The 72089-nt window shown below is 38.2% G+C and overlaps 2 protein-coding genes and 1 long non-coding RNA gene across 4 annotated transcripts; 2 read left to right on the forward strand and 1 right to left on the reverse strand.

The window, feature by feature from the left end:
• Positions 1–19566: 19566 nt before the first annotated feature.
• LOC137242671 (uncharacterized) lies at positions 19567–20030 on the forward strand. Its single transcript, XR_010950334.1, has 3 exons — positions 19567–19652; positions 19734–19855; positions 19923–20030. It is a non-coding gene; the product is annotated as an uncharacterized lncRNA (long non-coding RNA).
• An 8939-nt stretch (positions 20031–28969) lies between these two features.
• On the reverse strand, positions 28970–47314 carry LOC137242672 (protein C10). Its single transcript, XM_067769931.1, has 2 exons — positions 47224–47314; positions 28970–29958 (listed from the first exon to the last, which is right to left on the reverse strand). The coding sequence occupies exon 2, from the start codon at positions 29699–29701 to the stop codon at positions 29351–29353; it is 351 nt and encodes a 116-aa protein (XP_067626032.1). The 5' UTR covers positions 29702–29958; positions 47224–47314; the 3' UTR covers positions 28970–29350.
• An 8548-nt stretch (positions 47315–55862) lies between these two features.
• Positions 55863–59389, forward strand: Faf2 (Fas-associated factor 2). Of its 2 annotated transcripts, none has more exons than XM_067767337.1 (6): positions 55863–56381; positions 56441–56723; positions 56793–57424; positions 57502–57645; positions 58114–58411; positions 58456–59389. In XM_067767337.1, the coding sequence occupies exons 1-5, from the start codon at positions 56262–56264 to the stop codon at positions 58303–58305; spliced, it is 1371 nt and encodes a 456-aa protein (XP_067623438.1). In that variant the 5' UTR covers positions 55863–56261; the 3' UTR covers positions 58306–58411; positions 58456–59389. The 2 variants fall into 2 exon arrangements, with proteins under 2 accessions (XP_067623438.1, XP_067623437.1); XM_067767336.1 differs by having other exon boundaries at positions 58475–59389.
• The last annotated feature ends 12700 nt before the right edge of the window (positions 59390–72089 follow it).

Here is a 72089-nt window from a genome sequence, read left to right on the forward strand (position 1 = left end):
TTTGCGATCTTCTCTCTTTTTTTACGCTTAATTGCCACAGCGAGCAATATTGCTGCAGCACAATTGTTGTCCGTATTCATCGCTGTCTGAAAGAGAACTAATGTTCGGCCAAAAGTTCGTATGGTGTATGGCCAAAGCTGCGAACAAGATTGCGGAATGTTCGCGGAAATGTTCGTGTCGTGTATTTGGCGCTTTACCAGTTTGTCATCGAAAATTAATGGATTTTTATCGACTTATTTAGTTTTGTTGATTTTCCGCCAGAGTGGAATATATTGGAATGATTTTCCGTCATCCCTTGTCAAGTTTGGGTTTGAGACAAACCGGTTTCGGCGTTGTGCCATCATCAGTGTCGATTTTCGTTCTGATCTGTTGTTGTCGTTTGTCCTGCATTTATAGTTCGTATGTACATGAGCAGGTATTGTCAAAAATTGATGCTTGTGTATATTTAGTTATGTGTATGTGCTGTGTGTTCATTCAGAACCGAGGGTGGTATTTACTGATCGATTTGTGTGGCTGACTGAGGCAGGAAAAAATCCGTAATTTTAGTCGTTTGACCTTCTTTATGGTTTTGTTGTTTTGGTGCGTTAATTGTTTGGGTTTATTTGTTGTTGTGTGTTTGTCTGTTGTACCTATGTGATTACTTTGTTTCTTGTAAACAAGTTTTAAAGGCTCGAATATTGTGTCAGAAATTGTGTTTATTTGTTCGTTTCTTATTCTACCGTCGAATGTTTTCTGTTTGTAGATTGCCTTGTTTTCGAGTACGTTGAGACGTCTGCCTTTTGCTTGTATGTGAAGAACCCTAACTGTTTTATTGATGTTTGCTGGGGAACATTCATTCTCGAACATGCGATTCGCGAAGTTAGACTCGGGTATAATGTTTGGATTCCATATTTTTTTGTTGTAATCTCTAAGGTGTTCTCTGAACCTCGTTCTTATTTGCCGTCCTGTTTGTCCTATGTAACTATGTTGGCGTCCGCAGGTAAGCTTGTATATGCCGTGGCTGCTAAACGGATCCTCTGAGTTAGTGCTAGTTCTTAGTTTTCGCCCTAGATTTTTCGATTTTTTAAATGCTGTGTTAATATTGTATTTTTTAAAGAAGTTTGCCAATTTATATGTTGCTTTTCCAGTATATGTCATAGTCGTCCAGCTGTTATTTTCCTTTTCATTATTTCATTTTGGTTCTCCATTTGTCCTTCTGAGCTTATCTTCTACTACTTTTTTACATCCGTCGTTTGCAGCGATGTTATATATGACCTCAAGTTCTCTCTTATATGCCTCTTGTGTAAGAGGTGTTCTTTCAAGTCTATGTACCAAATACCTTAATGCTGCATTTTTATGCTCTTGGGGGTGATTTGAGGTATTATGTATTATTGTGTCGATGGCCGTTGGCTTTCTATATATTTCATAGTTAAATCTTTTGGCTTCTTTATCAATATTTATCGTGAGGTCTAGATAGTTGATTCCTCCGTATTTTCGGTTTCCTTTGTAAATTTTATATTTCCGTGCTGCTTGTAGAGGTACTCCAGTACCAGCTCTTCCTTATTAGTAGTTAAAACGCATATTATGTCATCCACGTAAATAACAAAAAAAAAAAAATTGAAGGCGCGGTAACCTCTGAAGAGAGCTAAGGCCGAGCTTCTCTTCCAATTTGCGTCGTGCTCCTCTTGATTTTCCCTACAAATTGGCCGGACGGGGCCTACATGTTTTATGCCGACCCCGAACGACATCTGCAAGGCAGAGAGTTTTCACTGAGAACTTTTTATGACAGAAATACACCCGGAGCGCTTGCCAAACACTGTCGAGGGGCTACCCCGTTTAGAAAAATTTTCTTCTAATTGAAAAACCTTATTTCTAAAATTTTGATGTTGCTTTGTCCGGGGTGTGAACCCAGGGCATACGGTGTGGTAGGCGGAGCACGCTACCATCACACCACGGTGGCCACGTATCTGGCATAAAAAGACACGCCTAATTTGGACTTCAGCTCCTGTATGTACTTTTCTTCCATATTTTGCATGAACACTTCCTTAAGAATGGCTGATGTGGGGCTTCCCATTCCAAGACCGTTTGTTTGTCTATATATTTTATTGTTGAATTGAAAATAGTTTTGACGTAAAGTGGTGCTTAGCGTATTTGTGATTTGCATACTTTTCACTTTTTTTTTTGTATTATGAACTATTGTTGAGCTAACTATGTCCAAAGTCTCCGATAGTGGTATTGATGGGTATAAATCATTTATGTCAAAAGATACTAATTTGCTGTTCTTTACTAGATCTACGGTCTCAAGTTTCTCTATTAGTTCTGTTGTGTTAGCTATTGCATATTGGTTCCTTGGTTCCAGTATCTCTCAATATCGTTTTTAAATATTTGGACAGTTTGTAACATGGTGCCGATTTAAAATTAATGATGGGCCTCATTGGCGTGTCCGGCTTGTGAATTTTTGGTAGCGCAATCAGTGGAGGAGCCGAAGGGTTCATTTGGATCAATCTATGTGCCATGTTAGAATCTACTATATTTGTTGCATTTTTTATAGCAACTTTGATTTGTTTTTGGTATTCATCTGTGGGATCCTCTCTTATTCTGCGACATTTCATTTCCTCTATGAGTTCTTCGGTTTTGGCTATATATTCCTCTTTTTCGATTAGCACAGTGGTGTTCCCTTTGTCCGCTTTTGTTGTGACAATATTGTTTTTCCTTAGTTTATGCCGTAGATTCTTTATTGTTTTCTCCTCTGCTTCTTAGCTTTTTGTCCTTCCTGTGCTTCCACCTCCTTTTTTAACACGCTTTCATTAGCTTGGCCTGTAGCTATCTATGTATGTAATCTTTGAGCTTAATTTTCACCGGTTTCTAGAAGTCTTATTAATTTAAAACTTTGCATACGTATCAAGGGCCAATGACAATGCATTAATGTGATGGTGTGGTGACATAAGGTCAACGGCCATAAGGTCAATTCGCCTTATTACCACTTTGAATGGCCATAAGTTTGATTGAAACTTTGCACACGTATCAAGGCTCGACGACAATGCATTAATGTGATGGTGTGGTGACATAAGGTCAACAGCCATAAGGTCAATTCGCCTTATTACCACTTTGAATGGCCATAAGTTTGATTGAAACTTTGCACACGTATCAAGGCTCGATGACAATGCAATAATGTGATGGTGGGGTGACATAAAGTTAACAGACAATAGGTCAATTGAACTTATGACCACCCCAAATGGCCATAGATTTGAAACTTTGCACATAATGCGAAAAACGCATTCCTCTATTAATGATAGAAGTGGATGCATGGCACATCTACGAAAGAGCATACTGGAGCCCTTTTTAACACGCTTTTATTAGCTTGGCCTGTATCTATCTATGTATCTATGTATCCATGTATGTATGTAACGGAATCTGGAGTGGAGCCGAGAGCCCCGGTAATGCAGAGCTCCGAACTCCGTTGCACCTTTTGAAGCATTTTAAGATAGGTAATTATAGCTAGTGCAGGCCACCAGACCAAGGCACCATAAACCACTACCTTGAGGCGCGCGCCCGGATATACCACCCCTATCAGCGTGATGGCGGCCCTATAGAGGTTTACCGACCTGGCGTCGTCACAGGCAATTAACTTGGCATTGCCTTGGAACCACCCTGCATCGGTATAAGATGGCGGTGGATCAGGGTTGTCTTTCTTAACCTTAACGGCCACCGTAGCGAGCGCGTCCTCGATCCACTTCCACTGTTGTTTCGGGATCTTGCCATCTTCGCTGCTCTCGTCTATAATGCCAATGATCTGCCGACCGTTGGCAATTTCGGCGAAAGACCGCGTCCAGCCTCCCTGCGTCTTGGCCCTTTTCGGTGCAGTGGGGTTGGATTCATCCATGGACCGCTGGCGTTTCGAGGTTTCATCGCTCTCGACAAAAACTTTTAAAATTACTTGAACTAAAAAATTAAAAATAAATAATAGTTTACAAAAACTAAAAAAACACGCTTTTATAGCTAACCGAACTAAAAAGTAGAAAATAATTTTCAATTAAAAAGAGTTTATATAACAGTAGTAGAAGGTCAAACAATCATTTATAGTTAATCACCTCAAAATAAAATTATAAAAAATTTAAGTTATTAACAGAATAATCTAATTCACAGTAAACAGCGTGGGGTGCTTGATATTGAATGTTACAATCATTCTATTGGCAACTATCTGAGAGGAAAGATATGAAATGTAGTCAAATTCCTTTTATGAAATTAACATAATTTATTAAATGTAAAAAATAAAAGGAACAAGTCTGCGTAGAAAACCTTTCTGCATAGGCGGCCGAAGGCCTCCTGTGGTATCAGTGATATTGCGATCTCCGCATCTACAATCGCCTACTCCGTTTTTATACTCAGCGTGCTTTGCACACAGAGTATATTAACTTTGATTGGATAACGGTTGGTTGTACAGGTATAAAGGAATCGAAATAGATATAGACTTCCATATATCAAAATTATCAGTATCGAAAAAAATTTGATTGAGCCATGTCCGTCCGTCCGATAACTTGAGTAAATATTGAAATATTTTCACCAAATTTGGTACACTAGCTTATCTGGACCCAGAATAGATTGGTTTTGAAAATGAGCAAAATCGAGTGATAACGACGCCCACTTTTTATAAATATAAAATGTTGGAAAACACAAAAAACCTAATTATTTAGTAAATAATATACCCAGAATGTTGAAATTTGACATGTGGACTGATATTGAGACTCTTGATAAAAATTTGAAAAAATTTTTGAAAATGAGCGTGGCACCGCCCACTTGGGATAAAATCAATTTTACAAATATTATTAATCATAAATCAAAAATCGTTAAACCTATCGTAACAAAATTCGGCAGAGATGTTGCCTTTACTATAAGGAATGCTTTGAAGAAAAATTAACGGAATCGGTTCAGGGACTACACCCACTTTTATATAAACGATTTTTAAAAGGGTAGTGGACGAATAAAATAAGCTATATCTTTGCAAAAAAAGAGCTTTGTATCAATGGTATTTCATTTCCCAAGTGGATTTATAACAATAAATAGCAACAACTTCAAATTTAAAAAAATGGGCGTGGCACCGCCCCTTTTACGACTAAGCAATTTTCTATGTTTCTGGAGCCATAACTCGAAGAAAAATTAACGGATCGTAATAAAATTGGGTACACAAATTTTCCCTATAGCAGGAAATATTTCTAGAAAAAATGGACAAGATCGATTAAAGACCACGCCCACTTTTATATAAAAGATTTTTAAAAGGGTCGTAGACGAAAATAATAAGCTATAACTTAGCCAAAAATAGTTTTGAATCAATGATATTTCACTTATTAAGTTTTATTATAAGAGGAAATGTGGAGACATTTTTTGTTTAAACGGGCGGTGCCACGTGTTATGTAGAAAAGTAATTTATCTGAAATGAAATGTACAATTAAAGTTCACGCTGAGTAGATAATGTTCGGTTACACCCGAACTTAGACACCTTTACTTATTCTTACTGTTTTTTGGTCAATGATATTGTGCTTCAGGCACTTTTCGAGAAGTTGTGCTCTTCCTTGGCAATGGCCACTCTTGTGAGGTTAACGAACTTGTCATGGAACTGGTGAGTTTTTTGGTTTTGGTTACACTCTCGAATTTTTTAACGCTTTGTTATCGAAAAGTTGTCGATTTTTTACCGAAAACGAATGGATTTGATATTGATATGCTATTGATTTCTTATCGTGGTGTTGCCAACTGTTTATCGGGGGTTTACCGACGTGTCAATTTACGAAATACATATTAAGAAAACTTCAATATAAAATTGATGACACACTTCAAACTCGTTGACTACAAGATGATAAGAAATCAATATAAAGCCGATGACTTTGTGATAACAAGCCAATTACAACTATTTGTTTGTTGTTAAGCTACTCCTATTGCGGTTCAAATTCAACCTCTATGTGCGCTCTATAGAACTTCACGTATACTTAGTAGTCACGCTTTGCGTTATGTCGTGGTGCTGTACCTTTAAAAGCGGTCTTGAGCCTCAAATTGACATTGGTTTTTGCATCACCTTGTTCTTAGTCAGTCCTCCGAAACCTTATAAGTTTTTCATCACTTTTATGACAGCAGCCAGAACAATAGCAACAGTATTCACAACAATAGCAACAAATGTGACGCCAACGACGAAGATAAACATAAACTAACCAAACTACTCATCAAATCAAACCTCCCTGCAACCATAAAAACCATAGACCCTTGAGTCCAATCAGCGTAGTAGTTTTTTGCTGAAGGCGCGGTCGCATCAGGAAAAGGCAGCGTGGGTGGTGTACCGAGTGCGACTAAGTGAAATGTAAATAACACGAAAATTCGGCCAACCTAAGTGGATACTCAATCTTTTATTTTCATTTTATTTTATTACATTTTTTTCACTTGCCTGATTCCTCATTTTTTTTTTTTCTTTTTTCGCTATCTGACGTTTCTTCTCTCTGCTACTGACACAAATTTCATTTAACTTTCGTCTCATTAAATTTTCTATTTACTTTCCATGGTCATAAATCCTGACTGCGCTGCATGGTTAGTTGTTGTTGTTGTCTGATTTTTTTTTATATTTTGAGGCAGGTCCTTTTCTTGCTTTTACTTCGTTTCATTCGTTGCAAATGTAATAAACTTAAAGCTTCGTTAGCTCATTTCTTTAATAGTTTATGTTGTTGTTGCTGTTGTAAGGTCATTGTTTGCAATTTAGTGGTGCGATTGTTGTTGCTTTTAAGGCGCAACAGTTTATTTGTAAAATTGTCACAGTTTGTTTGTATAAGAACTTTGCTTATTTACCCCGTCCAGCAGCTCTTACACCTCATGCAGCTCTCTTCACTCTTATAACCCCCTTTAGCTGCTCGCTGTTAGCTGTTAGTTATGGCTTGAACGTGTGCAACATACATTTCATGTTTACACTCCTCTACTTGTGCCTTAGGTAAGAGTTTTCCTTTTCTTTGTTTCCATCCCACTTCAGCGATTATAGTGGTGTTGTAAAAAGAGAAAGAAAAAAACAAAACCAGGATGTTCATCATCATCATTTTGTACGGCTCGATGAGCGTGAAATTTGAATGGGAAAATACATGGAAAACATTATAGGTATGCGGGTCTATAAGCCAATAAAGGAGCATTGAAATTGAATGTGTGTGCAGCGCTTTTTCAGTTTACACATAGGTAAGGCAGTCCCGAAATCTGAATGTTACAAGACACTCGTGAACTGATATGCCTTCGAAATTGCTGATGACAACTTAATAAGTTGACCAATCCTTGGCAGCTGAAATCGACAGCACTTAGCTGAGAGCTATTGATTTTAGGACAAAGAACTGAAGATGGAATTTAAAGGGTAGAGGTAATTTTTGTTGGGAATGTGATAGTACCTCCTAGCATCTGTTTTGTCACACATTATTAGGAAATAAGGCATTAAATTCTACCAGTTGCTACTAGGATAGAGCTTCAAAAATAAACCAATAAAACCAAATCTATCCCTTTCCGCCCATGCCGAAATTCAAATTCATGTGGCCAATCGACCTCAGATGAAATTAAATTTTTTGATCTTCGGTACCATGAGTGCCGATGAACATATTTCACCAATTAAATTTCACATGCTTTCCAAGTAGTCTTAAATAGAAATAAAAATGTTACTGAAGATAGCACCTCACTCAAACCGAGTTGTATCCAAACCAAATTTAGCAAGGGATCACGGAGAATCGTTCCAACAAACATAAAAAAGAAATCAGCAAAACCAACGGAATACAAATTAAAGCTTCCGATTTCTCGAGTTTGTTCGAGAAAAATTTCTCGCGAGTATCACGAAATTCTCGAATCTCAAAATACACAGGCGAGAGTTTGAAGAATAAATAGTGAGCTGCACATAACTGCCAATGCAGCGACTAAATTCAGTGTCGAGAACTTCGCCAGAAGCCGAGTTGTCGTTTGCTCGAGCCGCGAAATTTGCGCTTGTGTTCGAGAAGAAATCGTAAGCTCTTTCCGTTTTCGTATTCATTCCTTAAAGATATTTTAGGAACTGTCCCTGTTTCGTTTTAGTTTTACAATGTGTTTGGATTTTCGGTTTTTTCTTCTAGTTAGAATCAGCTTCGGTATAGTTTGCTTTCTGTTTTACAAAGTGTTTCGACGGTGGTTATGAGGAGCACAGGTGGGAGTTTCAAAAAGGAATCTTAAGCTCTACATATAATACTGCCAACGCAGCGATTAAATTGAATGTTGAGCAGCTTGTGAGGCTTACGAGTATTTCGAGAGTCGAAATTCTCGCTTGTGTTTGTTAAGCAATCGTTCCGCTCGTTCCATTTTCGAATTTATTCCTCGAAGTTAGTTTCGGTATCATTCCCGTTTTGTTTTGGTTTTTATTTTCACAATTAATGTATGTTTCGATATCGTTTCTGTTACACTATGGCCCCTGTTTCGTTTCGGTTTTACAAAGTGTTTCGGCTCTGGTTATTTCTTCAGTAATTTTGTTCTCGAATTTATTCGAGAAGAATTTCGCACGGCTCTTCTCGGGATTTTCGAATCTCGAGACAATCGTAAGGAAATTTTAAAAAGAAACCGTAGCTCAACATATAATCCTGCCAACGCAGCGACTAAATTGAATGTCGGGAAGCTCACCTGCTTTACGAGTATTTCAAGATTGTTGATTCAAGTTGTTGATTTCTCGAGCCTCGAAATAGCTCGTTCCATTTTCGATTTCATTCGTCAAAGTTAGGTTTGGAAGTGTTCCTGTTTCGTTTTGGTTTAAGAATGTGTTTCGGTTTCATTTGTGTCAGTATCGTCCCTGTTTCTCCGCGGTTTAACAAGCTTTTTGCCTTTGATTATGAGCTTCTGGTTTTGCTCATCAGTATAAATTCCGTTGTCGTTATTGTTTCCTTTTTCGGTATAGTAGCTGTTTCATTGAGTTTTAGCAAAAACGCTTTGGCTCTGATTTTGTTTTTTTTTTTTTAGTTTTGCAAAGCGTCACGACTTGCTCTGTTCTTTCCCCCAGGCAGGAGAAGCTCAGGCAACGACGTAAGCCATAATTTCATAGAGGAGCGCCATGACGATCTCGTCCCTGTATGTATCGTTAGAAATACTTCCGCCTTGTTCTGGCAAAGGCTGAATATGAAAAGATTCGACCTCATCCTTCGTCATGCAGCTACTATCGGAAGGAAGGTCTACCGTGAGACATGCAGCATGCAGTCTTCTACTTCTTATGAAGCTGGAGTGCGGAGCTGTCCAACCGCTAAGATCTGCTCCTAGGATGAAAATTTGTAGGTGGGGCGCAATGGATTTACATTGAAATAACCCTTGGTCAGGAAAGCTCCCGAGGAAACCTGCTACACCGAACCGGCTGCCTTGCGAAGTAAACGCTCATTGTACAGTGACTGATTACAGCCCCAGTTGCAAATGATTAGTGATCCTCAATAAATCCAAAGGTTTCAACAGACCGCCTGTGAACGCGCTACAATACAGAAGGAACTGTCAACCCAGAGTTTGCTTATCTCTCTATCTGTCCAATTCCCATTTTAAGAAGACCAGAATATGTACGATCAGCGAAACTCCGGATTTCCTGCAGCACACCAAATCCGATTCTATTGTACCCTTTCGATATAAGAGATCATCTTGACTCCTCCCGGGGTTTTAGTACTCTGAAAATAGTTCACGGAAATCGCAAGCAAGGTCAAGTGCTTGAAAACCACCCCAGTCGCACCACAGTTGGGCTCACCGTAGTAGGGCTAGGTACAATCTCAACTGCTGGATTTTTTATCTCGGCAAAGTTCCTTAGAAGGCACTACAGTATTCGGACAGCTTGAACATGCGAATTAAATGGAGCTCCAGAAAGAGACCCTCCCCGAACCTACCCTCCCTACTGCGATTCATCTTTGAACCATTTTTTTCTCCACTATCCCAGTCCGTCTCCCAGTTTTAACCCACCCATAAACCAGTAATTTAAATCGGTATACGGATAGAAACTTTAAAATATTTTATCTGGATGAATATATCAAATGCAACAGACTTTGGCTGTTTCGAGATCCCTCACATATCCTTTATTCTAGCCCCTATTTTCACCTCCATCACAATCTTATTAGGCTTCCGTCAGAACACACTCGTAATATTTTATCACTACCTCCATTCCACCCATTAGATGTTTACCCCAATAAGCTGATCTTCGTTGGCCACCAATCCACAGCCACAATCCCACTGCAGTGTTAGTATGATTCTTCTCATTAAACTTTACTGATTTACCCATTTTACAAGACTCGCTTCAAGCACGAATCTATAGCTTGTGCAAACACTTTCATTATTTACATAAGCTAACGCTCGTTTAGCCGAACTAAATGGGCCACAATCTTTACTCAATCTTTGCATACAAACCGACTGTAAAGGAACACAAAAAATGTACATCATTCCCCCCAAACATAAAAAACAAACAAAGTGTTGCCACAAAAATCAACATCATCATTAAAGAGTGCAGTAATGGTGGCGAGCTGCTCCTTAGCTGCAAGGGCGCTGTACGAAGGAGAAGAAGATGAGGAAGATTGCGAAAGCAGCTGCTTTATTAGAAGCATCATCGACATTTTCATCATTATTTCAGCTATGCTACTTTTCATTATCGTCATTATTCGTATCATTACCACCAACAAGTTGCTCCTCTTCTGCTTCTTCTTTACATACAACTGACAACTTTACGCATTTTTTGTCACTCCGTTGCGCCGCACCGCTGAACAAATAAGAGTAGAAGCTTTTGTTGTTGTTTCCCGTACCACTCACATCTTGTATCTGAATTGCTCTACGTCGAATCGGCAGTAAATTCATGGAATAAATTTGCGAATCTAATAAAATGTAAATCAACATATTTTCCCGAGCAGGTTGAGTTGGCAGTTTCGCATAAGTTCGAAAGTCCCAAAGCAAAAGAGGAAGAATTTCTTTGCAGCACGTTTGAAAAGGACTGCTTCGTTTGTGTTGTGTCATAAAATTTAACTCCATTTGAATTTTCAAATAAACTTTGACTATATAATACTTCAATTTAACCTTATAATGCTCGTCCTTTTTTTGTTAGTTTGTTTATTTGCAGCCTGAAAGTATGTGAGGTGGAATAAGACTGACCAGTTGGTCACTACCACTTTTAATTATTATTTATGTTAAGTTGTTGCTGTACTTCTTGTTTATGTTTCTAGTCAGGTTGCTTGCAAGTAGGCGAGTATTTAGTCGAACAGCAAATATATTTTCAAATTAATGACTCTCTGTTAGGTAGTGTGAGAGACCTTTGAAATATCGTGCATACTTCTAGGCGCTAAATATCCTTTCTCTTAAGAAATAAATGAGATCTATTGGTTCTGCGTTATGTTGGCCTTATTTGAAATACACATTCCCCCTACCAGCAAAACGCTATTGAAATTATACCAAAGTCGACTTTTACCCGCAGCAAGGGCTTAAAAAAACTTTAATAAGATAAGTCTTCTGTGTATGTAATATACGTATAAGGTTAGGCTTAGGGGACTGTTAGGAGAACTTGCATTCCAGCCGACACTTAGGCCACCAATTGGCCCATTTTGATGTGCTGACGGTAAATAAATCATACTGCATCAGCTACAGCGGATCGAACTAAGTGGAGTCAATATTCATTTAATAATATATTAATAACTAGCAGATCCGGCAGACGTTGTTCTGCCCTAGCCTTGGTCTATCTGCATAACTTTTAAGCAGTTTTTTCCTCTTACTCTCCCTTCTCTCTCTCTCTTTTCCTCTTCGTTTAATTTCTGCGTCTCTTTCTCCATCTCCGTCTTTTCCCTCATTTCTTTTCCGCTCTATATATCTACATCTCTCTATCCCCTTCTCCTTCCCTCTTTTCTCTTCTCCCTATTTTTTCTTGTCTAAGTCCCAATCCCAGTCCAAGTCCCAGTCGCAGTCGCAGTACCAGTCCCAGTCTTAGTGCCACTCCCATCCAAGTCCTAGTTCAAGTCCAAGCCCCAGTCGGTCGCTGCTCCACTTCCCGAAAAAATGTCATAAATAGTGATCTAGGTAAAGCGCTACCATTATGCCCAATTTAAGGTGTATCGAACCAAGAACACAATTTGTTCGAAAAGGTCGGTCCCTGCTCCTTTTCCCAGAAAAAGTATCGTAAATACTTATCTAGGCAGAGGGTAACCTATAAACCAAATCTCAGGCAAATCGAACCACGAAAAGAATTTGTTCGAATAGATCAGTCCCTGGTTCACTTCCCGGAAAGAAACTTTGCAGCAACGCTATCCTATATTCTGGATATATCGAACTGCACGGTGTGCAAATATGATTGAAATCAGTAAAGTAGCTTAAGAGCCCATTGCGGATAAACAACGTGACACGAAATTTATATATATTAGAATTATCGCCTTAATTTCGAGCTTGTAAAAGTCCGCGAGATCAGACACAGTTAGCTGAGAGCAGCCAATCTCTTTCTACTTAGTGTCGCACAGTGGCATAGAATATGTTGCACGATTTCCTCCTCCTCAATACATCTCCTGCTGCGGCAGTAAACGTAAGATCCGATTCCCATTCTAGCGGAGTAAGTTGATATCAAACAGTGACCAGTAAGATCTATTAAAAGGGACGAAAGCCCTGATTTACTCAGGGTTAAAAGGTTTTAGTGCATCCTTTGTCATAGGAAGGCATACCAACCTTGAAGACTCATAAGTAGGAAGCGCTGACCAGAGTATATTTGCCTTGTTTACAGTGTTCGTACTTGCATGGAATTTCAAAGAATCCATATATCTATGGGTGTATGCTATATTTTTGATATGGGCGGTCGTTCCACTCCTGACCAGCTCATCTGCTATGCAGTTGCCTACAATATCTCTGTTTCGATGTACCTATATGGGGCTAATATGGAAGTACTCATTATCGAGAGACTGGCGACGTTCAGTGACCGTCTGTAGTCGTCACATGAGACCAAGACCTTTAGCGCTGGCTGTCCGAGAAAATTATCATCTTTTTTCTGTCTTTAGTCCCACTTGTCAAATGATTTTCAGCACCGCGTATTGCTAACATTCCCACTTGATAGACGCTAAAATGGTCGGGAATGCGGAAGAAGATCTCTTGTAACAAGTCTGATTAAGAGATACCACCTATCTCTCCCTCCCCACGTTCCTGTCAATCTAAGAACCATAAGTAAATATATAGGTGCCCATTTTTGTCATCTATGTACACTGTGAAATTCTTAGTGAAAATGCGGCTGGGAGTGCAATAATCAGTGAGAACTAGTTTTGAATCTGAGGAGAAATGCTTCAAGAGATACCAGTTGCTCTTTTACAGGAGAACAACGCAGTTCCACGGCGGCCACCGTGGTGTGATTGTAGCGTGCTCCGCCTACCACACCGTATGCCCTGGGTTCAAACCCCGGGCAAAGCAACATCAAAATTTTAGAAATAAGGTTTTTCAATTAGAAGAAAATTTTTCTTAGCGGGGTCGCCCCTCGGCAGTGTCTGGCAAGCGCTCCGGGTGTATTTCTGCCATGAAAAGCTCTCAGTGAAAACTCATCTGCCTTGCAGATGCCGTTCGGAGTCGGCATAAAACATGTAGGTCCCGTCCGGCCAATTTGTAGGAAAAATCAAGAGGAGCACGACGCAAATTGGAAGAGAAGCTCGGCCTTAGATCTCTTCGGAGGTTATCGCACCTTACATTTATTATTTTTAACGCAGTTGGTGCCTTTTTTATCCCATCTGCTATATTGTCACCCCAGAGTCGTGTCTTATCCAGAATGACTGCCAGATACTTGATTTGGCAATTGAGTTCCGAACTGAATACATGCTTGAAGGGGCCACGTGAAAAGGTCGACCTTTACCTTACTCTTAACTGGACACATTTATTTCCGATGATATATGTATTCACAGAATGAGAAAGATTAAACACAAGAACCGCCAATACGCCGGAATATAATGAGGTACGCCAAACCTTCAAATGGAAGCACTTCGCTCAAAAACGAACGAAATCTACGGCTAGGTGACAATTAATCGTGATGAAGTTCCTTTTCCGGATAAAGATCGGGTACGTAGGATAAAAAAGCACCATACCTAAATCTTCAAAATTGTACTGGTGTATTGTACCATGTTCTATGGTCCCTGCCTTGGTTTTGAGGTGATTTCCAGGTATTTTATCTGCAGTAACTTTGTTCCTCCAATATTATAACAACTTGTCGTACTTATAACTGCTTGTCTCATACCAATCAGATCCTTATCTCCAAAAAAACATCTGTCTTGGTTCCCTATTCAGTTCATAGCCTTAGGACACTGAGGCATCCTCCCTCAAAATAAATTTGAAGTTTGACCTCATAGTCTGAAGTAGAAGATACATTTAAAAGGCCGGAAGTAGGATTTCTAAGGCCAGCATCAGTACACAAATCTTTGCTGTAACATTAGACTGCAGCTGAATCTTATTTCCTCATCCCAACCCATACGCCACTTGCTTTCAAATACTCAATCCACACAAATATCGTTATACAACTTCAGGAAAGGTTTAGATTTCATACCGCATCGTCAACTTTAAACTTGCACTGAAAAACCTGGCCTTAGCATTAAAAACCAAAATAAAATACCGCATTTCCATCCCTCAAGGTTAGGTTAGGTTAAACTGGCCGGTCCATGAGGACCTCACATAGACTGATTGAGTCCGTAGTGTTACCAGAACTTTGTTTTAACGATCAAACTGAAAAACCCTATCAAAAACCAGGACCTAGGTTATAAAATAACTCCGTCCTCTTGGCAAATACTATAAGCTTCCTAGGATTTAAGCCACTTTCTGCTTCTAGATCTGACAGCTGTATCACTCCTAATAGCTGGAGTCCTAGCCTGGAAAGTGCAGGACACGAGCATAGAACGTGCTCGATCGTTTCCTCCTCCAACCCGCATTTCATACATCTGCTATCACTGACCAAGTCTATTTTAAAGGCATGTGTCGCCAGAAGGCAGTGTGCGGTCAGAACAGTACTCCCTTTTTAATGATAGAATCAACTTGGTTAGTCTAAGGTTGTAAAACCTACACAAAATCTTCGACACTTTACAGCCCCGCACTTGAACCCACGCCTTTCCCGCTTGGTGGATCATGTGCACCTCTCGCCTTCTCTTAATCTCGCCCAGTCTAATCGGGACGTCTACGGAGCAAGCTTCAAGGGATGCGCCCTTTTTAGCTAGTTCGTCCGCTTTTTCATTCCCATCTATTCCCATATGCCCTGGGACCCAATATAGATGTATGCTTCTCCCTGTCCCGATTCTCTCCAGGGACTGCTTACACTCTAACCCGCATTTAGATGCTGTGCTATGCGAGATTATTGCCTTAATTGCTGCTTGACTGTCAATATAAAAGTTAACACGGTTGCAGCTTAAGCTATTCTCTTCCAGGGTTTCTACTGCTTTGGTTACGGGTATTATTTCGCTTGGAAAATGCTACAGTAAACCCGGCAGCCTGTAGGATCTGCTTATTTCCGGATCAGCATAGTATACCACGGACCCTACTCCTTCCACTACTTTGGAACTATCTGTGTACACATGTATCGCCTCGTACGCCATTTGCGCACCCTTGCGCCAAACTTCCACGTCTATTGTGGCCTTAAGATCTCCCTCGAAACGCAGATAGGGAATCAGGTAGTCTTTTCGTCTTGTGATTGATGACGCTATACTACTATGGCCATATGGTCGGCGCTCAAGCTGCCCCGAGGCACCGAGCCTGGTTGCAGTTGTTAATGCTATGTTCTTTGCTACCAGGTCTACAGGTGGAATGTGCAGAATGGCATACAGTGCAGCCGTCGGGGTTGTCTTCAGGGCTCCCGTAATGCTAAGAATCGATAGTCTACAAACCCCCTCTAATTTTTTGAGGTATGTTGTTTTTTGTGTGGCTTTCCACCAAACATTCCATAGTATAGAATAGGGCTTACAATCGCTGTAAAAACCCAATGAGAAAGAGAGGGCGATAGGCCCCACGTACACTCCAGCTTTCTTTTACGTGCATAAAGTTCCGGTGAGGCCTTCTTCAGCCTCTCCTCCACGTTGAGCTTCCATGACAGCTTACTGTCTAGGATGATTCCTATATATTTTGTGCAAGGTTTTTCCTGTCAGGTCACCCCTCCTAACTTAGGCCTGGACCAATTTGAGACCTTGTACCTCTTTGTAAACAAGACCATATCCGTCTTCTCCGCATTGACTTTCAACCCGACATTAGATGCCCAGGTATGAATATCCCGAAGCGCCCGATCCATCAAAGAACTTAACGTTGGTAGCTACTTTCCACTTATGACAATTGCAACGCCATCTGCGTAAGCCGTAAGTTTTACGGGTCCCTCATCGAATCGTCTGAGCAGTTGGTTGATGATCAGCTTCCAGGTGATAGCACCCCTCCCTGGGCGTGCCCCTCTCCACTGATTTCGTGGCCTCGTACAATCCGCATTGTGATGTAATCTTCCTGCAATTTAACATGCAGCCGATCGATCTGGTTAAGGCTGGATGTACTTTAATGTAATTTAAACCATCCATAATCGCCCATTTAGAAACATTATTGAAAACCTTCATCCCTCAAAGACATAACATAAATTTAGGCGCAAAGCGGTAAACTACAAGCGCAGAATTCTATCAGACATATCCATCAAGTATTACCACAAAAATGCACCTTGTGTACATACAAAAAAGTCAGTCGCGCGAGAGCTGCCTTCACCGCACCCCCGGTTACTACCAACATGCACCGCCTGAAAGTATACATACAACAAAGCCCACAAAAAAATTAAATGTCAAAACATTCATTGATAGAACGAAAAACATGGGTTGAGGGATATAGGAAGACTTAAAAAATGCAACAAATGTCCAATACGACAAATTTAACAACAACAACACTTGAAAATTCGAGAGTGTGCAAAATAAATTGAAAAGTTGCTATAAAAACAATTTTGCGATTCCCAGTCGTTTCGAGTGCGACCAAGAAAGTTTTTGAAGTTCTTGAAAAATAAATATTTGTTGGTCTTCTTTTTCCTTCTTTATTCCAATCTGGCATGGTTGTTTGATTTTATTCTCTTTTTTTTTTTTTTGTTTTTCCACTTTAGTTGTTATTTTCTTTGGCGTGTCACTCGAAAATTTCAGCACTTCGTGGTACGCCCGAATATTTGTTTTTTTACTTAGCTTTAAATTTTTTTTATTTTTTTTTTGCTGCTCTTGTTCAGTGTACATCGCATTATTGGAATTGCTGTAACTTTCGCGTTTCCGCATTTTTTCATATTGTTAATAAAAGCAAGTTTCGAAAAAATTGTATTGTTTTTGTTGGTTTGGTATTAGCAATTTTTGAAGTCGAAATATTTGATACATTTACATTTACTACACTGGAAACAATTTTGTAATAAACTAGCAAACCCGCCAAACGGTGTCCTGCCCGAACTTTGGTTTATCTGTATAATTTTAAGAAAACTTTTATTCAATCCTTCTGTCCCCTCTACCATTTCTTATTCCACTTCCACTCACAGTAATTCTTTATCTGTGCTTTTCCTGCCACTTCCTCACTTGCTCCATTTCTTTCACTCTTATTTTATAACTGTCTATTCATCGCCCTCCCTTCTTTATTTTCTTTCCATCTACTTCTACGTCTTTGCCTTCTCTTTCCACTAAGCCTTATCTACGTTTCTCATTTCCATCTGTAGCTTCTCTTTATCTTCCTCTTTTAATTCCTCTACCGCTTCCTATCTCCGCAGCGGTGGGGTGTAGTGTTCTCGCCTAACGCACTGAAGGGTCTTGGTTCAAGTACCGGCAAAAGCAATACAAAAGTGCTTCAGAAACATTTTATTTAATAAGAAAAAAATTTTAAGCGGAATCGCCCCTCGGTAATGCTTTGGCGAACACTCCGAGTTTACTTTTGCCAAGAAAACCTTCTCTGCGAAATTCGTCTACCTTGCAGATACCGTTCGGAATCAGAGTTAACTCTTCTTCTTCCTCTTACTCCTACTTCTGCTCTTTCATTTAGTCTTATTCTAACTATTAATACTCATCTGATTACTCTTACTCGTACCATTATTCTTACTTTAGCTCTTACTATTGCTCTTACTTTTACTATTTCTCTTACTCTAATTATTTCATCGACTGTTACTGTTACTGTTACTTTTAATATTACTGTTGCTGTTACTGTTACTGTTACTGTTCCCGTTTCTGTTACTGTTACTGCTACTGTTACCGTAACTGTTACTGTTACTGCTACCATTACTCTTACTCTTACACTTACTCTTACTATTGCTCTTACTCTTGCTCCTATCGTTACATTTACTCATTCTCCTTCTCTTACTCTCACTCTTTCACTTCCTCTTAATCTGTTCTACTCTAACTCTTACTCTTTAATCTTACCCCTCCTCTTACTCTTACACTTACCCTAACTCTTGCTCTTACTCTTACTCCTATCGTTACTCTTACTCCAACTCTTCCTCTTACTCTTATTTTCACACTTACTCTTACTCTCACTCTTGCACTTCCTCTTAATCTTACACCTGTCCTTACTCTTACTCTAACTATTTCTATAACTCTTACCCTCCCTCCTTATTTTACTCTTACTCTACCTCTTTTTTTATTTTTTCTCCATTACTACTCCCTCTAACTTTCTAGTTACCGCAGCTTTTATTCATTCATTTTAATTTTTTTGAATGTAAGAACTTTTCCATATATTCTCTAACGAAAAATAAAACCGCAGCCAATACTGAGTCAGCTTGTTGGTGCAGTCCTTGACATTCGCCGCCATTCATAAATCACGAATTCCACTCTAAGCCATTTAACTTTTCAAGTTTGTTGCGCTAAGCAAAACAGCTCGAGTAATTGTAAACAAAAAATAATTCACAACAACAGTTACAAGAATAACAAACTGTGCCGTCGAAGCTCCAACTTAAGCAGGAAACTAACATATGCAAAACAAGTTAAAACAAGTAAAGAAAAATAAAAGAAAAATAACAAAACCCAAAAAGGGAAAAGAAAACATGGGTCCTCAAGGAAATCACTGGAAATGGCAAAGACATAACATATGAGTAGGCGCCGATAGTACTTACACTCAGAGAAAAATTGCATTTTAAAATCAAAAATAAAATTTTTATTTTTAATATGCACGTTTTTAACGAGGACATTATTATTTTAAAAATGAAGATTTTCAAAACAAATCAAAATATTTTTAAATTAAATATGTCATTTTTAAAATTAAAGTGTATTTTAGATTTTAAAATGTTTCATATTTGAATTAATAATGTTGCATTTTTAATTCTAATATTGACATATTCATTTTAAAAATTGCGTGCGATTACAACGTTCCATACTTGAATCAAAAATGTACCACTTTAGTTCAAACATAAACGTCTTTATTTTAAACATGTTCATATTTAAAAGTATGGCTCATGCATAAGTAAGCAGTTTGCTGAGTTTAGTTGATTTTATTTGCTGTCCGTTCTGACAAAAAAATTTATTTTGTGGATTTTGCTTGATATATTGTCAACAAAATGAACAACTCGTTGCAAATTGATGATTTTATTTATAATTTCGAGAACGTGGAATCTGAAGAAGTGTGTACAAATTTAAAAGGAGTAGTTGTTACTACCACACAAATTGTTGACAATCAGGATGAGGAGAAGTTGGTAGAGCTGCTGAAAGAGTTTGATTTGGTCGACGTTTTGCCATTCCTAAAAGGTGAGTAATTACTTAACAAATAAATATTTGTATCGAGCTAATAACTTGCTATTATTACATATATCTGACAACGACCTGCAGCTTCGCAGATAACTTTCAGAAGCCTGCAATTTCTAAAGGCTGCTGACCTACAGGAAGCCATTCCGCCGCTGGGTCTACGTGTAGAGTTTAGAGAGAAATTATTTATTTGGAAGAAAAAAGAGGTGCGTATGTACATTGGTAAATTCTTAAAAAATCTTTATCCGTTCACATATTTTATTTTGTTAATAGTATGGAATAGATGATGAAACCATGTCGATGCCAAGCAAAGTAACTGAATGGTTACAAAGTAATAACTTTATGCCGTCAAGTCAATCATCTTCTTCGCCTCACTGTCTCAATAAAGTAAGTTTAATAAATTATTTTCGATCTAAATACCCCTAATAACTATCCTTTCTTGAACAAGGATTTACTAAGTTTACTCCAAAAAACTTGCAAGGGGAAGCTTTTATTAGAATCCTACAAAAAAAAATCAACATTTGACCAACAGAAACCGTGACGACCTCATAAGCATAGTTATTGACGAAGTTATAGCAAATGGCATTATACTAAAAGCCAAGGATTTTGCAAATTTGCTCGAGCAGATTATAAATCTCTTTCCAAACGAAAATGGTGCTCGGGTAATACATTTATTATAAAATTGATTAAAAAATATAACTAATTCTGCCACCTGTTTTTCTAATTTGCCAGGAATACTATTATATTCCGCGCAAGGGTAAAAAATGCCCTAGTGGAAAGTTATATGGGAAATATGTTAACCAACGCAGTAAGAAAAGGAAGAGCATGTGCTTTGAGCAAAACACACCATCACCTGCTAGTGATAATACTGGGGCCCCCACCGAAAATGACGAAGTTCCTGAAATTGATGTTACTATATGTAGAGCATTGAAAACATCTCTCAGTAGAATCATTGCTGATTGGAATGAAGTCAAAGATAAATGGCAAAAAACATTTAACTTGAGACAGAATGACTTAAAAGAACTAACAAATATTGATTTTCTCCAAACCTGGCCGAAATATACTGATTCGCGGGCTCCTGAACTGGTAACTATGAAAATACATACATACATACTTAGTTTGAATTTCCCAGCAACACATCCACACATTGCAGATATACCTTGATTTTAAAATCATGTATCCTGGTAAGGAGAATTGTTTTTATTCGAAATGGGAAATTTTTACCAAAAAAATACAACGCTTTTATGAAGTTAATATACACAACGATTTTTGCAAGCAGCTCTTTTCTTTCGCTAAAGCTTCAACGAAAAAAGGTACATAAACGCTGATCAAGTGTAATGAAACAAAAACAAAACACTACAAAATCCATGCGCTTACGTTAATTTATGTTTTTTTTTTAGATACACAAGACTACATTCTTACAACGCTTCTAAATGGAGTTCTTCCACCTTCGTCGAGGTTTCAAAGTTCGTGCGGGAAAATAAGGAAAAAGGCCACAATATCAGACGCACAAGAAAGCTTTGTTTTGCTATTAACTTCAATCAACGATTACGAAAGAAAAATTACTGAGTTAATAAGTATGTACTACTCTGTAGGAATGACAATACAGCCTTTCATAATTGTCGAAGGAATAGTTGAGGAAGATATTATAGGATTTTATATATATTTTGATAAAACATTATATAAATTTGTTCAATCATTCAATTCTAAGAGATTCTGTCGTGTTTGCACTAGAACAAAAGACCAAATGAGAAGCGATGTATCAGAGGAGCAAGAAGCTTCGAGAAATGAAGAGAACTATTACAAAGACATCAGAAAATAATTATCAGGAAACAGGAATAAGGGAAGTTTGCGTTTTTGATAACTTAAAATATTTTAGTGTGACTGAAAATTTTACATTTGATTTAATGCATGATGTTTTCGAAGGAGTTTGCATATATGATGTTTGTAATGTTTTGCTAAATTTGATTAAAGACGAAGTCATAACACTCGATATTATTAACAGTAGAAAACAATTTTTTCAGTTTGGCGAAATAGAAATAGGCAATAAATCTCCCCCTTTAGAAGCCGGAAGATTAAGTAATTATAATTTAAAAATGTCCGCATCTGAAGTGGCATGTTTTATTCATTTTTTACCCCTAATTGATAGGCGACTTAATACCACGCGATAACGAGCACTGGAAGTTTTTTTTAATTTTAACGCAAATAATAGAATACATATTAAAACCTCAAATAGCTACTGAAGAGCTGGTTGTCTTGGAAGAGCTAATTAAATCGCATCACTCTATTCATATTCGGCTTTTTGGGACATTAAAGCCCAAACATCATTTTCTTGTGCACTACCCCACAGATATTAAAAACTGCGGACCTCTTAAATATATTTGGAGTATGCGTTTCGAAGCGAAGCATAAAGAAGCTAAAGTATATTTTAACAGCATTACTTCGAGAGTTAATCCTCCATATTCTATAGCAATAAAGTCAAGTATAAAATTTTCTAAATTTTTGTTAGATAATGAAAAATCATTTGAATCAATTATTAGTTATAAAAGCTATGAAATTCTAGATTTAACAAAAGAGGAATTTTTTTTAAAAATAAATATCAATCAACCCATTAATTTTAAAACTGTAATGTTGTTAAATGAAGTACATTATGAAGGCACTTATTATAAAAGCAATTATTATTTATGTTCTCACAATAATTCTGAATTATTCAAAATTAAATCATTTCTGTATCAAAATAATAATCTTTATATTATATGCTATCCTATATATATTAAAAACTTCGACCAACATTTTCATTCCTATGAAGTTGGCTTGAAAGAAGACGTTTTAAAAGTTATAAATATATCTATGTTTACAAGTCAACCATTACATTTATATTCTATAAATAATGGCAAAACATACGCAATACCAAAATATCTTTAAACGTTGTATTTATCATGTATTTATTCTGTAACAAAACAATAGACATGTGATGTTTTGATCAGTTTTGATTATCTTAACTTGTTTGAATAATACACATAACTTTATTATATATAAATATATATGTAGCTCATTTCATTTAAATGCCGAATTTAATATGATAAAATTATAATAAGGCATTTTTGATAGTACGATTTTAGATTTAAGTTTTTGATTATAACTAACAATTTTTGTATGGCTTAAAAAATGTGAATAAATAAAGTGTGGTGAAGTCGAAAAAGTAAAATGTTTCATTATCAAAACGAATACGTGCATTTTTAATTCAACAATTTAGGTATTTGATTCGATATAACTCATATTTGATTTAAATATAAATATTTTTAAATCAAATGCGTTTGTTATTTAAATTAACAAAACCCATGCTTGAATCAAAAAGGAAAATTTTTAAATTAAATGTGATCATTTTTGATTCAAAATCGTGATGTATTTAAAATGAAATTGGAAAATGTTTAAATCAAATATCTTTTTACTTGATTTTACAACTTTATAATGCACATTTTTAAAATAAAAATTTTCATATTTACGTCACTTTTAAATACGTTTTTGCTTGGATTAAGCACGTTTTCATTGATTTTACAATGTTTTTTCCCTGAGTGAAGCATATCAACGCAAGCGCGTAAGCAACTCACGCACTTTCTTACAGCATATGAATAATATTACATACTTTAGATAACAGGTACAGGAAACAGAGACGCGTAAAAGAACGCTGCAAAAAGGGGAGAAAGGAAGATCTACTTCGCTGACCCTAGATGTGAAAACGCCTTCGACTCATATACGTACTCTTGTCCACCACTACCAATGCCGACAGACTTGATACTACGAGCACTACTTGGATTAGAATGTGGATGTCCAAAAAAATTTTAAATCTAGAAAGTAGAACATGAGCAAAAGGTCTTTACATTTATTCTGTCATAGGAAGAAGGAGGAAGTATAGGATGAAAAATTCCTATCTCTAGGGAAATAAGATTGGAGGTGCATTGTGGGTATACTTACATTAAACTGCATTCTGGCGTCATGTGCTCTTAAAATAACTCTAGTCAAAGACCGCACATTTAGGCCCAAGCTGGTTAGGGGGTTTAGAATATAACCGCTGCCGGTATACCTGTCGTAAGAGGCGACTAAAATACCGAATTGATTTAAGGGGCTGTGAAGCGCAACTTTTTCAAGGGTTTCCCTGTTTCTTTAACAGCCGAGGATCTGGCAACCCCAAGTTCCGCATGGATCTAGCGTGTGGGAGGACAGTTATGGCCCAGAAGGTTTCATGTGGTCATACCAAATCGAGATGGTCGGGCTAGTACCTTGATGATGATAATAATAAGCTGTATGAGCTTTACGCAGATTTGAAGTTAATGCATCGAATAAAATCCTAAAAGCTACGCTGTTTAAGCCATATTATGCGAATGAAAGAAGAAGCCCCGGTCAAGAAATTATTTCAATCGACGCCGCGGATTGGAAGCTCCACAAAAATGTTTCGAATGGCAACACTGTCCCAGCTATGCACAAAAATATCACTCATACGCCACGGTGTACTTTTGAAATTTCTCTCACATTCTCATCATTTCGACATTGTCACATTGCCATATGTACTTATGTCCTCTCCTTTGTGGGCTGCTTTTTGTTTGTTCTTATTTTTACCGCTGCGCTTTGCTTCACTTCGATTCACATTCCATATTACATTTTCCTACCCAATTAATAAGTAATTTCCTGTCCATATTCATTTCCGTCCTGTTTTGCGCTGCTTTGCGATTTTTCAATATTTAAAACCTGTTTCCAATAATGATGAACAGACCAAAATAAAAATGAAAAAGAAAAAAATATAAAATATAATATTAAAACAACAACGATAATGGTAAGACTGTCCCAGCTGAATTCATTCGTTAAAAACACACACGCACATACACATACGAGCTAACGTGTAGTCATAAGGATAATCAGATATTCATTTTCATATATGAGGAAGGAAATTATTTCGCTGCTGTGACAGTTTTTCCATTTGTAATTCACAATCTTTCATACATACGGTCATAGGTAGCTTCACATAATCACGCACATACGTTCCGGTCCATTTGTATTCTTATAAAAACATTTGCATTTCGTGCACTTGCGTTTGTTTGTGATATGGGCGTATGTAGGTGGGAATTGAGTGGGGTGGCTGGATCACTCAAATGCCACTTTCTGAGCATATTAGACATTACGGCTATGTACGGCATTAATTAACACGACTCCCGTTACAGATACCGACCTACATTGATGGGATTACTCGTCTTCCATGGCCCTTTGTACTTAATGAGTTTTCGGTCCTTCATGGCCGAAATCTTGGTTACACTCCGGCAGATAAAACAGGTGTTTCCTTGCGCATTCCGCGAAGTTATTAGCTTTTGCCTTAAATTGTTGAACCCTGATTCACTGACTTCCTAACCCTGCACTCCACGAACTCCCAGCTCAGTGAAACATCAATTGTGTACCCGCTAGTAAGATCTCTGAAATGCATGTGAGATGCACCTGAGGTGTACCACCGTTTGTTGTACTGCTTCATTGGCACTATTCGCTCAAGATTGTTTCCTCTTTGAAGAAGTGCTATCAAAGGTGCTGTCGTCAGGTTGCTGTCTCTAAGCTGTAAGCTTTACAAATCTACAACTAATTTGTGCTAGCTTGAAACAATGTATTTATAAAATAATAATATGTACAGCGCCCTCTGGTTTCGGTTGTTCCGATTTGGTGTAGAATTTCTGTTGCCGTTAGGGTAGGTTAAGTTAAGAGCGCGTGCATTGGAATTACCACACCTCCACTCGTAGATAATTTTGTCCATTGTGAGTGCCCTCAGTGTTTGCCGGTTGGTGGCGCATTCGTCCAAACAGATTACTTCCTATTAGTCCTCAACGAACCCCCTGCTTATTTTATGAACTTATATAGAAGTGAAAGATCTAACTTCACAACCTCTGCTAGACTTTCGAAAAACCATGCACCGCGACATCTGAGTCGTATTTTTTACAGTCCTGGACATCACCAAAGAAATTGATAGATCAACTTCTCTTCTCCCTCGGACAGCTTCTGCAACATCCCTCTTGTTGGACCCGACAGTCGGAGCATCAATTCAACGTCCTGTGATGACACCCTCAAGCTCTTTCACTGCACGTTTGTTGAGCTTGGGAGGAAGTTAGTTCCTTTCCTATCCAAATTTGGCCAGAAGGACCTTGAGATCTCGCAACCATCCCATATTGCGTCTTTGCGAAAGGCAACGACTTGGATGCTCCGTCCCCACGAGATCTAACTCTTCACAACGTACAGTCAATTTTGACACTTCAGGTTTCTAGTAAGCCCAAAAATTCATTAGGTCTGATCAAGAATGTCACATATGGCTGTCTAAAAACCAAAGTCCAAAGTGTAAGCCTAATAAGGTTTAGCAACTAATTAATAAGCAGTGACCTCTCCAAGGGGCTCGAACCCAAGTCGCGTCGGGAGGATAGTTCATTTGGCAACCGTCAGGAGTCTATTGCTATCTTCAGTGGTGCTCCCGCCTTTAGTTGCTGCTTGACTATCAGAGTAAGTTGTGAGGATGTGGTCAGATAACACAACGCCTTGTGGGGTGCCTTCAGAAGTGTACCGTACTATAAAAGAGTTTCGCGGACTTAATTTAATAGTCCTCCTAGTCAGAAATTGCTGTATGGAAGCCACAATGTCGCATCCAACCCTAAAATTTAGTAGGTAGTCGATTACGGCTTGCGGATTGGCGTTCGCTCTCTCTATGTCCAGAAAGAGGCCTGTTTGAAATTCTTTGAAGGTAGTGGTGACTGTGTAGCTTATTTCTGATGTGGACATCCAGGAGGAACTTTAAGGTCTGAAGAGAAAGTCCTTTCGGCTGCAGTCATTCGGAAAACAGATATCAAGCTTATATGAATGTTAGTTTGCAGGGTATTACATGTGGTAAAAGTGGGTCACGTAGTATTTTCGGTGGTTCAATATTCACTATAATTTCAAGGGCACGCTTTCTTTTCAGTGGATATGAGTGGTAACACTGTTGAGGCTCTTTTCTCCTTTACATCATAAGCTTTTCGAATGATTCCTTCGACTTAAGGTAGGCTGTAGGGTGTAATACCACAAAGGAGCACATGATCCTACAATAAAAATTCATTAAATTTTTTTCCATCATCCGATCTCGCACCCTTGCTGGCAGCGTCACTACGCCCCTGCTTACTGTGTGTGAGCGTATGTTTATGTTCTTTGGAGCTTTCCTTTTGTATACTTTCAGGTTCATTTTACAAAGATAATGGTTTTTCCATGTCACAAATGCGACGCTGCAACGTACTGCTTTGCAGTACCAGGCGCTGCTACTGAATTTCTGTCCTTAGTCTCCTCACCACCTCCTAACATCTCTTAACCAAATCTTCAGCATTCATATGTTTCCTGCAATCAGCTGGCCCACATAAAAAGCCGTAAAATATTTTGTTTTTGTTCGATTGTACGGTTTTTGTGTGCTCACTTACTGAGGAATATTTTTAGCCGCCGCCGCCAGCGAAGCCTTTGTGACATCTTTTAATGCTTGCGATAATGATAATCAACACGCACATGCCTCGATGTCGATGGATGACTTGCACCTCAAAGAAAATTGTCAGAAAGGGAAATAGAAATTATCATATGAATGTATCTACGTATGCCAGGATTCATTGATTATGAAGGCGGCAGCTGCTGGTGGTATCCCCAGGGATTGTATTGACTTGAGAAGTCAGCTGGTTGTTGTTGTTGTTGTTGTTGTTGTAGCGATACGTTTGCTCCCCGAAGGTTTAGGGAGTGATCGATGTGATGGTCCTTTGCCGTTTACAGATCCGGTACGCTCCGGTAACACAGCATCATTAAGGTGCTGGCCCGACCATCTCGGGAACGATTTATATGGCCACATTAAATCTTCAGGCCAATCCGGTATTTTAGTCGCCTCTTACGACAGGCATACCTACCGCGGGTATATTCTAACCCCCTGACCAGCTGGTCTTTACTTTTGGTCCTCTCTGTTCTCAACCCATTGCATAAATAGTACGTACGAGATAAGTAAGTTTATCTGGATGAACATGTGTTCGGAAATAAATTAACAGGAAAAGGAATTTACTTTAAATAAAAAAGCCAGCTCTACGCTACAGTACTAAGAATATAATTTGAGACTGGTGACTGACTGAAATTGCTGATGAACATTTTTGGGTATATCGGGTATGACATGGCTTTATAGGACATAGATGCAGAAGTGTTTCTGTGATCCATCCGTATCTAACCACCACTTGCATGGTTAGGCAAAATCGGAGTTGAAGAAAGTACAGTCCTTGAGGAACAACTTACCGCAGAATTAATATGAGTGTACTAAGCTCCCAGAAGCCAAGGGAAATAGACTTTATTCATTCAGAGCAGAGGCGGCATACGTTATATATGTGCTGTATATGGTGCTGTGTTACCGGAGCGTGTCGGATCTGTATCCGGCAAAGGACCATCACATCGATAACACTCCCCAAAGCCTTCGGGGAGCAACCTTATCCCTACAACAACAACAACAACAATTTAGGCATTCCGGGACTATCTCCAGATCATTTATGCATGAAAAATAAAAAATAAATACAAGGCCCTTTATAACTCCCAGGATATTTGAGCCGGGGGTATCTTCAAATTTTCCTCGTCCAACTTTTTAATTTTTGCTTCAAATTGGCGGGGCGGGATATTTATGTTTTTTGTCGACTCCGAACAGATCATGCAAGGACATGAATTTGCGCTGAGCTTTTCATGGCTTAAATACACTCGGAGTGTTTGCCAAACAACTGTTCAGGGGCAATCACGCTTGACATTCTTTATTTCAAATTGAATAACTTTTTTCTAAAGATTTTGAAGTTTCTTTTCCCGCTCTTTGACACCAAGTCAGTCGGACCAATAGTAGAAGGTGCCAGAGCGTACTCGTATTATCCAAGTCTTTAGTGCTCTACAAGCCTCAGGTATGTGTCTATGGTTAAAACAACAACAAAAACATTCCCTTTTTTCGAATACTTAAGTCTATGAGTAGTATAATCGGCCTATGTGGGTCAGATGGAAGCTCAATCAGTGTGGGAAAAGTAAAAAATGCACAAGCTATAGATAAATTAAAAACTTCAAATCCTGCGAATTTTTGGTCACATTTTCCATCGATGTCGTATGGATTTGTTTAGAATATGGTATGAAATCAAACATTCTCCAAATTACTTGCCCAGTTCAATATCACCTAAGCTAGAGCTGGAATAGTCCAATGACTTACTATGATGTTCTGCGTACCTGAATTATCATTGCCAGGTATGTCCTCTCTCTATAGATTTTTAAAACTAGCGTAATAATTATTGTAAAGTATTTTGATTATATTTGCGAATAAAGTTCAATAAATCCGCACATTATTTTATGCGTATTTTTATATTCATAGGTGCATGCATAACTATATATGTACGTTAGCTGAAAAATACATATATGTGAGCTGAAAACCCAAATTAAAATTTGTTATGCTTGTTTTATAAAAATTTTTATAAAAGCCAGTATCTTTTACAAAGTTATAGCAATACTTCAACTACTCTAAATACTTTTCAATTGCTTAATTGTCTCTATTGTTATAAATGCATTCTTGTGCTGGCCAACAATCAAGTTGTCTGCTCCGTATTGATTCGACACATCTTACTGTTAATACATATTTGAATTCAGTCTTTAATTATTGCGCTTCTTGGTAATTATATTAAAATATCATTTGTTGTATTTATAGCTATGGGCGGCAAGTAAATGGCTCGTATCTGACTACGTAACCTTGCTATCTCTACATCTTCACGTTCCATTTCACGTACTAGCTGTGAGAATTGTACAAGTCCTTCTCGATTTCCTGGGAATCCATAAGTTTTGATAACATCTGTTTGTAGCTGCATGACGAGTGGGAAGACATGTTGCATCATGAGTAACATTTCCTTGCCAGCGGATGCCTTCGCTTCCGACAGCTTCTTGGAGTTCTCCGGTTGATTCACTGTGCGTATGATTTCAATGAGAATTTGCTTGGCAGTGTCGTTGCTGAAATTCACTAGGTATGACATATTTTTTGAAATGTTGGTTATTGTTAATGGACAATATTTATGGCTTTAATGAGTTTGCGTGGAAATCTATTTTTGTTATATTTTCGCTTGTTTTTGTGAATAAATGAATTGTTTACAATTTAATGTTGATACATTTTTTCATGAAATGTCTATGCGTGTGAGCAGTGTTACCAGCAGCATGTATGCACGAAACGTTATCCATGATACACACTACACATGCTGTTCGTGGGGTAGCGGTTTCGCAGAGTTGGCTTAAACTGCAATTAAAATGGATTTCATATAAAAGATAAATTATCACCATATATGTAAAACTGCTATATTGCTACAAAAGGCGAGGTGCTTTCGCAAAGATCAGACAGAGTGCAGATATATTGCTGTTTAAACGTTTTTGTTTGGTAAAAGTCTAGTTGAGAGGTGAACTGCTAATACGCTACCAAAAATATCGAGAGAGGTGTCAAAAGACGCGTATTAATCTCGAGAAAAATAATCCGAAGGCGGAAAATTTTATCTCTGTCCGGAGATATTTGCAGTTGAAGTTGGCGATTTTCATGTGGTTGTTGTTGTGTTTATACCCACAAAAAAAACTGTGCCTCACCGTGGCGGTTATTTTTTATAAGCGCGGCCAACGCACAAAGATGTTCTGCGCAAAAATACTGTGGATTCCACCCCGTGGATATTTTTTTCGGTTTTTGTTAATATCTTTTGAATGAGTTAAAATTTTTATTTTTTTATTTTATTATTATTAATACTGATGTCAAGACGCGTCGTTTGACACCTCTCTCGACTATTACCTTTTGTTTTTGTACTCAATAATCGAATGTACCTAAATTTTAATTTTTTCTTGTCACACTTATCACAAAAATTTCATATGCTGTCTTGTTTTGATTTCGAATTCAAAACACATTCCGAGCATTTTCTTTTAGCAATATTACATATATGATTATCACATAAATTATGCCCAAAAGCAGGGGCCGTATTCATTAGCTGTGAGTTTTGAAATGTACATTTTTTTTCGTACAAATAATATGAATGATGATTATCATTTTAAAACTCACAGTTACCCACAGCTGTTTATATACTGTATAATTGGCGAAGTTATTTTTATATATTGACGAATTTACTTGCAAATCCTCTTATTTGCTCTTTTGCTAAGTTCGTATCACTAAACTGTTGAATAAATAACTCCAATATTGAATAATGGAAAAATGGCCTTTATTAAAGTACTTCACAATAACACTTATACACTGCAACTAGCTGGCTTAATAACCAAACTGATAGATTAAATGAAACTGACTTTCAAAATAATACTGATATGGCTCGCTAGATAGCGTCTTAATCGAAACTGCTTGATAGCTCAAATCAAACTGAATTCCAGCGCCTCTACATTTGCTGCCTTTTATACTCTCTGATTTCAACTTTCGCATCTTCTAGGCGCTTCCAGAATCTACTAGTTGCCCTGGAATCGGATATGCCAACATTGGGGCAGTGCACAAACGCTCTTTCAATGTTTGGAAAGCTACTTCTTGCTCCTTCTTCCATTCAAAAGCCTTATTTTTTCTTGTTAGCTTGTGGAGACTATGGACTACGCTGGCAAAATTTGGCACAAATCGGCGGTAATATGTGCACAGCCTAAGAAAACTTCTCAATTCATGCAGATTCTGTGGTCTTGGCCAATCCTTTACTGCCTCTATCTTTTCATTCGCTGTACGGATACCTTCTGTCATTACCTTGTGACCCAAATAATTTACTTCCTTTTTAAACAGCGCACACTTTTTGGGACTTAACTTCAGACCAGCGCCAGCTATTCTCTGGAAAACTTCATCTAAGTTTTTAAGATTTTCATCAAAGTTCTTGCCCAATATGATGATGTCGTCCAGGTACACCAAGAATGTTTTCCTTTCTACACCTGATCCATGAGTCTCTCGAAAGTAGCTGGTGCATTACATAGTCCAAAGGGCATTACTGTAAATTGCCAAAGACCATCCCCGACGTTGAAGGCTGTTTTCTGTTTGTCTTCCTCCTTCACCTCCACTAGCCAGTAGCCGCTTTTCAAGTCAAGTGTGGAAAACCATGTCGTACCAGAGAGCGAGTCCAGAGTGTCGTCAATTCTTGGCAATGGGTAGCTATCCTTTTTCGTAACGTCATTCAATTTCCGGTACTCCACGCAAAACCTTATTTTTCCATCCTTCTTCTTTACAAGTACTACCGGTGAGCTCCAGCGACTAGCTGATGGTTCGATGACGCCGCTGTCATTTCTTGTATAATTTGACTCACAACTTCCCGCTTCGCCAGTGGAACACTACATGGAGCTTGACGGATCGGCCTCGCGTTTCCAGTGTCAATTTGATGTTTCACAACATTGGTGCGGCCTGGTTTGAAACCATCCTGGTCAAATATGTTTGCGTACTTTAAGAGCAGTTGCTTTGCCTTACTCTGATAATCTTCCTCTAGCCCCTCCGTCCATGCCATGATGTCATTTGAAAGATCACTATTACTAGATGAAACGTGTTCCTGGAGCTGTTCACAGTTAATAATTACTTCAGGCTCTTGGCATCTTCCCAAAATAGCTCCTTTGGTCAGTTTGAGTGGTGACTTGAACTCATTGAGTACTCTTACCGGAATACGTCCATCTTGTTTTGTCATAGCCAGGGCTTTTCCTATAAGTATGTTCGGTGCTGATTTGTTTGCTGCTTCGACAACCCACAATTTGTTTGTCCCACAATCTCCATCAACCTTTGCCCAGATGACTGCTTCGGATTTTGGTGGTATTTGCTGACTCTCTTCCACCAGCACTCGTTTACTGCTGTAGCCTCTCTCGTAGCCGAAATTAAGTGGCACATCCATGTTTTTATATCGCTTCGTCTTGCTTTGCATATCGATTTTGATACCTTGGTTGATTAAGTCCACTCCAATTATGAGTAAATCTGATCGAATGATGGAATGGGATGCACCCGTATCTACAGTCAGTAGCTGGCTTAATAACCAAACTGATAGCTTAAATGAAACTAGCTTTCAAAATAATACTGCTATGGCTCGCTAGATAGCGTCTTAATCGAAACTGCTTGAAAGCTCAAATCAAACTGAATTCCAGCGCCTCTACATTTGCTGCCTTTTATACTCTCTGATTTCAACGTTCGCATCTTCTAGGCGCTTCCAGAATCTACTAGTTGCCATCAGCTAACAAACTTCTCAGCTGTAACTACAATTGCACGATTTTATAGCTTCTCTCATTGCATACTTTCAGGAGTATCTCAGATATATGCATGTGTTTGTGCATTGATTCTCCGCTGCTCGCATACGTACATGGTGCATATGTGTAGACGCAATTATTGTTTCGTTTATGTAGATACATAATGATTGATCTATGGATGTGCATGATATCACTGTTTAGCATCGGCTTAGAGATAGCAGCACCCGTTAGTTTTGCTAATATTCGTAAAAATATATATCTACTCTAATTCTACAATCAACAAATTCACGACAGTCACATCAAAACAACCAAAAACAAAACATTGCCATCATAATAAATTAATTTATCCTCCAATAGTAAACCGCTACACATGGTTCTGGCTTTGCACCAAAATAAATGGCTACCTCCCTGATCTCTCCAGTTTTTTCACCTCGCGAAACCTGACATTATCACCGACTAAATCATCGGCGAGCTTATTTACAACATGGACCTCCCAAATGTCGACCATTTTGAACATCCACGTCAATAGCACTACGCTACCGACTGTCTTACACCCCAAAATCTTGGATGTGACGTTCGATCAGGATCTACATTTTAATGAGCATGCAGCCGCAATTGTACCGAAAATCCAGAACCATAATAAAATGCTCAAATCTCTTGCTGGCAGTACTTGGAGAAGAGATATATAAACCCTCATTACCACTTACAAAGCAATTGGCCAGCCGATTGCTTGCTACGCGTCCCCGATATGGTGGCCAAGCCTAAAGACTACTCACTGGAAGACGCTACAGGCCTGCCATAATAATGCCCTCAGAACCGCTACGGGTTTTCTTCTTATGTCCCCAGAACACTATCTACATAATGAGGCGAGAATACTCCCCATTATGGAGAGAAACGAAATGCTAACCAAACAGTTCCTGTTGAATAGCCAGAAACCTGGACATCCCAACGGACATCTGATTGATGAGCCAACACCGCCCAGGGGCTTAAGAAGTCATCTCCGTAAGTATTATGAGGAAATACGGCACCTGAGAACACAGCCGTATGAAGTCAAAAGACACAAGCAGGTCCTCAGTGTACTCCACAAACAGGCGTCGGACCTCTATGCCAGGAATTGCCCGGTGAATCCTGTACTCAAAGAACAATACCCAAAACTTGCAGAAGAGGAACGCACACTCCCTAGGGAAACGCGAGTGACTCTAGCTCAACTTCGATCTGGATACTGTAACACGTTAAACTCTTACCTATCCAGAATCAACCCCGGCACACAAAATTTATGCCCTGCCTCCAATGTGTCTCCATGACACCAACCACCTCGTCAATTGTAATGCGGAATCAACGCCTCTAACGCCTCAGCAGCTGACAGTCAGGCCGCCCTCAAGGCGATCTCAGCGTTTGAAATAAAATCAGCACTGGTCCTTCAGTGCGTTGAAAAGCTAAATTAACTAGGAGCACGCAACGAACTATTATTGGCTTGGGTTCCTGGCCACAGGGGAGTTGAGGGTAACGACCAGGCGGACAGCCGGGTCAGAGAGGCAGCAACGACACGAACTATTGGTTCCGAGCCGTTCCTGCCAGTAGGCCCGCAGGATATTAGGGCATCTATTAGTAGAAGAAAGGGAAGAGAGGGAAGAACACTGGCGCAATATTCCAGGCCTGAGACAATCTAAGTAACTCTTAGGGGTTTACAGCACAACTCGATATAGGGCATTAATAGGCCTCTCAAAAGGTAACGTAAGAATCATAACGGCTATTCTTACAGGACACTGTAGACTGACCAGTCACATGCAAAAGCTGGGTATAATATTGTTACGAATATTAGCAACACTAAGGGGTGCTGCCATCTCTAAGCCGATGCTAAGCAGCGCCTTGCATGCACATCCATGGATCAATCATTATGTATCTACAGCAACGCACAAGCACATGCAGATATCTTATCTGAAATGCTCCTAAAGGTATGCAAATGTGATTGTGGAAGTGTCGCTCACACATACAAGCGCATGGGGTATGAGAGAAGCTATAAAAATTATACATCTGCAGTTGTAGCTGAGAAATGTATAACTAACTAAGTAAAATTCTGGAGGCGCCTAGAAGATGCCACGAGGAAATCACAGAGTATAAAAGCATCAGCGGTAGAGCCGCTCTGGGCAGTTTCAGTTAAGCACGCTATCTATCGGGCAATAGAACAGAGCTATCAGTCAGTTTGGTTATTAAGCCAGCTAGTTGTAAAGTATAAGTGTTATTGTGAAGTACTTTAATAAAGGCCATTTTTCCATTATTCAATATTGGAGTTATTTATTCAACAGTTTAGTGACACGAACTTAGCAAAAGGGCAAATAAGAGGATTTGCAGTAAATTCGTTACAATTGGTGTCAAAAGAGGAATTGTTGAATAAATTCCAGAGGACAACAAGGACATGGCATAGTTCAGTGAATTGAAGATCCAGCAACTGAAGAAGGAGTTGGAGAGCCGTGGATTGAATACAACCGGCATTAAACTCGAACTTCAGGCACGACTACGAGAGGCAATGGAAGCAGAAGGAATTAATGTGGAAGAGTATGTCTTTCATCTTGATGTCGACGATACAACAACAACAATTGAAGAGAAAAACGAAACATCGCAGACAGTTACGAGCACAGACTTGAACATAATATTGGCTGCAATAACTGCTCAAACGTCGACAGTGTCATCTCAACTGGAATCGCAGGAGACACGCATAACATCGAAGATTGAAGCACAAGAAACGCGTATGTCAGAAATGTCGACACAGATTACATCCAAGATGGAAGCACAGGAGGCACGTATTTCAGAAACGTCATCGCAAATGTCATCTCAACTGGAAGAGCAGAAGACATATATGGCATCCCAGCTGGAATCACATGAGACCCGTATTTCACATTACATCAAAGATGGAAACACAACTAAAAGAGCAAGAGGCGCGTATATCATCAAAACTCGAAGCGCGTATGGACGAGAAAATAACGCAGTTTGAAGAAAAATTCGAGGCAGAGGTGGATGCTTTGAGAAGTCGTATACAGGAATTGCAACTTAATCGGCCGGCTGCTTCAGCGAGTAATACGAAGGTAAAAACTCCATCTTTTGACGGTTCTGTTCCTTTCCAGGTCTTCAGGCTACAGTTTGAGAAGACCGCAGCTGTGAACAACTGGAATGCGGAAGATAAAGTTGCAGCTCTATTCGTAGCATTAAAGGGGCCAGCAGCCGAAATTCTACAGACGATTCCCGAAGGAGAGCGGAACAACTATGAAGCATTGATGGCTGCTGTAGAACGACGTTATGGAAGCGAGCATAGAAAACAGATATTCCAAATGGAGTTACTGAACCACTTCCAGAAGCCTGGTGAGACATTGCAAGGGTTGGCGTCGGATGTTGAAAGGCTGGCACATTTAGCGAATGCGGACGCACCCGTGGAATACACTGAAAGGGTAAAGATTCAGAGCTTTATAAACGGCATACGGGACGTCGAAACGAAGCGAGCCACATATGCGAACCCAAAGCAAACATTCGCTGAAACGGTGTCACAAGCGCTGATTCAGGAAACAGCGTCGCTTCTGTGTAAGCCAGTTTTCAAAGCACGCCGCGTGGAAGGAGAAAGGCCAGAGTGGGTAGACGCAATATTGGAGGCGCTGAAAGGATCGAAAAAACGGAGTCAAAAAGTTATCAAATGCTTCAAATGCGGGAAGCCCGGTCACATTGCACGTCATTGCGATCTTGATCCTAGTAGTTCCAACAATGTGGGTGGCCGTAAACGCAAAGCTGGAGGAGATGAGCATGAGCGTGTCAGATGTAAAGAACGAAAACTTGCCCCAGCTATTGAATGTCCTGTGATATCTCTGTCGCAAATTGGAAGGAAATCAGCAGTCTTACCGTCAGAGGGAGTGTCGATGGCAAGGAGCGTGTACTGACTGTAGATACGGGCGCATCTAATTCCTTGATTCGATCTGATTTGGTCTACAGGAGAGTAAAGTCATTACCTGGAGCAAGGTTGCGTACGGTCACTGGCGAGTATAACCAAGTCCGGGGAGAAGTGATCTGTGAAGTCTTAATTGGGAAGGTTTTACACAAATTCGTTGTGGCGGAGATTGTTGATGAAGTTATATTGGGAGTGGATTTCTTGGTTGACCATGACATCAAGATTGATATGCAGCGAAGGGTGATGCGTTATGAGAACCAGGATATACCACTTAACTTCAGTTTGGAGAAAGGGTTCAGCAGTAATGGAGTACTGGTGGAGAAGACTCGACAAAGGCCACGAAAGTCAAAGGTAAAGGTTGATGGATCGAATGGGCCAAATAAAGCGAAATCAAAATGACCTGCGAGAAAAACACTGACATTGACAAAACCAAAGGGACGCACAAAAACGAAGGAAAGAATTTCGCAGAAAGAATGCAAGGGTGGTTTTAAGTCAGGGCACACTACTCTTGTGAAGCGTCGGAACGATACTGATTATGCAAAGCAAATCCGTCAAGATAAAACTCTGCGAAGTAGTTCTTCATTGGCCAAAGAACAGAGTGTAAGGGAACGGCCCAGGGTAATGAGTAGAAAGATGAAACACTGGCACGACAAGAACTTTAATTCGGAAGGTTTTTTGGAGGGAGATTTTGTACTGCTATACAACCCTCACCGGCGGAGAGGTGTTCCATCCAAATATCGGTGCAGCTGGGAAGGCCCGTACAGAGTTGTGAAGAGGATCAGTGATGTCATCTACCGCATACAAACAATTGGGAAACCACGAAGTAGAAGGGTGGTACATTTGGAGACGCCAGCAGCGTTAAGATCGAGAGATTTGTCTGATCGGGACGATAAGACTTAGGTGGAGGGCAGTGTTATGAATATTAGCAACACTAAGGGGTGCTGCCATCTCTAAGCCGATGCTAAGCAGCGCCTTGCATGCACATCCATAGATCAATCATTATGTATCTACATAAACGAATCAATCATTATGTCTACACATATATAGTTACACCTGTAGATGTAGCTGAGAAATTTATAACTAACTAAGTAAAACTCTGGAAGCGCCAAGAAGATGCCACGAGGAAATCACAGAGTATAAAAGCATCAGCGGTAGAGGCGCTATGGGCAGTTTCAGTTAAGCACGCTATCTGTCGAGCAATATAACAGTTTCATTTAAGCTATCAGTCAGTGTGGTTATTAAGCCAGCTAGTTGCAAAGTATAAGTGTTATTGTGAAGTACTTTAATAAAGGCCATTTTTCCATTATTCAATATTGGAGTTATTTATTCAACAGTTTAGTGATACGAACTTAGCAAAAGGGCAAATAAGAGGATTTGCAGTAAATTCTCTGTCGGGCAATAGAACAGTTTCATTTAAGCTATCAGTCAGTTTGGTTATTAAGCCAGCTAGTTGCAAAGTATAAGTGTTATTGTAAAGTACTTTAATAAAGGCCATTTTCCATTATTCAATATTGGAGTTATTTATTCAACAGTTTAGTGATACGAACTTAGCAAAAGGGCAAATAAAAGGATTTGCAGTAAATTCGTTACAATATCGAACAAAACATGGCGATTTTGTGATCCATCAGCGGAGACGGAGGACCATATCATGCTGGGGTGTGGCGCAATCTCAAGACGTAGGGCTAAGTTTATGGGCTCACCATGACCAGAACATTCTCACATCAAATACCTCAAGCCAGGTGAACTGCTAGGGTTCGTCAGAGATGTCGGCTTGGATGAGGTGCTGTAAATTAGCTGAGGGCACAATATACCAATGGTCGCAGTGCGATCCTCAATTAGGTATCTATCTATCTAGTTCAAATTTAAGAATAAATATTTCATTTGGCAGTTGCATCAACTAAAATGTCATTCAACTCACGGAAACTTGTTTGCAACGCATCAACAAAAATATTAGCCGTGTTTTTCCTTAAAAGCGTATACGTTTACGCTTGCGCGTAAAAAAACGCTTATCCTCGCTTAGAAAATGCTTATGAGACCCATCTAGAGGCAGTGGTTAATTAACTAGCTACAGTAAGGGTGTACCTAAAATCAGAGACACAAACCTCTGGTGGCCATAATGTATAACATATAGCTGAATCAGTTGCGATGAATAGTGGAGACGCACCATTTAAGAGGTGATACATAAAATTAGTGTAGAGGTGAAACAAGACACATATTTCAGTTACATCTGAGTATAATGCGTATTGAAGTTTAGTAGTACTAGTTTTATGCGCAGCAATGTCAGAGGTGTATTTAAAGTTTGTCGCTTAGTAGTCCATATAAAGTTTAATCGTAAACGTTTATAGATGTAAAAAAACACAGCTATTTGCCGCCATCTAGTGAGTTTTACAGCTCCGACTCACGCTCAATTCTCACGGGAATGCTCTGGATCATTGAGAGACTTGAGAAGCAGATGTCGTGATATTTTCTCACATGTGAAATGTGATAGGCAGATGTCACCACTGTTTTTCATTTAAAGCTGGAGACATTGGTGCTTTATCGGTAACCGTATCGGTAACCTTTTAACAGCTGATTCGACCAACCTTATGAGAATCAATGCAATCGATTATTGGTGCCGCTAAAGTCGTAACCGTATCGTAGCCAACCAATTGAGTTTTGGTTTACCGTCGTAACAATAAACAGCTGATTACGTTAGGGATACGGATACAGCGATACGACATACGGCACCAATGACTCCAGCTTAACTCATACGGCGAAAGGCTAAGCAGCGACATCTATTTTTGAAAAAGTAGGTTTATTTGAGGCAACGTTGCCAAACTAAAGACAAGTATTTAACAAATTATCTGGCTCACAAATTGGGGTTGGATTTTATATAAGGTGGCACGATTTTCAAACTTTTATTGATTAGTAGGGTAGAGGGGGTCCTAAAAATCTCCAAAATGGAATCCGCAGCTCTAAGAAACTCTTACTTAATGAAATATAAGCTTTTTAATTTCCAAATTTAATAGAATTTCAACTTAAGTCCTGCACTTAAAATTCGGGTCGCACATGTCGATAGCGGTATCAAAAGACGCGTATTTGCGTCAAGATTCAGAATACGAAAGCAGAAACTATATTTTTTATCTCGTTTAAAAGTTATTCGCGGAAAACCCGTCAATACTATTGTCGTTTTTTCGTTGTTGCAATTAAACAAACGAAAACATATGAAGGTGGTGAATAGTGTTGCCAGCTCCGCAACAATATCTTTTTAACTTGGTAGAACATTATAAGGTGGTGGCACGTCGACATAAATGCAAACAAACATACCCTATCCATGTATTTTGATTTTGTAAAACTCTTTGACGGGTTTGTTTGGAGGTGAGTATTTATGTTAGTTTTCTTGTTGCCGGTGTCGGATCTTTTAAGGGTAATTTTTTTTAAAGGTGTTCTACCCAGAATTACTGTGGCGTAGCCGGTGTTGGATCCGCTAAGGGTTATTTTTTTAAAGTGCGGCCGAAGACCGCCTACGCAGAAGGGTGAACTACGTAGAAGGACATCACCGTGGCGGTAGCCACGGTTATACCACACACCTGGACTTGGCATGGCGTAGCCCAGGGTTATTTTTACAAGCGCGGCCAAAGGCCGCCTATGCAGAAAGGTTTTGTACGCAGAATTACTGTGCATGGCCACCAAAAAAGAGCTTTTTCAAATTTTTTGTAAATAAAGACTAGAAAAGTTAAAGATATATATACATCAGATGAAAGGTATTTTTATAGGTTATTTTTCAAATTTTTGAAATCCATCCACTAGTTTCGAAGATATTTTGATTTGAAAAATTCATAATTTTGCCTTTTGACATGGAATTACCGCCTAACCTTTCATTTGCACCAAAAAAGAAATATACCGTTGGAATCAGCATAAAAATATCTATAAAGTCCGATTTTTTATTTTTTTTTTTTTTTGACAAATGTATGTATTCTGCACTTAAGCCCCTTTTTCTAAATTCTTATCATAAAAAATTTTAATATTTACTTACAAATCCTGCGTTTCGGTAAATTAAATACATTAATTTCAAATTATTCAGAGAATTACAAAAACAAAATACATTGATAGTGTATGTTTGTTTGCATTTATGTCGACGTGCCACCACCTTATAATGTTCTACCAAGTTAAAAAGATATTGTTGCGGAGCTGAACCATGGTTCCAAATGCAGGGGCTTATTTTGAATAAGGTGCCACGATTTTCCAACTTTTTTTTCGAGGGGTGGCGGGGGTCCTAAAAATCACAAAATTATCATCCGCAACCATAGTGTACAAGTACAAGTGTGTTGACTTCTTTCTGACAGGCACTCGCTTAAGTGAGCATAACGGGAAAAACTGGGTTGCAATTGTTGTTTCGGTTGAAAACGGTCAATTAGGGTTCTGTGCAGAGACGTAAAAGATTAAAACAGGGTTTATGTAGTCACAAAAGTGTTGCTCCTGTTCCACAGCATTTTAATTTTATATCATGGCGAAAAGTGTTCAGTTCAGAGTTACTGATTTTCATTAGAAGTTTAATTTATTACGGAAGGTTACTGCTTTAAGTGTAAAAAGCAGAGACAACGTAGAGTTTTTAAAATTATTGTGAAAAACTTTTTAATTTGAATTTCTGTACACAAGTTCACTATATTCGTGTAACACAAGAATCTGGAGGTCAATTCCTTAACTATGAAAAACTGAAAAATGTACACTTATTGAAAACTTATTTGCACACACAATTTACCCTTTGAATTTAGTTGTGTTTTTATGCACAAAATTTTGAAACTAAAACGGAAATTTTCATTTGTTAGAAAAAATAAAGAAAAAACGGCCTAATGTCAAGAAACCCTATCGAAATACAACCTGGCTTGTTTGCTTTTAATAAACTACGTTGTATTTTTCTTGTATTTCGTTAGTATTTTTAAATATAGTTCACACACTTACACCAGTACCGAAACCTTATTGGCTCCCTCGACAAAAAATATAAGAGAAAATACAAGAAAAATACATAGAAAATAAAGTAGTGTCATATAGGAGTTTGATTTGTTTGCACTTACAGCACCATTTTATTTGCAGGAGAGTTCACAGCTACAAAAATTAAGGCGGATTTACACAGACGCTTTGGTTGTGTTGCATTCATTAATTCATCTGTCGGGATAAGTATCGAAAAATTTACATAAATACTTTGGATGCGTGCCTACGCTTTGACAACGCCATACGAAAACAAGTAAGGAAGGTTAAGTTCGGGTGTAACCGAACATTACATACTCAGTTGAGAGCTATGGTGACAACATAAGGGAAAATAACCATGTAGGAAAATGAACCGAGGGAAACCCTGGAATGTGTTTGTATGACATGTGTATCAAATGAAAGGCATTAAAGAGTATTTTATGAGGGAGTGTGCCATAGTTCTATAGGTGGACGCCATTTAAGGATATAGCCATAAAGGTGGATCAGGTTGACTCTAGAATGCGTTTGTACGATATGGGTATCAAATGAAAGGTGTTAATGAGTATTTTAAAAGGGAGTAATCCTTAGTTCCATAGGTGGACGCCGTTTCGAGATACCGCCATAAAGGTGGACCAGGGGTGACCCTAGAATTTGTTTGTACAATATGGGTATCAAAAGAAAGGTGTTAACGAGTATTTTAAAAGGGAGTAATCCTTAGTTCCATAGGTGGACGCCGTTTCGAGATATCGCCATAAAGGTGGACCAGGGGTGACCCTAGAATTTGTTTGTACAATATGGGTATCAAAAGAAAGGTGTTAATGAGTATTTTAAAAGCGAGTGATGCTCAGTTCCACAGGTGGACGCCGTTTCGAGATATCGCCATAAAGGTGGACCAGGTGTGACCCTAGAATTTGTTTGTACGATATGGGGTCGCCTTTTCGAGATATCGCCATAAAGGTGGACCAGGGGTGACTCTAGAATGCGTTTGTACGATATGGGTATCAAATGAAAGGTGTTAATGAGTATTTTAAAAGGGAGTAATCCTTAGTTCCACAGGTAGACGCCGTTTCGAGATATCGCCACAAAGGTGGACCAAGTGTGACCCTAGAATGCGTTTGTACAATATGGGTATCAAACGAAAGATGTTAATGAGTATTTTAAAAGGAGTAATCATTAGTTCCATAGGTGGACGCCGTTTCGAGATATCGCCATAATGGTGGACCAGGGGTGACCCTAGAATTTGTTTGTACAATATGGGTATCAAAGGAAAGGTGTTAATGAGTATTTTAAAAGGGAGTGATGCTTAGTTCCAGAGGTGGACACCGTTTCGAGATATCGCCATAAAGGTGGACCAGGTGTGACCCTAGGATTTGTTTGTACGATATGGGTATCAAATTAAAGGTATTAATGAGGGTTTTAAAAGGGAGAGGTGGTAGTTGTATAGGTGGTCGCCTTTTCGAGATATCGCCATAAAGGTGTACCAGGGGTGACTCTAGAATGCGTTTGTACGATATGGGTATCAAATGAAAGGTGTTAATGAGTATTTTAAAAGGGAGTTATCCTTAGTTCCATAGGTGGACGCAGTTTCGAGATATCGCCATAAAGGTGGACCAGGGGTGACCCTTGAATTTGTTTGTACAATATGGATATCAAAAGAAAGGTGTTAATGAGTATTTTAAAAGGGAGTAATCCTTAGTTCCATAGGTGGACGCCGTTTCGAGATATCGCCACAAAGGTGGACCAGGGGTGACCCTAGAATTTGTTTGTACAATATGGGCATCAAACGAATGGTGTTAATGAGTATTTTAAAAGGGAGTGGGCCTTAGTTCTATAGGTGGACGCCGTTTCGAAATATCGCCATAAAGGTGGACCAGGGGTGACTCTAGGATGTGTTTGTACGATATGGGTATCAAATTAAAGGTATTAATGAGGGTTTTAAAAGGGAGTGGTGGTTGTTGTATAGGTGGTCGCCTTTTCGAGATATCGCCATAAAGGTGGACCAGGGGTGACTCTAGAATGCGTTTGTACGATATGGATATCAAATGAAAGGTGTTAAAGAGTATTTTATGAGGGAGTGGGCCATAGTTCTATAGGTGGACGCCATTTAGGGATATAGCCATAAAGGTGGATCAGGGTTGACTGTAGAATGCGTTTGTACGATATGGGTATCAAATGAAAGGTGTTAATGAGTATTTTAAAAGGGAGTAATCCTTAGTTCCATAGGTGGACGCCGTTTCGAGATACCGCCATAAAGGTGGACCAGGGGTGACCCTAGAATTTGTTTGTACAATATGGGTATCAAAAGAAAGGTGTTAATGAGTATTATAAAAGGGAGTAATCCTTAGTTCCATAGGTGGACGCCGTTTCGAGATATCGCCATAAAGGTGGACCAGGGGTGACCCTAGAATTTGTTTGTACAATATGGGTATCAAAAGAAAGGTGTTAATGAGTATTTTAGAAGGGAGTGGGCCTTAGTTCTATAGGTGGACGCCGTTTCGAAATATCGCCATAAAGGTGGACCAGGGTGACTCTAGAATGTGTTTGTACGATATGGGTATCAAATTAAAGGTATTAATGAGAGTTTTAAAAGGGAGTGGTGGTAGTTGTATATGTGAAGGCGTTTTCCAGATCGCGACCAAAATGTGGACCAGGGTGACACAGAACATCATCTGTTGGATACCGCTAATTTATTTATATATGTAATACCTGCCAAGATTTTAAGGGTTTTTTATTTCGCCCTGCGGAACTTTTTCATTTTCTTCTACTTAATATGGTAGGTGTCACAACCATTTTATAAAGTTTTTTCTAAAGTTATATTTCGTGTCAATAAACCAATCCAATTACCTCACCATGTTTCATCCCTTTTTTCGTATTTGGTATAGAATTATGGCATTTTTTTCATTTTTAGTAATTTTCGATATCGAAAAAGTGGGCGTGGTCATTATCGGATTTCGTTCATTTTTCATACCAAAATAAAGTGAGTTCAATTAAGTACGTGAACTAAGTTCATTAAAGATATGTCGACTTTTGCTCAAGTTATCGTGTTAACGGCCATGCCGAAGGACAGACGAACGACTGTGTATAGAAACTGGGCGTGGCATAAACCGATTTCGCCCGTTTTCACAGAAAATAGTTAGCATCATAAAATCTATGCCCCTACCAAATTTCAAAAGGATTGGTTAATTTTTGTTCGACTTATGGCGTTAAAAGTATCTAGACAAATTAAATGAAAAAGGGCGGAGCCACGCCCATTTTGAAGTTTTCTTTTATTTTTGTATTTTGTTGCACCGTGTCATTACTGGAGTTGAATGTTGACATAATTTACTTATATACTGTAAAGATATTAAATTTTTTGTTAAAATTTTACTTTAAAAAAAATTTTTTTTTAGTGGGCGTGGTCCTTCTCCGATTTTGCTAATTTTTATTAGGCGTACATATAGTAATAGGAGTAACGTCCCTGCCAAATTTCATCATGATATCTTCAACGACTGACAAATTACAGCTTGCAAAAATTATCAATTACCTTCTTTTAAAAGTGGGCGGTGCAACGCCCATTGTCCAAAATTTTACAAATATTCCATTCTGCGTCATAAATTCAACTCATCTACCAAGGTTCGTCGCTTTATCTGTCTTTGGTAATGAATTATCGCACTTTTTCGGTTTTACGAAATTTTCGATATCGAAAAAGAGGGCGTGGTTATAGTCCGATATTGTTCATTTTAAATAGTGATCTGAGATGAGTGCTCAGAAATCTACACACCAAATTTCATCAAGTTACCTCAAAATTTACTCAAGTTATCGTGTTAACGGCCATGCGGAAGGACAGACGGACGACTGTGTATAAAAACTGGGCGTGGCATCAACCGATTTCGCCCGTTTTCACAGAAAATAGTTAGCATCATAAAATCTATGCCCCTACCAAATTTCAAAAGGATTGGTTAATTTTTGTTCGACTTATGGCGTTAAAAGTATCCTAGACAAATTAAACGAAAAAGGGCGGAGCCACGCCCATTTTGAAATTTTCTTTTATTTTTGTATTTTGTTGCACCATGTCATTACTGGAGTTGAATGTTGACAAAATTTACTTATACACTGTAAAGATATTAAATTTTTTGTTAAAATTTTACTTTAAAAAAAAATTTTTTTAAAAGTGGGCGTGGTTCTTCTCCGATTTTGCTAATTTTTATTGGGCGTACCAATAGTAATAGGAGTAACGTCCCTGCCAAATTTCATCATGATATCTTCAACGACTGACAAATTACAGCTTGCAAAAATTATAAATTACCTTCTTTTAAAAGTGGGCGGTGCCACGCCCATTGTCCAAAATTTTTCTAATTTTCTATTCTGCGTCATAAATTCAACTCATCTACCAAGTTTCGTCGCTTTATCTGTCTTTGGTAATGAATTATCGCACTTTTTCAGTTTTAGGAAATTTTCGATATCGAAAAAGTGGGCGTGGTTATAGTCCGATATCGTTCATTTTAAATAGCGATCTGAGAAGAGTGCTCAGGAACCTACGTACCAAATTTCATCAAGTTACCTCAAAATTTACGCAAGTTATCGTGTTAACGGACGGACGGACGGACGGACATGGCTCAATCAAATTTTTTTTCGATCCTGATTATTTTGATATATGGAAGTCTATATCTATCTCGATTCCTTTATATATGTACAACCAACCGTTATCCAATCAAACTTAATATACTCTGTGAGCTCTGCTTAACTGAGTATAAACAATGAAATGCCGTACGTTATCCTTGCTTTGAAGCGACCAAAGCGTTTATATAATTTTGCCCTTATGCATTTGTGTAAACAGCCTTAGAAGTGAAATTTTTCCATGTTACATGTGTGGCGCTTTATATTATGACTCCAATTTAAATAAATTTTGCTTTCCGTATGTTTCCGCATTTTTGCATGCTACAAATCTTCTAGTATTCTTATTTCCGCGGAAATATATGCAACTATTTCATCTGTAAATACTACAAAGTTTTATTAAACTATCAAATCCACCTCAGCTTGAAGTACTCTTACGTACCAAAAATGCAACTCTAGACTTGAGATTTGCATCAGGTGAGCGAGGCTGTTTGTAGTTTTGACGTTTATCGCTTAAGCTGGAGACATTGGTGCTTTATCGGTAACCGTATCGGCAACCTGATAACAGCTGATTCGACCAACCTTATGAGAATCAATGCAATCGATTATTGGTGCCGCTAAGGTCGTAACCGTATCGTAGCCAACCAATTGGGTTTTGGTTTACCGTCGTAACGATAAACAGCTGATTACGTTAGGGATACGGATACAGCGATACCACATACGGCACCAATGACTCCGGCTTTAGTTGACACACTTGTATAGGTATACTATGTCCGCAAGTCTAGGAAACTCTTAGTTTATGGAATATAAGCTTTTTAGTTTCCAAATTTAATAAAATTTCAACTTAAGTCCTGCACTTACAATTCGGGTCGCACATGATTCAGAATCCGCAAGCAGAAAATATATTTTTTATCTCGTTTAAAAGTTATTCGCGGAAAACCCGTCGATACTATTGTCGCTTTTTTCGTTGCAATCATGGCGAAACGATACAAGGTGGCCGCATCGAACAACTGATTATAACCTTTTTTTATTTGATTTGATACATCAACTTCCGGCGCAGTACGATTTTGACATTTGTCCATCGAATTTACAAAAACAAAGTACATGGAATTCTTATTTATGTATGTGGGTATGTCACCATGCTGCCACCTTGTATCGTTCCGCCATGGTTGCAATTAAACAAACGAAAACCTATGAAGGCAGTGAATAGTGTTGTCAGCTCCGCAACAATATCTTTTTCTCTTGGTAGAACATTATAAGGTGGTGGCACGTCGACATAAATGCAAACAAACATACACTATCAATGTATTTTGTTTTTGTAATTCTCTGAATAATTTGAAATTAATGTATTTAATTTACCGAAACGCGAGATTTTTAAGTAAATATTAAAATTTTTTTGTGATAAGAATTTAGAAAAAGGGGCTTAAGTGCAGAATAATGCGGCAGTTACTCACGAACGTACGTACCAAAAACCTGTCAGCTGACACGACCTATCTTATGAGCGTGCAATGTAAACGAAAACTCACCGACGTGCAACGCCAGTACGTACGTAGCCCGGAACGTAGAAATCAAAACAATTTTGATTTTTTCCGTAAGAACGTGTCAGCTGATCGCTCTCTCAATAGACAGAGTTGCCTAGTAAACTTTTGTGCGCTAATTTTTGACCGTTTGCAATTTTATGCAAAAACACCTAATTAAAGTTTGAAAAATTGTGAAAATAATTCGAAATAATTATGTAAAAGTGCTGATTATAAATATGTAATCTATTTATACTTATTTAATATGTATTCCAGCCTTTTACAATATCAACAAGTAAGGAAGGTTAAGTTTGGGTGTAACCTTACATTACATACTCAGTTGAGAGCTTTGGGGACAAAATAAGGGAAAATCACCATGTCGAAAAATGAACCGAGGGAAACCCTGGAATGTGTTTGTATGACATTTGTATCAAATGAAAGGCATTAAAGAGTATTTTATGAGGGAGTGGGCCATAGTTCTATAGGTGGACGCCATTTAGGGATATAGCCATAAAGGTGGACCAGGGTGACTCTAGAATGTGTTTGTACGATATGGGTATCAAATTAAAAGTATTAATGAGGGTTTTAAAAGGGAGTGGTGGTTGTTGTATAGGTGGTCGCCTTTTCGAGATATCGCCATAAAGGTGGACCAGGGGTGACTCTAGAATGCGTTTGTACGATATGAGTATCAAATGAAAGGTGTTAATAAGTATTTTAAAAGGGAGTAATACTTAGTTCCATAGGTGGACGCCGTTTCAAGACATCGCCTTAAAGGTGGACCAGGGGTGACCCTATAATTTGTTTGTACAATATGGGTATCAAAAGAAAGGTGTTAATGAGTATTTTAAAAGGGAGTAATCCTTAGTTCCATAGGTGGACGCCGTTTCGAGATATCGCCATAAAGGTGGGCCAGGGGAGACTCTAGAATTCGTTTGTGCAATATGGGTATCAAACGAAAGGAGTTAATGAGTATTTTAAAAGGGAGTGGGCCTAAGTTCTATAGGTGGGCGCCTTTTCGAGGTATCGCAATAAAGGTGGACCAGGGGTGACTCTAGACTTTGTTTGTACGATATGGGTATCACATGAAAGGTGTTAATGAGTATTTTTAAAAGGGAGTGGGTCCTCGTTCTATAGGTGTTCGCCTTTTCGAGATATCGCCATAAAGGTGGACCAGGGGTGACTTTAGAATATGTTTGTACAATATGGGTATCAAATGAAAGGTGTTAATGAGTATTTTAAAAGGGCGTGGGGCTTAGTTCTATAGGCGGGCGGACGCCTTTTCGAGATATCGCCATAAAGGTGGACCAGGGGTGACTCTAGAATGAGTTTGTACGATATGCGTATCAAATTAAAGGTATTAATGAGAGTTTTAAAAGGGAGTGGTGGTAGTTGTATATGTGAAGGCGTTTTCCAGATAATGACCAAAATGTGGACCAGGGTGACCCAGAACATCATCTGTTGGATACCTCTAATTTATTTATATATGTAATACCTGCCAAGATTTTAAGGGTTTTTTATTTCGCCCTGCAGAACTTTTTCATTTTCTTCTACTTAATATGGTAGGCGTCACAACCATTTTATGAAGTTTTTTCTAAAGTTATATTTCGCGTCAATAAAACAATCCAATTACTTTACCATGTTTCATCCCTTTTTTCGTATTTGGTATAGAATTATGGCATTTTTTCATTTTTCGTAATTTTCGATATCGAAAAAGTGGGCGTGGTCATAGTCGGATTTCGTTCATTTTTCATACCAAGATTAAGTGAGTTCAAGTAAGCACGTGAACTAAGTTCGTTAAAGATATGTCGAGTTATGCTCAAGTTATCGTGCTAACGGCCATGCGGAAGGACAGACGGACGACTGTGTATAAAAACTGGGCGTGGCATTAACCGATTTCGCCCATTTTCACAGAAAACAGTTAACGTCATAAAATCTATGCCCCTACCAAATTTCAAAAGTATTGGTTAATTTTTGTTCGACTTATGGCTTTAAAAGTATCCTAGACAAATTGAATGAAAAAGGGCGGAGCCACGCCCATTTTGAAATTTTCTTTTATTTTTGTATTTTGTTGCACCATATCATTACTGGAGTTGAATGTTGACATAATTTACTTATATACTGTAAAGATATTAAATTTTTTGTTAAAATTTTACTTAAAAAAAAATTTTTTTTTAAAAGTGGGCGTGGTCCTTCTCCGATTTTGCTAATTTTTATTAAGCGTACATATAGCAATAGGAGTAACGTTCCTGCCAAATTTCATCATGATATCTTCAACGACTGCCAAATTACAGCTTGCAAAAATTTTAAATTTCCTTCTTTTAAAAGTGGGCGGTGCCACGCCCATTGTCCAAAATTTTACTAATTTTCTATTCTGCGTCATAAGTTCAACTCATCTACCAAGTTTCTTCGCTTTATCTGTCTTTTGTAATGAATTATCGCACTTTTACGATTTTTCGAAATATTCGATATCGAAAAAGTGGGCGTGGTTATAGTCCGATATCGTTCATTTTAAATAGCGATCTGAGATGAGTGCTCAGGAACCCACATACCAAATTTCATCAAGATACCTCAAAATTTACTCAAGTTATCGTGTTAACGGACGGACGGACGGACATGGCTCAATCAATTTTTTTTTTCGATCCTGATTATTTTGATATATGGAAGTCTATATCTATCTCGATTCCTTTATATATGTACAACCAACCGTTATCCAATCAAACTTAATATACTCTGTGAGCTCTGCTCAACTGAGTATAAAAATTAAATTGGAAAAATTTGATGTTTCCATAAGCATACATGCAAAATGGTTAATGGCAACAATGCTTATCTGTAAACAATACACACACAAATATGTTATGTACATGTACACAGACGCACACATTGATTTCTACGGGCTTGAGAGTTCGGTCAAACGTGCTTCGTACGACAAACTTCTGTACGTACGGCACACGTCGGTAGGTAACTGCCGCATAACTGCCGCATAACTGCCGCATAACTGCCGCATAAGAGTTTCCTAGGCTTAAGTGCAGTATACGGACAATTCCAAAATCAAAAAAAGAAGTATGAGGATTGATAGACATGGTCAAGATGAGTATAACTATACAATTTTTTTTGTGGGCAAATGACAATAACAGGAGCTATTAAGGGTCAAAGTTCATATGAAGCATTTTTTTAAATCTAAATTTCTCTTTAAGTATCGAACCGATTTTGAAAATTTCATTGTATAGATAGTAAAATTACCTTTCATTTGATATGCTGTTGTTATGGAATCGGATCGATGATGGAAGCAGTAAGGAAGGCGGTCGGCATGATGTGTTGGTGCACAGTGGCTAGTCATTGTCGGCTGGGGCGGGTCCTTGCCAACCTTACAGTTCCTGCGCCATAATCAGAAAAAAATTCCTATCATGCCTATTAAATGGTCATACAGCGCAGAACTAATTCAAAACGCTGGAATTTCAAAACAAAACGACATCCGGTCGAACCGGATGCCACGGACAGACCGTTAAATTCAATTCAAAATTCAAAAAAACTAAACGCAAAAGAAAATCGAACCAGAAACGACCGGTTACTAACTGTTGAAAATTAAAATGCAAAAAAAAAGCTGAAAATGAAAAAAAAGAAGAAACAGAAATGGGCCGAATATACATATGGGTGCCGCGGGTGTCGTTGCGACGCCCGGTGCTTATTCCACCCTCAAAAACCATGGCCACCGACGCACCTAATTTTTCGGTGGCCCCTTACCTGTAAACCCTATGTGCCTTCTAAATGAGCCAGAACACCAGCATTCCCATTTTATTTACAAAGTTTATTCAATACTCATTTCTATTAACGTATGTATGCTACAAAAAAAAATACGATAGTGCAGGTTTCTTAACCAGGGCTAAAGCATTGTTGAACTACGAATAGCTATTCACACTATGAAAATGTAGGTAAGTGTGTGTAGTGTATAAAGTGAGAGAAAAAAAAATGATCCAACAGTTCACACTTTATTGGGCCGAAATCGAAAACGAAATCTAATATGAATACTTAAGTCTGGCTAAGTTTGTTCTGTTGGGGTTCTTTTCTTTTCTCTTACTTTTGCTCGTAATATTTCAAGTTATACATATATTTATGTCTCCCCCTTGTTTTTATTTTTTTGACAATCGTTATAAACGCTTTGTGTGAAAAAAAATGTAATTAAATGTACTTATGTATAGTAAATATACTACATACAACGTAAGAATTTGGTCGAGTACCCCTTTTCTGTTTTCCATTCACAAAACATATTTTAGGGCTATAAAGTTGGGATACAAATTCCGATAATTGGAGCTCTCTTACAAAATTATTGTGTTGTTGTAGCAGAACTTATTTTTGAGTGTAACAAAATATCAATTTGGTATAACGCATAGTATAATGACACTAACATGTAATATGTACCAAGAAAATTTGTTATAAAAGCAATAAAGATTAAATTTGTATAGCGCTATGTATTATATGCACGTATATTATTTTCTTCTGATTGTTCGAACGATATTGCTAGCAATAGTGATTCATATGTATAGATATATATATATATATATATATATTGTATTTGAATGATACAAGAAAAGAGAGTTTAAATCTTCTAGCCAATTCGCGCATAACAATTTTTTTTTTTTTCTAACAATTTATGGTTGAGCTCCAAAAATGGATCGCTAAAACGTTTCACGTGATAAGGACGGCTTATTATCAATAAAATTTATAGAGCTAACTTCAAACTTTTTAAAGCGACAAAATATATTATTAAAATGATATAAAAAAAAGGATGTATGCCCTTTGTTGTAAAGCTAACAATTTCAGGTATTCAATAATAAAATTTTACGAGAAAAATCGACCCTTGTTAAATGGTTCAACCGGACTGTATAAAACCCTCTAAGTATTACTTAGAAGTTTCCTTAACTACCCTGCAAAAAACGCTCTCGTCATTCCACGTTATTGGACTAGTCATTTTACAGTCATAGGTTATATTCATAGTTACATTTGTATGGCCGTGGGTAAGCTTTATGATCAAATTTTTTGTAGGGTAACTATTTTGAAGTTCATACATGGCTGGTACTTACATGGCCGCCAGAGTACGTACCGTGGGCCTCTGCCGGCGTGGTTACTGGTGATGCTGATTTTGCCGGTGAAGTTGACGCTGTTGTTGGTTGTGGTGCGCGGTCTTGGGCGCGCTGTGTTGGTACTGTTGGGGGTTGTTGCGCTCTGGTCCGAGGTAATCGAGTGAACCTGTGGCGATAAAACTTCGTGCTGACCTTTACGATCTGGATGACTTGGTAATTTTGGCGTTCGTTGTATTACGCTGCAGCGTACTGCTGGCCCTGGAGGCGGAGGTGGTTTCGGACGCTTTTCCGAAGGTGGTAGTGTACTTCGTAAACATAGAGAAATGGGTTTATCTTCGGATAACAAGGGTTCTCATCACCATTTAGTTTAGTGCCGTCCGAATCCGAATCGGAATCACTAGAACTTTCCTCACTAGGTGTGACTGTGAAACACCGACCTACTTCAACTGGATATTCTATGCGTGGAGCTTGTGTCACCACCACACAACCATTGTAAGGTCTATTACCACCCAAAATAGACGAGTAGAAACGAGGTTTGTCGGAATGGACTGTGTCGGTACCTTGCGCTATCGACTCTTCCTAGGTTCTGGGCATTTCCCGGTTTGTTCTTTTGGTAGTTGGGTTAAGGAATCGGCCTGCGCTTCCTCGTTGCAGTCCTTTGGTTCTTCAACAATACTCTCTTGAATATGTGCACAGCACGCGAGGGTGTTTTGCGAAGAGTTGAATATAGTTGGGGACGTACAGTTGATGTAAGCAATAGTGCTAATGAAGCAGTCTCTGAGCTTGAAGCCTTTGGTGTTGAAGTTGTGTCCTAGATGTTATACGATCCTTTTGTATAGTCGCAGGGCCGCCAAAATTTAGGCTGAAGCAAATCCCAAATTTTCTCGTTGGTACAACGCCTTATAGGACTAGTTTTACGATAACCTTTTTGGTTTTATAAAAATTTCCGATTAACTGCGCAAGTAAAAAGCTAATTCTTGCTTTTTTTCCCGGCCGGAAAACTCGTGGCTATCTTTTCTTTCCTTTTTTAAAAGTTTTTCCTCCTTCTTGCTGTTTCTACGGCCGGAAACTCGTGGCTTTTTTTGCTAGTGATCGCCGGTCTTTCTTTCCTGTTTTTCGATACTTTTGTATCGCAACTTTCGCTCCATCACCAGTCACTAGGTGTGTTCGCACGAAAACGCTCCCAAGTGGACCGTAACCGTAGACCATAACAGCAGACTGTAACTCTGTTTGTATTCTTATCCCGTAAAATACTTAAAAAATTCGATTTTTAAAAGTGCTATATTTACTAAGTAAATTGCGCATATTTATTTGTACATATGTATGTATGTGTATGTATATTTCGTTAATACGTTGGTATTTAAAGCTTAAATTAATTTTCTATAGTGTTAACCAACAATTTTATTAAAATAAATGTATTCGATATGGCGTTATGGTAAGGCGCCATTAATCAATTTTATTGATTTCTATAAGGTTGGTTGGAAGATTAGCTGGACCTTAACAGATGTTTGGAAAATAACCGTTATTTCAATTTATTGAAAAGTGTTATTTAAACTGTTAGATACAAGTGCAAATTATTATGGCAAATATAAAGTTGTTGCAAAGTTATGAAATATTTGAGTGCTACAAGTTACAAAATAAATACTTATTTTTTAAGGGGCTATGTATGTATGAAAGTATTCTGCGCAGAAATACTGTGGATGACGGTGGGGTGTAATAAAGCCATACGCAATAACGCCATACGGCTTTATTTCCAATCAATTTGCGAAATAAAGCCATATGGCCTTATTTCCAATTCCTAATGGAAATAAAGCCAGTATGGCCTTATTGCCATTTTTAAAACATGGTTGTGGTAATTTTATTAGGCTGTACCTAAAAACGCGCAAAAGAGTGCGTACCGTGGCATGTTGCCACGGTTCAGGCAACCACCCGGACTTGGCATGGCGTAGCCCAGGGTTATTTAAATAAGGGCGGCCAAAGGCCGCCAACTCGGAAAGGTGTTCTGCACATAAAGGAAACAAATACCAGGTGTTCTGCGCAGAATTACTGTTAATTTGCCCAAAATTAATTTTTGGTATACCAGGAACAGGACAGTTGGTATTGCATTGATGGGACTAAGGATATTATATATAATTTTAAATGAAAGCTTAAATTATTTCCCATCTACCAAACTATTTTTTCATATATTTAATACAGCAATTAAATTAAAAAAAAATTAAGTTTTTAAAAATTTTGATATGTTTTTTAAAAAATTATATTATTTCAGGAAATTCTTTGCAGTTATATACTTTAAGGGCGAATTAATGGTGACTTATAACCATAAAGCCATAACCAGATAGAACAGCTGATCGAACCTACCTTCAGGAAATCAATGTAATCAAGTTAGCGTTATGGTATGGCACCATTAAACGATTACATTGATTTCCATAAGGTAGGTTAGATCAGCTGTTTTATCTGGTTATGGCTTTATGGTTATAAGTCACCATTAATTCGGCCTTAAGATATACAACAAATGAAAGGTTTTGGAAATACCTATCCAACGACGTTGATAATCGGTTCAATACTTTAGAAGTAATTTAGATTTAAAAAAAAGCTTATTATGAACTTTAACCTTTAATAACTTTTGTTGTTGTTGTTTGCCCAAAAAAAAAAAAAAATATCGTTATGTTTCTTTTATTAATACCTATCGATCTCAGTTTTTCTTTTTTTTATATCAGCATTGTCCGTATACTGCACTTGTTCCGTTCCCTAGAGCTGCGGATTCCATTTTGGAGATTTTAGGACCCCCTCAACCCCTACTAATCAACAAAAGTTTGAAAATCGCGGCACCTTATATAAAATCCAACCCCAAATGCAGCCCTGTTGTGATTAGATGTTACATTGGCAGCTCCATCATCTGTCAAAGAAAAGTCATAGAAAAAGGAAATTTCATTGTACAAAAGTCGTTTTTTGCGGTGGAAGTCTATTAATCAAAATTTGCACGAGTTTTTGTGGAAATTAGAATAAACCACGACGTGTAAGACTTCCAAAAGCTGCTACAATATCCATAAACAGGTAAACAGAAAAACTGGAAACGAACACATATTTTGGGAATGCAAATACTGCAGCGCTACATATTGTCGAGGCAACACGACTTTTCCCTACCAGCAGCTAAAACAACAACGGCAAGATCTACGTTCTTTGCACCGTCCATACGACTACAAAAACAACAGCAATAACAAAAACGCCGGAATATTAAAGTAATTAATTTATTGTCCTATTTTGCTGTTGCAACTAAAAGTAACGCCAAACAATTGTTCTCATCATGGAGGATGGACTTACAAATGAACAAACCGAGAAAGTCTTACAATTCCAAGACATAACAGGCATTGAAGATATGAATGTATGTCGTGATGTGCTAATTAGGCATCAGTGGGATTTGGAGGTAAGTATGCAGAGTAGGTACCTAAAGGAATCTTAATTTTATATGAATTTCTATTTTAGGTTGCTTTTCAAGAGCAAATGAATATACGTGAAGGCATCCCGTCAACATATGCTGCCTCTAGAGATGTACGTGCACCCGCTGTTATTGATGATCGTTTTTTACAGCAAGTTTTCTCTGCAAGTATGCCCGGTGGACGTTCAGTGGGTGGCGGACTAGGTCCAATACCTCGCAGTTTCACAGGCCTTATTGGCTATGTCATAAATATGGTATTTCAGTATTGCTATTCAACATTCGCAAGTGTTTTAAATGCTCTACTGAGTTTGGGACGTAATAACGACAGAAGTATGTATATATGTTCTAAAAAAGTATTAAACGTATGTAAAATTTGCATCTTTTTGTACATATTTTCAGTCGTTACGGATCCAGTTGGTGATGTTATGAGTTTCATACGCGCCTATAATGAGCGTTATCCCACACACCCCGTCTTCTATCAGGGCACATATGCACAAGCATTAAATGATGCCAAACAAGAATTACGTTTCCTACTCATTTATTTGCACAAGGATCCAACAAATAATCCCGATGTTGATTCACTATGCAACATAACGCTTGCAAATCAAACAGTGATTGATTATATTAATCGTAATATGCTTTTTTGGGGCTGTGACATATCTTCACCTGAAGGTTATAGAGTATCACACTCACTTAACATTCATGTTTATCCAACATTGGTATTAATAACACTACGTAATAATCGTATGGTTGTTGTTGGACGTTTTGAAGGTGATTGTATGCCTGAAGAATTGATACGTCGCATGCAAACAGTGATCTCAGCAAATGAAATATGGTTAAGTCAAGCACGTGCTGATCGTTTGGAGCGCAATTTCACACAGACTTTACGCCAACAACAAGATGAAGCGTACCAATTGAGTTTGCGCGCTGATGAAGAGAAAGAGCGTAGGCGTCAAATGGAGCGCGATGCAGAGCGTCAAGCACAACAGGCTATTGAACGTGAGCGGGCTGAAGAGGAGCGCAGAAAGGAGGTGAGTTAGTTAAAGCAAGGGGGAAATTAGAAATCATTTTACAAAGTTAAAGGTTTTTTCTTTTTAATTTGTTTTAGGATATAGCACGTCTAAAAGTTGAATTAGCTGAGCGTGTACCAAAAGAGCCACCAGCAGATACAAAAGATGTCATCAGCGTCGTATTTAAACTGCCGAACGGCGCACGTCTGGAGCGACGTTTTCTCAATACAAACTCATTAACTGTATGTGCTTTAGCTTTTGCAAATGTAGTACAGTGAAACCTCGATATAAGGAGCATCGAAAAAATGTTAAACAAAAATCATAAAGATATTTTTAAAATTATAAGTATTTGATATATTTTAGTACTTTGATTAGTAAATAGATGGGAAGTTTCTTCCCAACATTAGCTTTCAATCCAGCTGTCATAATGTAAAAAGCTCCACCGAGATGAAAAGAAGTGTTGCTTCGCCTGACTTATGAAAACGAAGGCCAGTCGTCACAAATATTTGAAAAAGGGTTCACATTAGATCGTTCTTAAACTACGACCCTATTTTAATAGTGACCTTAACTAAACCGTATGTATTTATGTTGAATGCAGAATTGACACCAACAAGTTTTCTTATCACTCGAACGACGTAAGAAGGTTTCACTGTACAATTGACTTAATATCCTGTACTAATATCCTATATTTGCTATCTCCATATCATTAGGACGTCTACAACTATTTATTTTGTCATCCATCATCACCAGACGAATTCGAAATCACAACGAATTTCCCAAAACGTACCCTTTACACCAGTTCATATATGTATCATGCCAATGGCAATGTGAATGAAAGAACCCTAGCCGAAGCAGGCCTAAAGCATCGTGAAGTACTGTTTGTCAATGACTTGGAGGCGTAATATTTGAAGCATTATTTTATAAAAAACAAAAACAACAACAAGCACAGCAACAAACCATTAAAATAAAAAACAATCATCGATTAGCGCTTGAACGGATTCATATAGTGTAAAAATATAGAAGAAAAAAAACACAAACAATTTAACTTTCAGTTTCCTTTTTTATTTGCAGTTACTATGCAAAATATAGATGCTAATTTATAATTGTATTGGTCCGGAAGTTTACAAAAGCATAATTATATACGTCAATATGTATTTAACAAGAGCAAATAGCGCAGGCATGATGTGTACTATGAACGTTTGCGGTGTTAATATTAATTTTTTTGCATTAACGTGTAGCAGCAATGCAACAATGCTAGTTTGAAATTCCTTTGTTTATACACTTCGTTTTAATTTTTATTTTTAATTTAAGTAACTATACTATTTTCACCTCTTTCTATTTCTTTTATTACGTACTTATAATTTATGTATCTAAGTATGTAGCTAAATGCTTGAATTAATCTATTTTATTTGTTCACACAAATATATTGTTTTAATATTTTCCTACATGTAGAGCATATATTAAATTCTGACAGTCGTAAATAGCATTGATTATAAGAAGATTTATAGAATTATTTACATTTCTATATAAAATTTGAAATAAAAAATACCCTATGTGTGGAGCATAATTGTTTAGCGCTTTAAATTTAAAAATAGTTTTCAAGTATAGTATAATGAATGTGGGCATGATTGGCTAAAACCAAAGGTTTTAATGAGTGTCATCGGTGCTGTTGGTCGTTTGCCGGTAATTGATTCGATGCGCTTAAGTATCTAGCACCATTAGAACTTAGTCCGACCATCTCGACCAAACGGAGGGTAAAGGACGTGAGTGTGATGTGCTTGTGATGCCCTACAATTCGGTCAAACTCCTTCAAAAATAATAACGATGGAGTATGCGCCCCGTACCAGACTACGATGAAATGAGACAGACAATATCCCGGCTCAGTAAAGAAAGAAAGCGGTGAAAAATATGCGCATATTCTAAAATCTGTTTAAATTAGTTATACGCACTAAATATTTGTGAAAAATATACATAAAAACTCTAAAATTCAACTACAATTAGCGGACATAAATGTTCTGCAGTTATTTGATGCAAAAACATTGTAAACTACTTTTATAATAAATTTTGTATATGTGTAAAGAAGAATGGAGAAAAAATGTGACAAACAAAATATACGTTGAGAAGCGTCAAAAATTCGGCGTGAAGGGGTGTGTGGTAAATATTGCCACCTAACAACAAAATGCTCAGGCTTGGATCAATACAGCGTCACCAAACTTGAAGAATGTGAGATGCTTAGGTTTATGTGTACTGACTGTGTGCAGTATGTACATAACGTTGATGACATCCTTAAAGATATGCAAATGGTGGTAAAGCAGAATGGACAACAATTAGCAGAGTATAGAAGTGAGTTTGATAATTCACCAAAGAAAAATGAGCGAGAGATTAAACAAGTACTTAAAGCAGTGGAAGTTGCATTTAGTGAAAGAATCAAAGCAATGCAAAAAGCTCAAGAGTCTTGCGAAAGAAGTGTGAAAGAAGTAAACAAAATCCGTGAAATAGCAGAAGGGTTCAAGCGAAGCAGCATGGTTCAACTATATACAGCATTGTTTACTATATAGTTTGGCAGCTTAAGTAGAGGTTATGTTGCGAATAGAGTGGAAGGCAATGGACTAGGCAGTCGAATGTCATATAATGAAGGAATGGTGTTCGGAGATTTTTCAAAGTTAAAAAAAAAAATGATAAAAGCTTTAATATAAATAAAACTATTGTTTTAATAACAACAAAAACGCCACATATATTCTGTATACATAAATTTGTAAGGATTATCTCACTCTAAAATTTGAATTAAATAATCTAAAGTTTTTTTTTGAAACTGAGTCGAGAACTGTGCGTGTGAATGTGCGAATTTTCACCGATCAGCTGTTAGTTGCGCTACTTGGTAAAATTTACAATGATATACAGGTTGGCTCATCTGTAAAGCAACAAAATATGTCTGTTCAAATTGTCAAAATCTGTGTATTGGTGTTGGTGCGAATGGTATGGAATGGAAACATAAAACTTAGCAGTTTTTGTATGTGTAAGTAAAATGTTGCCAATGTGTTGGTTTCATTTTGAGTTTGCCATCTCCTTTTGACAATCCCTTCGACCATGCAATGACATAAATAAAATCAGCTGATGAGATGAGCCAACCTGAACATAATTGAAGCATGCGAAGCAGTGAGCAAGTATGCGAAGAGTTAAAAAGCAATAAAAATGACAATAAGAAAATGATTGAAACAATTAGTAATGAAAATAAAAAAATATGCACAGAAATAAAGAGAAACGGCAATGTTGAAGCCAAGCCATCGTATGCAGCTGTAACAAAAGCGTTGCCAGAGATTAGAAAAGTTGTTCCCTTAATAGTTAAGCCAAATACAAAGCAAGGTGCTGAAAAAACCAAAAATGATCTAAACTTGAATGTCGATCCAAAGGAGCTACAAATTACAAATATAGTAGCAAGACAAAGCGGTGTAGTGATTGTAGAGAGTGCAAATGATCATGATCGTGAGAAAATAAAAAATGCTATTGAGAACAGCCTCGGAAATAACTACAATGTGAGGATTCCTATGAAAGTGAAACCAACCGTTATTGTAACTGGTATAAATTTCAAGTATGATAATGATGAGCTTACCCAGAGAATTAAACGTCAGAATAATTGTCTATCCGAAACAGATATAAAAATTGTCAAGCAGTATGAAGTTAAAAAAAATGAGAAAATTTACTATAATGCCGTACTTGAAGTGGAGGTTGAAGCTTTTATGAATATACTAGCCGGAGAAAGGCCCAATGTAGGCTGGGAGCGGTGCAAGTAATATGTTGTTTCAAATGCAAAGGCTTCAATCACAAAGCCAGTGACTGCAAAGAAAAAGAAGTATGCACAAAATGCTTGGGTGAGCATAAATATGTGGCATGCAATAAAGAAGCAATAAATAAATGCATCAACTGCATCAGGGAAAATAAATAATTAAATTTGGGACTGGACGAAAATCACGATTCCATGGACAGAATGTGTCCTGTGTATCAACAAAAGCTCATAGCAAGGAAGAGGAAGATTGGATATTAGCAACCAACGAGGGAATCTGTAACCACAAAGCACAAGTCAAAAACTAAAACAAACCTGCGTAACAAAGTGCTCAACTTGGACTGTATTTATCTTAATATTAATAGTATTACAGCAAATAAGCTAGAGCTGGAACATCTTATAGAAATAAAAAAAAAACCAGCATTGTTTTATGCGCGGAAACATGTACAACAGATAAAATCATGTATTCTGAGCTATGCATTTCCACATATAAATTCATCCGCTGCGATTCCCACAGTAGACATACAGGTGGTGTTCTAATGTATGTACATGAAAATTTACAATATAGCATAGTGTGTAATAAAGCCATTGACAGGAATGTGTGGTGCATTGTCATAAAACTTAAAAAATATGCGTTAAAATGGCAAATTGGTGTACTCTATCACTCACCAAATAGCAGTGATGCTGACTTCATGACATACTTAAACAATGTCATCAATGAACACCTCAGGGAATCTGACAACATTATAATAGTTGGAGATTTTAACATTAATATGAATATATCATCAACATACTCAAACCAGCTTATAAGTTTATTTGCACAAATGGCTATGGTACAAAGAATAAATTTCAACACAAGAATAACTGAGCACTCCTCTACGAAAATAGACTTACTCTTCAGCAATAATGAGCAAGTTAAAACTGAACATGTAAGTGGATATCAAATTTCCGATCATGAAAAAATTCATTTCAAAGTACCAACAGCTAAATATTGCAAAATGAGAAAAGTTGCTACTGTCACCAACTGGGAGTACTATAGCGCAGAAAATCTTTTAAATCTGCTGCGAACGTGCGACTTTAGCTCTGTGTCTCATGTAGGAGTAGAGCGTAGAACTGAGATCCTGAACAATATTTTAACTGAAGCTATGCAAGCATTGACGTATGAGAAGAGGATCCAAATACAACTGAGGAATAAGTGGTATGACCGTGAGTTAAGGGAACTGCACAAAAGAAAATTTGAACTCTATAATACTGCTAGAAATACTGGCAACTGGGTGGATTATAATGGCATAAAAAAATATATAAAAAAACTGTTATGTATAAAAAGAAGAAATATATGGAAGATAAAGTGCTCGATAGTGCAGGAGACATGAAGCGGATGTGGAAGTCTTTAAAACATCTTGCTGAGCTCACCGATGACAGAAAGGTCGTTAGCAAAATAGTAATTAACGGTGAATGCCTCGAGAAGGAATACGATATAGCCAATGCCCTAAATACATTTTTTGTACAGAGCATAGCTGAAATTAATGATAGCATTGAAATAATTCCGATTGCGGCAGAAACAAGTGTAAATAATGCAATTGAAACTTTTCAATTCACCGACGTAGAGTTAGATGATATAATGAACATTACTAAATCTTTTAGAAACAAATATGGTGGAAAAAAGCTTTTGTCGGAGGGGGTATTTAAAGATGCCATGATTTACATTGCTCACTTCTACAAAGATATAATAAATGAATCAATAAACAGTAGCATTGTTCCAAATTGCTGGAAAGTATCAACTATAGTACCTGCGGAAAAAGTCAAAAATACAGTAAGGCCAGAGGAACTGCGCCCAATTAATACGCTACCCGCAGATGAAAAAATTATGGAAACGGTGGTTAAAAATCAATTAGTGGCATATCTAGATAAATACCAAATTATTATACCTGAACAATCGAACGGAATGGAAAGAGGATATAACTGATAAGAAAGTTGTGATCTCAGTCTTTTTAGACTTAAAACGTGCTTTTGAAACTGTGGATAGAGAGGAATGGTTCAGAAGCTATTTGAGTAATAGAAAACAGAAGACGATAATTGGAAATGCAGTTTCACCGGTTGCTGATGTACATATTGGGCTACCGCAAGGTTCAGTATTGGCACTGCTATTGTTTACAATATATATTAACGATATTAAAGAATGCTTGAAATATTGCAATATTCGACTATTTGCGGATGATGCATTGATAACCATTAGTGAAAGAAGTGCGGGCTTTGCGGTATCGAAAATGCAAGAAGACTTACACCCCTATTATGAGTTTTTATACGATAGACGATAAACGCTTGCTAGCGTATCGTAAAAAATTAGCTTTCATATTGCGATTTCCACACGCCCGATAGATGTACTATTGTGAATGACAGCAGAGTTTTGTTTACAAATTTTTGTGAATCTATACGAAACAGATAGCAAAACAAAACGTAAATACTAACAATTCATTTATCTTGTACGTGAAAGTGGCAAAAGTTTTTAAAAGCTGTAATAATAAAATGTTTTGTGCAACCTCTGTTACCTTTTATATAAACTCAAATGAACAAATTGACGAAACTTGCCATAGAAAGAAGAAAATTGAGAGATGCTTCCAATTTTCTTGAAATGAACTCTACACTGTAAGTCCCTGACATACTAAAAGTAAAGAAAACATTTAATAAACAAAATTGATGTTAGAGTATGTCTTAACAGAAATAGAAGGCAGTTTGCGCGCCCGTAAAAATAGGTCATCCATCCCAAATATTTTGAAGGTTTGTGCCACTTTAAGGCTTCTTGCCCAGGGTGTTGCAACAGAGTGTTGGGAATGAGGCTTTAGTTGGGTCCTTTAGATTTTGTAATAATTTTATATTTACTTTTATTTAAATAGCTCCCAACGTATCGTGCAAAAATTTATCAACGATGGCTAGCGTAGAAAATTGAACAGTTGATGCGATAGTTAGCGTATGGCAATACCACGATAAACGATAAACGCTAACGATCGGGTTTCACACGCTAGCATTTATTTCATAATATGGTATAACAGATTGCAAGCGTTTATCGTGTATCGTATGAGTTCATAATAGGGGTGTTAGACTCCCTTTACAAATGGCTATGCCATAGAAAGTTGAAAGTGAACGTGGATAAAACCAAAAGTATGATATTTAGCAAAAATCAAAGCATTAGGGGTGCCAATAACCTTAGCAATATTACTCTGAAGATTAGAAATATTGAAATTCAGCAAGTAGACAAGATCAAATACCTAGGAGTCTGGATCGACAAAAACCTTAGATTTGGAGAACACATAAGTTATTTAGAAAACAAAATTGCAAAAAAAAATTGGTTTTATGTACAGAACTTGTAAATATATTAGTCAACGACACAAATTATTAGTGTATCGATCAATTATTGAACCGCACTTTATCTGTTGTCCAACAATCCTGCTATTAGCAAATGACACACAAATAAAAAAACTGCAGATACAACAAAACAAGGCAATGCGCTTAATTTTAAAATGTTCGCTTAGAACACCAAAAACTACAATGCTAAATATGTTAAACTGGCTCAGTGTAAAACAGTCGATATATTATTTCACATTGAAATTTATACATCATATGAAATTAGGAATAACACCGAATTATCTGAACGGGAGAATACATTTTAATCATGAAATACATAACTATGGAACTAGAAGCAGCGGAAATATAAGACTGCCTAGAGTAAGAACGGAGTTCGCGAAGAAGACTTTAGAATATATAGGTTATAAAATGTACAATGAATTACCAAATACGATAAAAGACTGTGAAAATATTAATAAGTTTAAAGCAAAATTATTTTTATACTGTAAGTCATTAAGCATGTAATGTATACAATTTATTTATACATATATATATATATATATATTTTTTTTTTACCTTGAACCAGGTCTTAAAGACCGTAAATAAATAAATTATTATTATTATTATTAGACCGAGGAAAATGCCAGGTTTATTGCCAAACTATTCAAGCATGAAGTCCTTCCAATTAGAATTGAAGCAGACTATCCAATCCAGACTACGATGAAATGAGACAGACAATATCCCGGCTCAGTACCTATTAGAGCGATGGAAATGCCAGGTTAATTGCGAAGCTATTCAAGCATGAAGAATTTCCAATTAGAATTGAAGCAGACTATCCAATCCATGACTAAGTGACTCGGGTTTTTCCCCGATCAAACACTGTGATTTCCAACGGATTTGCAATACATCATATGCTCTTTGCAGCGTGATTGATGCATATCATCTTGCTCCTGGAATGTCTTAAAATTAACCCCTGTTCAAGAGATTGTAACTTCTACATCTGCCGAAACAAGATATATGTATAAAACCGTCACACTTTTGCCATGATGCTTACATCAAACAGGATGTTTTGGACTGCAGCTAGAAACAGCAGGAACTATTTGAGAAGGTGCTCCCCATTCCGTTTTGTAGGGCTATCTACTCATCTAACATGGTTCTTGCTTCATAACAGCAAATATAATACTGTAGATTCGTCAGTACCTTCCAGACGAATACATATTCTTCGTGATCCCCAAATAAAGGATCTCAATATGGAAATCAAATCAATAGTTAACCAGCATACCCGAATAAAATGGCAAGAGTACCTGGCAAAGACGCTTGAAGCCATTTTGCCCCCTACTTCCAAGCAAATTTGCAGCTAGCCTCTCATCAGCATGGCTTCAGAAAACTCCATAGCCCCACCACCGCACCAAATGCCATCAGCACCCAAATAAATTGCGGTTTAAATCAAAACCCCCACCATATAACAGTACTCGTAGCGCTAGACCTATCAAAAGCTTTTGATACGGTCAACCATGGCACGTTACTGCAGGACCTGGAAGGGTCTACCCTTCCCCATGTCTTAAAAGGTGGACCGCAAATTATCTGGGTGGTCGGCATGCATCGGTGCAATTTAGAAACGAAACATCAAAACCAAGAAGAATTAAACAAGGGGTGCCACAGGGTGGTGTCCTATCCAAACTTTTGTTTAATTTCTACATATCTAAGCTACCTTCACCACCAGAAGGAGTCACTATCGTTTCATACGCCGATGACTGCGCAATAATGGCCACAGGCCCAGGCCCACAGATCGATGAGCTCTGCAACAGAATAAACGGCTACCTCCCTGATCTCTCCAGTTTTTTCGCCTCGCGAAACCTGGCATTATCACCGACTAAATCTTCCGCGACCTTATTTACAACATCGACGTCCCAAATGTCGACCATTTTGAACATCCACGGGATGGCACTACGCTACCGACTGTCCTACACCCCAAAATTGGGGGTGTGACGTTTGATCAGGATCTACATTTTGGTGAGCACGCAGCCGCAATTGTTCCGAACATCCAGAGCCGTAATAAAATCCTCAAATCCCTTGCTGGCAGTACCTGAGAAAAAGATAAAGAACCGCTCATTACTACATACAAAGCAATTGGCCTGCCGTATACGTGCTACGCGTCACCCATATGGTCGCCAAGCCTAAGAACTACCCACTGGAAGAAGCTACAGGCCTGCCAAAATACTGCTCTCAGAATCGCCACGGGCTGCCTTGTTATGTCCCCAGAACACCACCTACATAATGAGGCGAGAATACTCCCCATCAGGGAGAGAAATGAGATGCTGACCAAACAGTTCCTGTTGAATACCCAGAAACCTGGGCATCCAAACAGACATCTGATTGATAAGCCAACACCGCCTAGCGGCTTAAGGAGTCATCTCCGTAAGCATTTTGAAGAAATACGGCACATGAGAACCCAGCCGTATGAAGCAAAAAAACACAAGCAGGTCCTTGGTGAACTCCACAAAGAGGCGTCGGACCTTTATGTCAGGAATTGCCCGGTGAATCCAGTACTCAAAGAAAAGTACCCAAAACTTGTGGAAGAGGAACGCATACTCCCCAGGGAAACGCGTGTCACTCTTGCTCAACTTCGTTCTGGATACTGTAACAGGTTAAACTCTTACCTATCCAGAATCAACCCCGACATACAAAATGTATGCCCCGCTTGCAATGTGTCCCCACATGACACCAACCATCTCTTTAATTGTAATGTGGAACCAACGCCTCTAACACCCCTTTCATTATGGTCCGCCCCTGTTGAAACAGCAAGTTTCCTTGGACTCCCGTTAGAGTATATTGATGACAATTTGTGATCGATCGCGGCTGTTAGGTGGGGCGAAGCACTGCTACAACAACAACAGTACCTTAATAACTATAGGGCATCCTTCAGTTGACAAAGTCATACGGCAAGGCATTCAAAAGCACACAAATTAATGAAAAACGGTGTCGCCCATTATCATTACGATTACAGAGGTCATCCAAAAGATTAAACATTCCAAACGAGCGGGTGCCGACGGAATAGCCATGTCGGTTTTGAAGTACCTTGACGATGAGGGAGTTGAGGAAATGAAAACAGACGATACACCTATGGATGAAATCCAGATCGTGCTCCTCTTCCAACTCGCGTCGTGTCCCTTTTAAATTTTTTCTACAAATTGGCTGGACCACATGTTCAATACTGATTCCGACCGACATCTACATGCCAGATGAGTTTTCGCTGAGAAGCCGTTTATGACGGAAATACACTCGGAGCTTTTTTTGAACTACTGCCGAATGGTAACCCCGCTTACAAGTAAGTATTTTGATTTTTTGCTTTTCCCGGGCCTTGAACACAGGATCTTCGGTGTTTTACCCGAGTACCAAACCATGGCGACGGACGGCAAAGCCCCGGCCAGCGTTCGTGACGTTCTACCAGTCGGAAACCTTTACTGCGGTCAACGACGTCCAGCTAATTCAAGACATATCTCCCGAAAGTCGATATATATGACCCGGAAACTATCCTAGTCGTACTCAGGCGCCTGTGTAGTTCAGGGACTGGTTTATTCATCCAATTGTTTATTGGCCTTGTTTAATTTCTATATTATTCACGAATCCAATCAACAGATGGGACAACCATTGTAAAATGATATCAAATGCGCCCTGCGGAGCCAGCACGCACGATGTGGGAGGCGGACGATTTTAGTCAACTTTTTAAGTAAGATAAAGTGGCCTTAAAATTTTTCATACAAACACACATTCATATTGTAACGAATTTACTTGCAAATCCTCTTATTTGCCCTTCTGCTAAGTTCGAATCACTAAACTGTTGAATAAATAACTCCAATATTGAATACTGGAAAAATGGCCTTTATTAAAATACTTCACAATAACACTTATACTTTGCAACTAGCTTGCTTAACAACCACACTGATTGATAGCTCAAATGAAATTATACTATTGCCCGACAGATTGCGTGCTTAATCAGTAACTGCTTGATAGCTCAAATCAAACTGAATTCCAGCGCCTCTAAATTTGCTGCCTTTTATACTCTCTGATTTCAACGTTCGCATCTTCTAGGCGCTTCCATTTCCAGAATCTACTAGTTGCCATCAGCTCTCAAATTTCTCAGCTGTAACTACAATTGCACGATTTTATAGCTTCTCTCATTGCATAATTTCAGGAGTATCTCAGATATATGCATGTGTTTGTGCATTGCTTCTCCGCTGCTCGTATACGTACATATGTGTAGGTAGACGCAATTATTGATTCGTTTATGTAGATACATAATGATAGAATTATTGATGTGAATTCACGTCACTGCTTAGAATCGGCCTAGAGATGGCAGTACCCCTTAGTGTTGCTAATATTCGTAACACTGCCTTGCACCTAAGTCTGATCGTCCCGATCTAAACGCTGCTAGCATCTCCAAATGAACCACCCTTCTACTTCGTGGTTTCCCAATTGTTTGTATGCGGTAGATGACATCACTGATCCTCTTCACAACTCTGTACGGGCCTTCCCAGATGCACCGATATTTGGATGGAACACCTTCCCGCCGGTGAGGGTTGTATAGCAGTACCAAATCTCCCTCCAAGAAACCTTCCGAATTAAAGTTCTTGTCACACCTGTGTTTCATCTTACCTCTCATTATCCTGGATCGTTCCCTCGCACTCTCTTTATTGGCCAATGAAGAACTACTTCGCACAGCTTGATCTTGAAGGATTGACTTTTCATCATCAGTGTTGTCTTGACGTTTCAAAACAGTAGTACGCGCTGGCTTGAAACCACCCTTGCATTCTTTTTGGAAAATTCTTTCAATCGTTTTAGTGCGTCCATTAAGGTTTGTCAATGCCAGTGTTTTTCTCGCAGGTACCTTTGATTTCGCTTTATTTGGCCCATTCGAGCCATCAACCTTTGCTCGATCTACTTTCCTTGACTGACAGAGACCACTGTCGAATCTCCTCCACCAGCACTCGCTTACTGCTGAACCCTTTTTTCCAAACTGAAGTTAAGTGGCACATCTTGGTTCTCATAACGCATCACCCTTCTCTGCATATCGATCTTGATGTCACGGTCAACCAAGGAATCCACTCCCAATATAACTTCAGCAACAATCTCCGCCACAACGTGTTACGGTCTGCTGCTACGGCATATGGCTGCGATCCACTTGGGAGCGTGTTCACGGGAACACACCTAGCGATGTGGCGAAGGTTGCGATGAAAATTATCGAAAACAAGAAGGAAATGACAGACCGGCGATCACTAAGGAAAAAAGAGCCTTTTTTTTTTTTAACTACCACGTTTTCTGCAGACGACACGAAAAAGAAGAAAATTTCAATTAAGTGGATGGCACGCGTCCGGAAAGGCCAAAAAAAAAAAAATGAGAATACAGCAATAAGTGTGTAATAGATACTCGTGTGGACTTGGCATTTCAGTACAAGCCAACAAAATTTGAAACAAGTTGAAGTGACGATTAATTGTACTACGAAATTGATATCAGCAACCATAACCTAAAAGTCTAATGAGTTGTGAAGGCTTTGACTAAACTCCAAAACGTGTGCGTACGTGGGTCTCATCGTTGGAATTGCGTGTCGTCTATGAAAAACGGCAAACTCATACAGAACAAGTGGTTCCAACATATTTTTCCAGCTAAGTCTTTAGGAAAAGGCACTCCGTTCAACTATAAAAAAACAAAGAAAACTAGTTGTACACCAGGAAAGTGCAAATGAAGTAACAATATTGCAGAAGTTACGAGAAAGATATCTGCAACGTTATCAATCAATCTGCAGAAAAATAAATGTGATCTAAAAAGACAACATTTGAAAATCGTTTATAACATACTTCTCTGCTATTAACTATAAAAAGCAGAACTTATTCCATTTATGTTCAATCAGTCATCTTTTACTAAGTATAAAATATACGAATTTTGCTGAACGCATTAAAACAGCGAGGAGTCTCACTACAATTGAAAAGTTGGTTCAAACATTTGCAAGCGGTTAGGTGTACATGAATGTGGTTGCAGTAAAGTTACAACCACCTGTGGCACACACTTTATATGCTCATGTGCCCGTTGAAACGGCAATGTTAGCCACAACCCATCTATATGGTCCAACAACGACTCAATTGGCAACACCACCACCAGACTTACAGAAACCACCAGTTACAACAACAACAGCAGAGCCGTAATTACAGTGCGGCAACAATAGCGCCAACGAAATCGCGCGCTGCCACCATCCGCGCGCACGCTACCATACTCGACGGCGCATCGTCGCGCGCAATAACCACCAGCTTTACTAACAACGGCAGCCGGGCCGCCAACTATAGGCCGCTGCAGCATCACGACGCGGACCGCAACAACAACAGGGCCCCGAACCTAGGCCTGTTGCAACGCCACTCACAGTAACCACAACATTTAGAACAATGGGTGAGTTCGTTCCATGTCACTGACCACTACACTCCACTTAAGTCTTAATATACAGTACATTTCTTTTACAAACGCTTATTATAAAACCTTAGCAAAATTACTTTGAAAGCGCGAACGCAAGATTCAAACCATACGCAGGCCGTTCATGAGAGCGCAATTTTTTGTTGGGTGTAACCAAGCGAAAATTTTTTTTTTGTTTCGTTTGGTTCGAAAATTACTGCTAACATGCGGTCCTGGTCTAAGTAACAAGTCGTAGCATACCTATAAGGTTCTTTTTTTTGTATTTCATACACTCAAAAAAAAAAAAAGAAAGGAACTAAGTATAAATACCTTTCCCCGTTTGGAGGGTTATCAAGAACTAAATGTAAAAAGGTTGCAATCAATAAAATTTTTTTTTCTATATACAATTTAAGGAAAATATATCCAAAGTTCTCAACAAAAACTCACAAACAAATAAAATGAAGACGTATAGAAACATTTAAGCATATACGTAACATATTTTTGTATTATACCTTATATAACACAGTTGTAGATGTACATACATACGAGCATATGAGAAAGAAATGAAAATATGCGAAAGTTTAAATAATTCAAAAGAAAGAAAAATTTAAGCTAATTGTATTTATTCTAGAGCTTTGCTTAATTTACAATTATTAAGAGATAAATATTGATGATAATGCTTTGATTAATAAAAACCTGGTTGAGATTACTGTTCAAATTCTTCCTAGTAAAGACCTTCAATGTGAAGAAATTGAACTTTCGGGAAATACTAATGAAAATTTGACAGAAATTAATGATGAAGATTCTAAAGAAGAATCTCAAACTAAAGCTTCATGTTCTGGATTTCCAAGTCTTCTTGATAGTTATAAAGCTGTTGGTAATAGTGTGACTCAAAGTGGTCTTCGTCGTTCTAGTAGATTAAAATATAGACATGACAGCTTTGATTAATTTCATTCATTATACGTTCCGAATATTAATAGTTTAATCTAAGTATCGACTTTATTGATTTTCTTATTTAACATTGAATAAAACAAAATGACTGGCGTCCTGTGGAGTAACTCCAGTATTAGCAATTTAAGTTAAAATAAAACAAAGAGTTTGTAGACATTTCAAATAAGTTCTTAG

The sequence above is a fragment of the Eurosta solidaginis genome, chromosome 2, assembly GCF_040869045.1.
Source record: "Eurosta solidaginis isolate ZX-2024a chromosome 2, ASM4086904v1, whole genome shotgun sequence".
NCBI classification, from domain to species: domain Eukaryota; kingdom Metazoa; phylum Arthropoda; class Insecta; order Diptera; family Tephritidae; genus Eurosta; species Eurosta solidaginis.

Coding starts and splice junctions, on each gene's coding strand:
- LOC137242672 (XM_067769931.1), bottom strand. CDS start 29,701: ATGTCATACCTAGTGAATTTCAGCAACGACACTGCCAAGCAAATTCTC.
- Faf2 (XM_067767337.1), top strand. CDS start 56,262: ATGGAGGATGGACTTACAAATGAACAAACCGAGAAAGTCTTACAATTC. Junction 56,382..56,440: donor GGCATCAGTGGGATTTGGAG/GTAAGTATGCAG, acceptor TTTCTATTTTAG/GTTGCTTTTCAAGAGCAAAT. Junction 57,646..58,113: donor TCAATACAAACTCATTAACT/GTATGTGCTTTA, acceptor CCATATCATTAG/GACGTCTACAACTATTTATT.